Raw genomic sequence first — 51610 nt, 5'->3', positions numbered from 1 at the left:
GATTAGCACGAGCCACGAAGTGTTTTCTATTTCGATATCCACCACGCAGTCAAAAGAATAATAATATTCTTTCGACAGCGTGGTGGATATCGAACCGTTTAGCAGGGTCTCACTATGTAGATTATCTGCACTAATCCAATGGAGTTGCAGATTGTTCGCGGCATAGGATCGTTGCCGATTTGCCGTTCGTGCATAGGATTAGGCTTATGATAGACTAAGATATGCTATAGCGCTCGCACTCGCTTGCAAGTTGCAAACATCGATCTTTTCTGATTGCTTTTCGGGATATACGAGCCCCATCCAGTGCGATGTAACAAAACCAGAAAGCTTGCATTACGGCGATTAGGTTAAGGATTCTTTGAGTAATTGCTTAAATTATACTTGAAGTACGAGTGGTATATCACCGGTTTGTCTTTAACCCGATAACCAGCGTTAGCTCAGCATTTCAAATTTCGAGTCACCATGAACGCGACCTTACGCTATTTCCGGCAGTACAAGTCGGGTGCACGAGAAGTTAACTACGGCAACACGGTTATGGTGCAGCGGGAAAATGACCAATGGTGGCTCGGGTATGTTCAGGATATGGATGGCGAAAACTTCTTCGTTGATTTCGATTGTGCAGCAGTCAACGCGCAATGGATCCACGGCAGCCATGTCTGGCCGCACCATTACCTACGTGCTAAGCTATCGTCATACAAGTACCTGACTGTGCAGGTGGCACTGCGGGCTACCGACGATTTTAGATGGTTTTCCAGCCGGCCACCGTTATCAGTCAGGAATTCCAAATGTTTTGCTTTGCCCGTCTAAATCAAACTGGGGAGACCTGTTCGAGAAGTAGATGCATCGTGCACAAAAACCAGTTAACCGAGCGACTGCCGGCGCCGGACGGGGAACCCAGTCTCATGGGCCGAGTAAGCGGACTCATGTACCGGAAGCACGTCCTTCAATTTGGCCGAGCGCAGTTGCTGTGGGATGCGACTAACATGCCAAAGTACCTATCTCGAACATGTCGATTGGCTTTAGGTGCCGGCGACCTCTTATGCGGACCGGATTGTAAATTTCAGAAACGTTATGTCACCGCGGACACTTTTGCTTTTTGCTGTGAAAACATGCACGGGCAGGAGAATACTGTGAGCTATACATTGGAAGCGGGTTGCCGCGTGTTTCTGCGAGTGGAATACGACACGGTCACTTTCATTTGTGCGGAAGTGCATGGAGACGGTTCAGGGCGCAAAATGTACTGGAATGATGATGCCCTGCAGGAAGCACGTCAAATTTGCGTTGCCGAACAACCGAGTCAACAAGTAAACAGCGACATTGCTAGCAACTATTTGTTGGCTACGTATCAGCATGGTGAGCTAATAGTCTCGCCTTAAGAGATACTCTACCGATAAAAAACCATACACTCCAAGCCGAAAATGATCTTTGAAAAAACAATCTTAGTTTTCCGTCAGAAATCCTTGCTTGACGTCTTCACACCCGACGGGGGTAGCCGCCTTGTACTGCTGGCTGCTGCATTAATATGATTTATGAATACGTTGCATACACGTACACAGAGAATTTTTCCTAATGATTTTTAATATAGGCATGTACGAAGAAATTGACTAATTGCGAACATCTCAGGGTGGCATCTCTAGGCATACGTTTGTTAGGTTGAAAGGCATACGTTTGTTAGGTTGAAATCAGAAAAATTTGACCAAATATAAAGAAATTCGTGTAAAACAAAAAAAAGTGTGAATACGCCGCCACTGAATTTCACAATGAGAAAAGTTATTATTTCGAATACCAGCTGGTGGCAGTGTTAGATCGTGCATGTAAAAACAGAATAAGCAGGTAGCGTGTAAAGGTATACTTTCTTCCTTCCCTCTTTTAGCCCTGGCCAGTACAGGTTTGCTGCTGATACTAATATCTAAGAAGCTAATTTTTTATGTTTTGTTCAGCTGCAAAAATAAGAGAGGAAGGAAATTTCTTTAGTCAAAAAAAGAAAGAATTTCTGAAGGAAGGAAATTTTCTTGATTTCCATATTCAACAAATTCGATTTGTTTTGATAATTACAGAGCATTTAAAAGCTAGTCAAAACTCAAGTCGTGCGATAAGCAGTTAATCATGTAGGATTTTGGGGCGACGCATGAGGGGTGGTGTTATGATGTCATTTGTGTGATGTCATCGGGGATGCCCACTGCAGGAGTTCTTTTTCCCTCGTAATAGTGGTGCCGATGACCGCTGGGCACTGATGGCGCAATGACATTTGTTGGAAACTGTGGTGTTCTCGTGAATCTACCTTTACGTATTATTCCTGTTGTACTTAGCAACTCCGTTACTGCGTGTTTGTCACTTGTCGTCCTTCATATTTAGTCATCCTGCGAGCTTGCTGCTGTCAACCTGTATTATTAAAGTCATACTTATTTACGTACTTCTTTACATACATGCATACATCACAATTGGCGTGAAGTTTCGAACTTATGCTGGTTTCTCCGTATTCCTTACGGCTTTGATTTACTACTGTTTTTCGCCAATTTGCTACGCCCTTCTTATGCTATCGTGGGGGAGAGGATTGCTACATCCTGCCTAGGACTCCGCCCACGAGTTTGTTGATGCATCCCCATCCCTGGCTTCTCCTGCCACTACTGCTTAGGCGACAGATGCTCGCTTCCTTTCTACTCCACAATGCTGGATAAATTTGGATTCCTTCCTGTTTCGGTACCATAATGCTGTACCATCTACTTTAGCGTTCCGCCCTGGAACACAGTTCAGAAGACGACAGGATGATCCGTAGCCATGTACAGCAACATATGTACTACGATATCCGCTACCAGCTGACCTTCACGGTGCAGCGCCAGTGGATTTGTTGGAATTTTCCACTTCGCCCATTACTGGACGATATGGATACCTGGTCCTTCCCGCCAGCGGGAGGAATTTGAAGATGTTGCCATGGCTGACACAGTTCATTTGCTCCATGCAGCAAGCCCCATTCTCAACCAACAGCACCGTATGTACGATGTGTTCAACGTACAAATTCCAGTACACATCCTTCCTGTTATCCTACCACGTACTACGTAGCACGTACCGTACAACACTACCGCTTCCTTGGATACCGGTGCGAAGCAGCTAGAGAAGCGCTGTTCCTGACGTACAGTACAAGAATGCAACCTGCAGTGCCATCCAAACGGCGCCGTACTCGACTGTTGGACTGCAGAAGTGAAGTACTTAAGTACAGTTTTTATATTAGTGTTTGTTTACGTGGATTACTTAACTTACAATAATTATACGGTTGCCTGGTTATTCATACAATTTCGTTCGTTCATGCTAGTACTGTTCCTTCATACAGTGTACGTACAATTACAGTTTCTAATTACAATTTCCTGATTACATTACGTATCATGTTTCTTTGATACGTGGGGACGAATGTGGTGTTCTCGTGAATCTACGTTTACGTATTATTCCTGTTGTACTTAGCAACTCCGTTACTGCGTGTTTGTCACTTGTCGTCCTTCATATTTAGTCATCCTGCGAGCTTGCTGCTGTCAACCTGTATTATTAAAGTCATACTTATTTACGTACTTCTTTACATACATGCATACATCACAGAAACTAACTGCTTTACAGATGTCGAAGAGATGTACATCAGCGAGCTGGCACATCCGGTTGCGGCTGGAATTCTTCTTAATCTGGATAGTGTTACCCAGTTACGAATGAGCCGGTAAGTCACCTGCTTTGCTGACCCCAGTGAATTATACGAGAGGATAACATTTGACGGCTACGAAGATTTGGCATCTTCTAATAATTTCGTCGCATTTGCTATAGGGTATGCACGCTCTGGAATGACCTTATTCGCGACCGTGCCGCTAGCGAACGCATCATCACTGATCTCCACCCGTTCCGCGGATGGCAGGATTCTGTGCTAAACACGCCACTGAATTTCACAATGAGAAAAATTCTTATTTCGATTACCAGCTGGTGGCTGTGCTCGATCGTACTATTTGCGGAATACGCGAACAGTGGCGTTCGTGGGAAGTGAAAGGAATTATAATAACGGTTTATTATTCAACGTCGCCTTATCGCAATTAATAATGCTGCTGGTTATCGACATCCTGAAAGCCAAGACATTTCACCTGCATAGGATTATTATTAAGAACGATTGGGATAACGACAACCGTATAGGGCGTCGTTTTCTGCACTTGTACGAAGATCCTCAGAACGGAAACTATGAATGTGGTGTGCTGGCGGAACTGATGACAGTGTGCGAGAACTTGCTTTTTCTGAAATACGGTGCGTCCGATCCCCTCCGCAACTGCCGACTCCTGAATACACAGTTCTACCAGGACGGATCGCCTTGGCCGGAAAGATCGCAGCAAACGTTTTTCCAGTTAACCGATCTGGGGCTGCCTTTGGTTGTTCCGTTTCTTCGTTTCCGCTCCACAGAAACGGCCACTGAACAATGCCGACGCTTGTTAGCCGCGCTCAACGACAACTGCCCTGCTGTTAGTAAACAGGTTAAGATAAGTTCATAAAGCCCACGCGCACTGGGTGCAGACGCTGACGTATCCCGCACAGTGGGCCGAGATTCGCAAGTTTCTAAAACTGTTAGTAGTACGGACTTTCTCGCTGCGAATGCGCTTTCGAGTGTAATGTTCGCTTTTGCAGATTCTGCAGCTTGGGGGTGGACTAGAACGCACAGGCTTGGGATACAGTAGACCTTCGGAAACTGAACGTGTCGAGAATAAGCCGCTTAGCTCTTCATCTGCTGGACGGGTTCTACATGCATTGATATAAAGGTTGTCACTTTACTGGGCCCGCGCTTACTGTGCCCGCGCTCAAGCTCTGACTGAGACTCTGACTGCTCAAACTCAGACTCTGACCACTAAAACTGAATTTTATATTGAATTTCTTAGGTTTCTTAACCTAAGAAAACGCTGACAAACCTAAGGAAAAACTTAAGAAACCTAAGAAACCTAAGAATAACCTAAGAAACCAAAGAAACCAGCGGATGCCTGCCAGCGGAAAAGGGACAGGACAGACCGTGATGGGCGTAGCAGTCAACCGGCTTAGAACACTTTGTGCAGCTGAGCGGTTCACAAATTTTGGCGCCGAGTCAAAGGCTTACCAAGATTTTCAGCGTGTCATCGTCGAGGAGGTTGCCGATATGCGCAGAAGGTAACGCGTTGAGCCATATACCAGATTCCGGCCTCGAGCCGTATGTAATGCTGCATATTCACTTGCTGTTTAAATTAAAATCTTCATGCGATCCAGGTAACTTCGGCGCGTGTCCTTTTTTCCGCGCGGCCGATACCACGCTACCAGATATGCCGCAGTTATTGTGGTTGTTCGCAAGGCATCTGTGAGCAGGACGCCATCCGAATGAAACCGAGAAGCATCATTATACAACATCATACTGCGAGCCCTCTGCAATGCTGGAATCGAGTCGTATCCGGAGCCTGTGGGTTTTCTGCGAGAGAACGGAAAACGACCGGACGGAGCCCCACGTTGGAAATGGTACCGCGGACAGCCGTTAGTGTGGGACGTGACGTGCAGAGACACGATGTGCGATTCATACATTGATGCGACTTCAAAGTGTGCTGGCGCCGCCGCCGAACTGGCTTGCCGGGAGAAGATTGGAAAATACAAGTCGCTTACTGATCGCTGCATTTTTGTCCCCTTTGCATGTGAGACTTTTGGCACTTGGTGCGAGACCGGCATTGTTACGCTAAAGGAGATTGGAAAGAAGTTATTTTTAAGGACGGGCGAGAGCCGCTCTACTTGTTTTTTATTTCAGCGTTTAAGTTTGGAAATAATGCGTGGGAATGCCATGAGTGTGTTATGTACGGTCCCTTCTCGTGCTAATTGGGACAAGTTTTTCATTTGAATGTATTTCTGTGAGCGATGCTCGTCTCCGTACATATTGCACATAAAGTTTACATCATTAAAATGCACCAATGGGGAAGTCGAGCCCCGGCTGCGTCGAAAGATCCGCTTAGGGAATGCCACTGCACCAAGGTGCGCATAATGACAGACGATGTAATTGTCTTGCACTGCGAGTGTGCGCTTGCAGGCTAACACACAACTTGTGCACAATTTTGCAGCTGTAATAACAGTGACTAATAAACTGTTTTTTCAAGGTCTAAACATTCTGATGTTAAGCGTCACGAAGAAAACTTTTTAAAGATACTATCACATTCAGCGGCACTCACTTTCCAGTCGTCATGAACGCAACTTCATGCTACTTTCGCCAGTTCCAATTGCATTCAGGTGGGAGGGAGCTGAACTACGGTAACACCGTGCTGGTGCAGCGCGATAACGGGCAGTGGTGGCTGGGATTCGTTCAGGATATTGACGGCGACTATTTCTTCGTTGACTTCGATTCGACCACCGTCAGCGCCCAGTGGATCCATTCCAGCCATCTATGGTGGCACCATGTTCTACGGTTCAATATTCCGCCGAATGTAGGCTCCTCCTTGCAAGTGGCGCTTCGGGATGGAGATGGTGGACCGATGGTTCTCCGCAGCGGCACCTACATCAAACAGTTCTGCCGCACGTTCATCGTTGTGCGCTTAGATAATGATCAGCAGGTGACGTCGGCGCGATGCTGTATCGTGCTTAGGCAGGAGCTAAATGCGCAAATACCTTCAACAATCGGGGAACCCAGTATTTACGGCCGCGTTAACGGGTTTGTCTTTCGGAAACGTGTCATTGAATTTCCTGCGGCGTATTTATTGCGGGACGTGGTTAGTATGCCGAAGTTTCTGGCTGATACGTGCCGGTTGAAGCTGGGCAGTGCCGACCCCTGTAGTTCTAGGTGTGGGTTCACCCGACTCGATGGCACGAGTTTCTTCCATTTCGGCTGCAATGGCATGCACCAGCAGCTCGGTCAGGGTTATGAGTTCAATGTTGGTTGTCGTTTCTTTATGCGGGTGGGGATCAGCACAGTCACATTCGTCTGTGCGGAAGTACACGGCCACGCCGGCGGACGCAGCATGTTGTGGGACAACGATTCTCTGAAGGAAGCTTGTGAAAGTTGGTTTGCGGCGCAGCAATCAAAACCAGTTGATGCTGGCAACGTTAATGACTGCAAAATCCTGGCGCGTCAGTGGGGTGAGCTAACGAAGGATTCAAAAGGCTTATTTATTGCGTTTCAGGACATGTGTAACACGCTGCGAGCGCCAATTTACGAAACCATTGTAAATTTGTCGGAGGTGGTTCTTGATGTAGAATTCGTGCACTTTCGATGCAGCCATCAGCTTCTCAAGTTTTTCGAGACTGCCTCTGTCACCGTATTTTCTATTCTGAACTTTTTCATTGGCCAGATTTTCTGGCTAAAGGGATCTTCTGTTGTCTTATACTTTGGTGTTATCATAATACATATTATGAGTGATTCAACATGAATATATTAGCATTGAGCAGCCCTTTTTTAAATTCATCACTCCTTTTGCAGTCGGTGCGGAAGAAATAAGTATCAGTGGTCTTCCACATCCGGTCCTCGCGTGTGTGCTGCTCAATATGGATGTTGTTAATCAGTTACTAACGAGCCGGTAAGTCAACTGTGGTGGGTATTGACGTTTTGTAGGTAGTACTACCGCCGCCCGCCACTACTGGGTAGCTAGGCTGCCTAGGCAGCTGGGTTGTATTAAATTCTTAATTAATACAGACTAGTACAGGCATTACAGGTATTTTGTTGCTCGCCAAAGAATTAAGCAAACAGTACAGTAATGCTTCTGGCTATTCATTAACTGTACGTGTAGCACCAGGATACATACTGTAAATTTGCACTGCTTCCTCTTTGACATTTCTTTCGTTTTTAGGGTGTGCGTGCTGTGGGAGTTAGTTTTAAGGGAATACGTAGCCAGTCGAAACCTACTCTTTGATATCACCAAGACGCATAGTGCCGGTTTCCCTGCAGCCAGTTTCTTCTTTCACTATAGATTCGTCACGATGTTGGACCGCACAGTGTCCAAGCATACGCGAACGGTGCTTTTCCTTGAAAGAAAGACTCTCGGTAATGTGGATAATCTCTATCGCAGCTCACTCGCCGGAAACCTGGCAGTTCTGACAAAGATACTGAAACTCAAGGGTATTTCCATACAAACCGTAATCGCCAAGAACGGCCAGGATTACAAGCTTGCTCCGATACGGCCGTTCTTTGCATTCCGGAAGAGTCATGATCTGCAGTCACATCACTGTCATGCGCTATCGGAAGTAATGGCCGTATGCAGAAAGTTGGTGTTAATCGATTATGCCGCGTCCCAGTTTAGTTGGATCCGACGATTGCTGTATAAGTTTTTCGACAATGGTCCATCGTCATGGCCAGGAAATATGCCGTTTATTCAAAATGGAAGGCAGCCGCAATTGCCAGTGGTTATTCCGTTTCTGCGCATGCATTCGACGGAAACACCGACAGAACAGTGTCGCCGCTTTCTAGCCGCGGTCAACGACAATTGTCCGATCGTTAGTCAGCGTCTGCAGCGCAAGTTCGCCGGTATACATGCGAACTGGGTGCAGACGTTGGCCTATCCTCAGGGTTGGACCGGCATTCGCTCGTTCTTCAAACTGTAAGCATAGTGATGCACTTATTGAGCGCATGGCAAGGGTGCTGATCGCCGGTTATTTCTGCAGGTTCAGCAGTTTTCACCTCGATCACAGTGCAGAATGGTGGGATGGAGTGGACCTGCGAGTGCTCGACGTGTCTGTGTTGAGCCGGTTTGCCATGCACATACTGGACGGATGTTACAAGGACTGATACGAGCTTCAGATTATCTTGCTTGCATTGACAAGAGGATAAAGTGGACACTGTTGGATTGTTGGAACTTGGAACTGATACTTAAATTGTACAACTAATAGTTTTTTATTGCAGCAGTCGCACACAATTATTTGGAGAAACTGACTTTTGGCAACCGGGCTTTCATAAGCAATGTAATTTCCCCAAACTTCTAATACACTCTCAAGTATAGCACCTTGACTTACAGTATGTTGGTCTTTTATGTTCGTCTGAAACATTGCTGTACAGGAATATGTGAATAATTAGTACGCTCTGAGTATTTGTGTATCTAAACAAACCTTAGAAACTGACTACTACCAAAGAGCGAGATGGTCCGCTGGGGGATAGAGGGTTCGATAATAATTTGGGTTACACCGTAACAGCCCGTCAATTAACTACATCTGCGGCTCGAGATTAAATATCCAGTACGAGAATAGAATAAACGCACTCATAATATAATTCACAATCCACATCGAATATTCACAGTGCTAAGAAACGGGAAATTCAGTTCTCCTGGCCTGTAAATAGTGCGACTGTGAATCTGTGATATACCGTATATTACAGTATGGAATACACTTCGCTGCACATTAAATTGTGCATGCTGCAAACGCAAACATCATCAACGCACAGTCATGTGCGTTGGTGACATGAGCGACATCGTCTAAGAGCTGAACTGACTGAACTGAACTGACATATTATCCGGTGTGGAAACTGCCATGGAGAAGTACTTCTACGGCAAGCTATAAATAACAGATAGTTGGAATTAATTTTGTTTTTCGAAGTTTATTGCTGTCAAGTGTGCAATTTCTTAAACATTTCTTATTTATTCACATCCACTCATCGATATTCAGTTTCCAGTCGCCATGAACGCCACATCACGATACTTTCGCCACCTGCATTCAGGCGCGCGCGAGCTGAACTACGGGAACACCGTGCTGGTGCAGCGCGACAACGGCCAATGGTGGCTGGGATACGTTCAGGATATTGATGGCGACCAGTTCTTCGTCGATTTCGATACGACAACCATCAGCGCCCAGTGGATCCATTCCAGCCATCTTTGGTGGCACCATGTTCAACGGCACACTGGTATGCCAAATACAGTCTCCTCCTTGCAAGTGGCACAGCGGGGAGCCGATAGCGGACCGATGGTTTTCCGCCCTGGCACCTTCGTCGACCAGTTATGTCGCACGTTCTGCCGGTTCTGCGTAGTGGGTTTAGAAAGTTATCAGCACTCAACGGTGGCGGATTGCTGCATTGTGTTAAGGCAGGAACTATGTGCTCAAATACCGACAACAAACGGGGAACCGAGTATTTTCGGCCGCGTTAACGGGTTAGTCTTTCGGAAGCATGTCATTGAATTTCCTGCGGCGTATTTATTACGGGACGTGGTTAGCATGCCAAAGTTTCTGGCTGACACATGCCGGTTGAAACTGGGCAATGGCGACCCCTGTATGGCCAGCTGCGGGTTCACTCGTCATGAAGGCACGGGCTTCTTCCATTTCGGCTGCAATGGCACGCACCAACTGCTTGGTCAGGGATATGAATTTGATGTTGGTTGCCGTTTTTTTCTGCGGGTTGGTATCAGCAGAGTCACATTCGTCTGTGCGGAAGTACACGGCCACGCCGGCGGACGCAGCATGTTGTGGGACAAAGATTCTTTGAAGGAAGCTTGTGAAAGCTGCTTCGTGGCGCAGCAGTCGAAATTATTTGGTGGTAGTATCGTTAACGACTGCAAAATGTGGGTGCTTCTGTGGGGTGAGTTAACGAGTGGCTACTCAGAACGTTTATTTATTGCTTCTCAGAGCAGCTTTAACAGTCTAGGAGTAGGAGCGCCCATATACGGAATAACTGTCATCGATGGTTCGTGATGTATGATTCATGCACTCGTAAAGCAGCGATCAGCTTCTAGAGGTTTTCGGCACAACATCTTTCAATATACATTCTGAATTTGCTGTTCAGGGCTACAGAAGACATTATTAGCCAAAATCTCCGGCCAATAAAATTTCTGTTGTAAGCAGTAAGGTGATAATGATATCATAATAATTTGCATTGCGCCCTTTTGAAATTCACTTCTTTTGCAGACGGTTCCGAAGAAATAAGTATCGATGATCTTCCACATCCGATCCTCGCTTATGTGCTGCTCAGTCTGGATGTCGATAGCCAGTTACGAACGAGCCGGTAACTCAGCCGTGTTACTTGTAATTTTTAGCTCGCAAACGAATAATAGCGTACAGTTATTTTTTGGCTATCCATTAACTGTACGTGTAGCACCACGAAGTTCTGCCTTGCTTCCTCTTTGATCTGTTTTTTTTTGCTGCGTGTTTTAGTGTGTGCGCGCTATGGAAGCTGCTTCTACTGGAATATGGAGCCAGTCGACACATACTCTTTGACATCTCGAAGACCCCTAATGCACGTTTCCCCGCTGCCAGATTCTGCTTCCAGTATAGCTTTGTGACGATGGTGGACCGTACCGTGTCCCAGCATACACGAACGGTGATTGTCCTTGAAAGAAACACGCACGGCGAAGGTGATAGTCTGTATCGCAACTCACTGGTCGAAAACCTGTTAACCCTTACAAAGATACTGAAAGTCAAGGGTATTTGCCTGCAAAGGATAATCGCAAAGAACGGTCAGGATTATAAGCTTGCTCCAGTTATGCCGTTGCTGGGTTTGCGAAGGAGTGATGATCGCAAATCCCATTACTGTGATGCGCTTTCGGAAGTAATAACGATCTGTAAGGAGCTGGTGTTACTAGACTATGCCGCGTCGGAGTCTCTTCGCATCCGAAGATTGCTGTATCTGTTATTCGACAACACTGCTTCTTCATGGCCAGGAAATATGCCGTATAGACGAAATCTAGGCAAGCCGGAATCGCCGGTGTCTGTCCCGTTTCTGTGCATTCATTCGACGGAAACACCGGCTGAGCATTGTCGCCGCTTTCTTGCCGCGGTCAACGACAATTGTCCGGTCGTAAGTCAGCGTATGCAGTTAAAGTTCGCAACTGTGCATGCGAACTGGATGCAGACGTTGGCTTATCCTCAGGGTTGGACCGGCATTCGCTCGTTTCTCAAACTGTAAGCATAGTAACACATTTAATGAGCGCATGGCAGGTTGCTGATCGCCGGTTATTTGTGCAGGTTCAGCAGTTTTCACCTCGATCACAATGCAGAGTGGTGGGATGGTGTTGATCTGCGAGTGCTCGACGTATCTGCGTTGAGTCGGCTGGCCATGCACATACTGGACGGATGTTACAAGGACTGATACGGGCCTCTGATTGTCCTGCATGCAGTGACAGGCGCCCAAATTGTTGGAGTTGATATTTAAATTGTAAAATATGCTATGGTTTTTTATGCTGCAGTGCAGTTAATAATTGGCCACGAGTACTTATTTTTGGCTTTTGCACACAATTACTTACTTATTTGGAAACATTGACTTTTGGCAGTAAGTATGCGTCCCGCCCTTACAGTAAGTATGTTCATAGCAAATTTGCGCCTTGACTTATGTTGGTACACATACTTGACTTATGTTGACACATTGGTACGCAGGCGACAGGAATACATATAACGCTATGACTATGAGCATATGTGTGTTTGAAAACAAACGTTTGTCACCTAAAAACTAACTACCACGATCAAAGTGCGAAATCACGCGTTAGAGTATCACGTCGCTAAAGCCTGCCTGCTAAATGGGCCGCACACTGCACACAGCTTAGATCTAACAGTTGCGTTAGCTTGAGCCGCCCATATTAAGGTTAATAGCTAAAATTTTACGTAACCAAATGACCAGGGCACATTTTCCGGGTCCAAATTCAGAAAAATCTGATCTTTGGCAGAAACATAGTATACCATCGTAGTATATTTAAATAATAATTTCAGCTGCTGACACCCAAAGGGCGTGGCCAAGCAAAATTAATAAGTGAGTAATGCTCCATGTTAATACACTGCACTAGCGCAGTTCCCGCACAGGCTTTTTATAAAATAACAGCAGATCAGGAAAGTTTCACCTCTTGCAGAAACGTAGTATTTTGCCACATTATGATTAATGAAAAATTTTATGTGCAAACGTTAATGCGACAAAGTAGAAAAACCATTTGTAGCTGCGATTCTTTGCGGTAGTGCAACAGTACGTACCACATACTCCACTGATTTGAATTCTGGATTTTTCTTTTCCTCACTGTCTGCAGGGTGCTCCCGAAACTTGTCATAAATATTAAAGTTCATTATTTTTTACGCGTGCTGTAGTCGTACACTGTCATTCGGTAAAAGATGAAAATTTCCTGATTTATTAGTATTACACTGATACAAACAGCTGTTAGAGTACTACACTAGTGCAGTGCAATAGAATGTACTACTCGTATTTCTTACTTATTAATTTTGTTTGGCCACGCCCTTTGAGCGTCAGCAGCTGAAATTATTTTTTTAAATATACTACGATGGTATACTATGTTTCTGCCAAAGATCAGATTGTTCTGAATTTGGACCCGGAAAATGTGCCCTGGTGAGTAATCCGTAGAATATCGAACATGGCTAACATTTAATACAAATAATACTGAAACGCTTCTATTCGATTGTTTAATTTAATGTATCTATGTGTCCCGTCTAAAATTATCGTTAACAAGATACATTTGCTTATTTTTGTAATACGTGTACTCGTATGGCTTATACAGGTCGCTCAAAGCCTTAGAGAACTACAGCCTCATACAGTATGAGGCTGTATCTCTAAGGCTTTGAGCGACGTATGGGTCAGTCAATAACTGCGATTTGAGCAGAATAAATGACCTGACAGCGTATCCGGGAATGATTTGTAGCCACTGGCACTACCATACCAAAATCAAAACGAATCACAGCTCTTACATGTGTGTTTAACAGTTATTTCCTTTTTCAAGGTGCGCGACCACAATGCTGACATAGAAACTTTTGAGTGGCTTATCGAAGTGCTCGGCATTTATTTTCCCATCGCCATGAACGCAACATCACGCTACTTTCGCCAGTTGTGTCCAGGTGCGCGCGAGGTGAACTACGGGAACACTGTGCTGGTGCAGCTCCATAGAGACCAATGGTGGCTGGGATACGTGCAGGATATAGATGGAGACCTGTGCTACATTGACTTCGACTCGACCACCGTCAGCCCTAATTGGATCCATTCCCGCTATCTTTGGTGGCACCATATTTTGCGCTCAGACATTATGGCAGATCCTGGCTTTTCCGTGCAGGTGGCGCTACGGGATTCCAGCGACGGACCGATGGTTTTTCGCCCGGGAACCTTCATCGAGAAAGTAGATCCCGGATTCTGCGCAGTACGATTGGCTGACAATCGGCCCAACACAGCGTCTGACTGCCGTATCGTGCTTTGGCATGAGTTAGCCGGACGGTTGCCGGCAACGAGAATTTTCGGTCGAACTAACGGTGTCGTATATCGGAAACATGTCGTTAAGTTTCCCAAGGCCTATTTATTGCAGGATGTGGCTAGCCTTCCCAAGTTTGTGGCTGATACGTGCCGATTAACTCTGACCAATGGCGACCAGTGTGATGCCACGTGTGGGTTTGCTCGCTCTGTTGGTGCGGGCTTCTTTAATTTCCGCTGCGCCGGCAGCCACCAACTGATTATGATTAATCCGGTATACGAGTTCGGTGTTGGCTGTAGTGTATTTGTGCGGGTGGGAGTGGACACGGTCACATTCATCTGTGCGGAGGTGCACGATGATGCAGCAGGACGCAGCCTGTTCTGGGATGAAAATTCTCTGCTAGAAGCCTGCCATAGTTGCTTCGCGATGCAACAATTAAAAGCAGCCACTAAGGGCATCGTTACTGCCTGCAGAAAATTCGCGCTGCTGTGGGGTGAGTGAAAAGCGCTTACCATAATTCCATATGCAGTATTTTATATATTTTTGTTTAGCAGGCCTCTTTTTCTCTTTCTACCGTGAGCAGAATCCCCCCGCAAACTCGCATTGCCACTAGAGTCTCGCTTGAAACAGAAAAATCTCCTGGAGGGTTTACAGAGAAAGTCCTCTTAAAAACAAATAATTGTGTATTAATCGATTGATAATTTCGGTCGATTAATAATTTTTGAAACTGTGTCATACGTAATAGTTATTCCTATAATTTGGTGCAACACTGTGCACTAAACCGTGTAAACACACAATCGCTTGCTGCGCGTTATGCATTAACAAGTTACAGGATCCTAATCGATGAATCCGTATTGCGAATCTGCCTGAAAGGCTGTATGCACGGATAACACGAAGCCGTCGAAAGCCGGCATTGTCGTAATAAGACATAAATCTCATCAGACTCTGGAATATTACTTTGTAGCTACGCACTTGAATTAAATTTTCCCCTGTTGACTCACTGTCATTTTTGCAGACGGTTACGAAGAAACAAGTTTAATTGGTCTCCCCCATCCGATTCTCGCCTGTATCTTGCTCCATCTGGATGTTCTTACTCAGTTACGGACTAGCCGGTGAGTCATATGCGGTATTTCTTATCTATATAAAGTACTATTATTAATAACAGAATTGTGTAATCATTGGTAGCTGCAATAAGTTAGGGCTGCCAATAATATTTCGCTAATCAGTCGCTTATGTCTATATCGTCGCTGTTATAAAAAACACACACATGTAATAAACAGGAACGCATACTGACGAAGTTATGCCAAATTGTTTTATATGTTCAATTTTCATCTGAATAATTAAAATGTATGATATTGCTGTACATATTTCTTAACGGTATTACTTGGCACTGGCGTTTTGGACTAATTAAAACGAGTGCTGCTGACCTTTTTCCTCCTGCCCGTTTTAGGGTGTGCGCGCTGTGGAAGCTTGTTCTACGCAAATATACGGCCAGTCAACACATAACCTTTGATGTCTCTGAGATTTGCGCAAACAAGAATGATAGTGCACAGTTTCCCGATGCCAAATCCTACTTCCACTATAAATTCGTAACAATGGTGGACCGCACTGTGTCCCGGCACACACGGACTATGAATTTCCTCGAACGAAAACCGCATGGTGATGATGGTACCCTGTTTCGCAGCTCACTCGTCCACAAACTGCTAACTGTTACAAAAATACTGAAAGCAAAGGGTTTCTACATGCAAACGTTCATCGCCAAGAATAGCCAGGATTATAATCTTGCTCCAGAACTCCCGTTCCTGGGCCTCGGCAAATTCAGGGATAAAAAGTCGCATTACTGTTATGTACTGTCGGAAGCACTGACGGTCTGTAAGGAACTGGTGTTAATCGACTACACTTCGTCGAATCTGCTACCCATTCGGAAACTGTTATATCGAATTTGCAACGGTAGCGCTGTTGCATGGCCTGGAAACTTACGGGTTATGCTACAAGGAAGGGAGCCGCCACGGCCGACGGTTATTCCGCTCCTGCGCATCAATTCAACGGAAACTCCGGCGGAACAGTGCCAACACTTTCTAGCCGCGGTCAGCGACAACTGTCCGCCGGTTACTCAGCGTGCACGGAACAAGGTCGCCGGCGTACATGCGGACTGGGTGCGGAAGGTCGCTTATCCTCAGGGGTGGATCGGCATTCGCTCGTTTTGCAAACTGTAAATATCACAGTAACGCAATAGTTGAAAGCAATGCTTATCTTCCTTTGTTTCTGTAGGTTCAGCCGTGGTCACCTCCCTGGCAATGCACCAGGCTGGGATGAAGCGGATCTGCGCCAAATCGACGCATCCAAGTTGAGTCGGCTGGCCGTGCACATTCTGGACGGATGTTATAAAGACTGATGCGAGCCTCGCATTATCCTTGGTCCATCGATCGGCGAAAGGTTTTGGAGTTAAAATTCATATATCAATTGAAAACATTTTTTCTTTGGTGCAGTTCTTACCGTAAAGATATTTTTTTAATTGGCGTTTGCATTAAATATTTGCTTTTATGATTACTTGAGAAGTTGACTTATTGCTAACCAGCCTTTTAATAACAATACAAATCTCCATACAAACTGCCAGTAATGTATCTAAATGTAATAATTTTTCACTGTTATTCATCCTGCACAGTTCTGAAATCTTGTTTTATGTTGGTGATCTTGTGTCCGTGACGTTGCTGCGCCGGCATAAGAATTGTGACTACCTATAGCTATAATCATCTGCCGTACTTATAGCATGAGTTTATAATATTATAGTCTGTTTTCGTATTTTAAAATTCCTGTTCGGCACGGGCACATTGCACAGGCGAATAAATTTTCCCAAGACTTATTCTAATTAAAAACGACGAAAATCTTCGTATATATACTTGTTGTCATAGACATATGCACATATTATATAATTATTTAGTTTCTCACAGTAAAACGTGTGTTTAATCTAGTTTGGTTCAGAGCGCGTGGAACATTTCAATCTATTGTAACCATTTAACATAATCTTTGAACTTGGCTGGGGAATGTATAAAACATTCACATGGAAATCACTGCAGAAGTATGGTAAATGAGCTACATCCGACAGTCATCACCAACGTTAGCCTACCTGTTTGTAGCAACCGTCCAGAAGATGTACAGCCAAGCGGCTTAACAATGACGGGTTGAGTTCTCTAAGGTCCACTGCATCCCACGACTGTGGATCTTCGCCAACACCAAAACTGCTGAATCTGCAACCATTGAGTATTCCCATTACGCACATTCAACGAAAATCTTTCGAATCAGTCCATTGTTACTCACAGTTTTAGGAAGAGGCGTATGCTTGCCCATTTCCCGGAATACGCCAGCGTCTGCACCCAACCCGCATGTACCATCGTGACCTTTTCGACCGCTCGTTGATTCGTCGCTGGACAGTTATCGTTGACGGCGGCTAATAAACGTCGGCACTGTTCAGCGGCCGTTTCTCTGCAGCGGAAACGCAAAAACGGAATAACCACGTGTAATCGCTCCCTGACTTCATATTGCCGCAAGTCTTTTCCCGGCCAAGCCGATCCGGTTTGATAGAAGAGATCATCCAGCAGTCGGTATGTGTCGGTGGAATCGGATGTCGTGTAGGTAATCAGGACCAGCTGCTCGCACACTGTCATCAACGACGACAGAGTGCGGCTTGTTTCATTTTGCCGGCCTCGGCTGATGCCCAAGAACGAAGGGTGACGGGAAGGATTACGATCAGAGCCGTTCTTGGCGATAATCGTCTGCAGGTGTATTCCCTTTACCTCCAGAATATTTTGCACAAGCAGCAGCAGGGCGGCAGGGTGTAAAAGGTGGCAGTGGCACCTGCCACTGGCAATTGCCACTGGCACTGGCAGCGTAGTGGCAAGCGGTAAAACATGGCAACTGGCAACCGCTAATATACTATGTTTTATAGTAACTAAAGAAATTATAAAACTGCAATCATCAGAAAACTAAAAATACCGTTTTTATTTACAACTTCAACTCATTACTAAATCATCATGGACATCTTCTGCGTCTGATGTGATAGAATTACAAAATCGTCATCGTAGATCCGTACTACAAAATCGCAGTTACAAAAAAAAGAACTGCTTATGTTCGTAAAAAAAGTATTTGTAATCTATGATACCCAGATACACAATTTAAAAAGAACTGCTTATGTTCGTAAAAAAAGTATTTGTAATCTATGATACCCAGATTCGAAAATAAGACAATTCAAAACTCTGTGGCCTGGGATATAACAAAATCAGCCTCAACCGTACCATTGTTTTGGTAGCCGAGTTCCGGGCATAGATTTTACGAAGAGAAAACACTCTACGACTTACCATGTCTGCCCGGGAAATGAACACTCTGCCACATACAAAACTGAACTTAAATGCAATTTTTGCATTTCAATTTTTAATACTTTCAGTAGCCGATATCGATATGTTACAGTTTGCACCCGTCTAATTTTCGAACCATAGCTCACGTCACATCAGAAATTTATATCTAAGAAATAAATCCTAAGAAATCTAAGAAATCAACGAAACCGGAAACCTAAATAACCTAAGAAATACTAACAAGCTCAAGAAGTGACCATGCAGTTTACCGGTGAGACGGTGACTATACAGAGAAGGAAAACTTTAAATTAACATACGGAATAAGTGCATCTGCCACGTGAACTGCAGCCATGTGTGGCAGATGCAGCTAGGTGAGTGGGTGCATTTGCCACAATTTATACCCCACTTTTTGTAATAACTTAGAACACTATACGGTGCTGCAGCGCTCACTGTGTTGATGGACACAGTAAAGGTCTTACGCCGGGGTATGCAAAAATAAGCGGTATCACTGACGTTGAAATTTGTTTCGTTCTAAACTGAATTTTCTTGGTCGCACAACCATTTCTAGCTGTTTTTGCATTTCTGAAAATTGCCATGTTTTACCGCTTGCCAGTCGCGAAATGGCGCACGCCATTGCCGGTGGCAACAGCCAGTGGCAGGTGCCACTGCCACCTTTGACACCCTGCCCAGGAGGGCCGATAAGCAACTGGTGAGTAAGAACTGGCCGTAATTCGGACCCACTCCAACAAATGCCACGGTCCGCGTACGCTGAGAGACTGCGCGATCCAACATCATCAGCAGCTTATATTCAAGATGGTAATTTTCAAAGGGAAATGTCGTATCATCCAGTCGTCGTACGCACTGCAGGCGGAGATTCAGGATAACATGCTTGCGGGTGGCTTCTTCTAGTAAGAGAAGGTTCCAGATCATGCATACCTTAATTAAAAGCGAATTTGAACGAAACGTGTTCATCCTTTGCCACAGCTGAAAGAACCGTATATTATCATTCTGTGGAAATAAAAAAAATAGCTGACTTGCCGGCACATCATTAACTGAGCAGCATAATCCACACTCAGGAGAATGCCTGCCATCAGCGGATGCGTGAGCTCACTGATGCACATCTCCTCGACATCTACAATGCAGTAATTCCCGAGCAACATTAGCGCGAAACCACATCTTATTAAAACGTACAGATAGGTAAGTGATGCGCAATGTTGCAGCAGCGTATTTGCTGTTTACAATCGTTTGAAAATAATTTTATGAAACATGGTAAATACAATGTACATGGTTGGTTAAACATGATCAGGCGCACTTAACCCACCAAAGTCAGCTACCAGAAGGAGTGCGAATATTAACTTGAAAGTTGGCACTCCAGAACCAAATAATTCAATCAAGAAAAACTGATTTTTTGAGAATTTTTGTGACCATAGGTCAAGCAGGGCGATAGCCTGCCAAACTGACAGGGATGGGCATCCTGCCATTTGGCAGGTAGCACGCCGAAATTTATAAATAGTTATGGGAGGGTAGCACTGGGGCTGGCGAACGCTTTAACGAAAGGCCCCAAAAAGCTCATCAATTCCCAGACAGTGTTGTGGTCATCAAGTTGACCAGTGGTCAGTAATAACAAAAATTGTTAAAAACTGCACTTTTCGGCCGCTACGCGTTACAACAGATACAGTGTCCACGCTTTTCAATAAGAAACGATAGAAAACGATTTTCAGTTAGATAAAAACAACAACTGCATTCTTACCACTCATGCCAGTACAGTACTGGCAGTACATATGCGGTGTTTGCCGCTGATGTTCTCGTTATACTGTATGGTAACCAATCTTCGTTATTGCCGCTTACTGTTTTCAGCCGACGTTTGGTACCTTTTTAGTGAATAGAGGTTGTAGAGGGTACTCTGCAAACGGTCTCAGCCATCACTAAGCGGTTCATAAGCCAGTAACCACAGCGACACTACCCGCACCGCATCACCTACAATACATCCTAGAGTATACGGCGTATGCCGCACCGGCAATGAAAAATTAGTCCCGCATGGTCATTTCCGCTATTATCCGCTATAGCTTGGTAACTCAATGACGCCTGTTCGTAAGGGACAATTTGTACAAAGTGCTGTACAATTTTTAAAATGGCTGGGTGAAATACCTTCCATGAATTACGTTTACATCAGTTCAAATCTTATCATTTCTAATCCTGGACTACTCTAGGCATAGTGCTTACTACGTACCATATTCGTTTCTCGAATATACTATAAATCTGAATTTTTAAACCGAAACACTTTTTAGGTCTATAATTCGCGTTAGTTAATGAATTGTTTTTCAAATTCTCCGCCCAAAAAAAGCGTTTTTTGAAAATTTTCGAGCTAATTAGTGACCACCGGTCATTTCGATGACCACCAAAATACCAACCTTTGTAAACACTCTTTTTGCTCGAATTTTTGATTGCATGTGTGGCTTTCCACTAAGCCTTTGAGGTTTTATATCGAATTTATAGTTTTATTGATAAAGTAGATCCATGCCCATCCCTGTCAAACGTGGCAGGAAATTTTAGAATGACCGTGCTTGTCCGCTGTCCAGTTATTTTTCTTGTCTTCTAATGATTTTGCAATAAGGGCCGCTAGATTGGCTTGAATTATTTATTTTGGAATTATCTCATGCTGGGAGGCTGCAGGGGCAACGAAGACCTTCGCGAACCCAAAATTCCAGATTTTGGGCACCTTTGGTCACTTGGTGCATGCCCAGACCACACTATGTTGGACAGTCCGATTTTTAAAAACGACACCTAATATCTCTACTGTGAAATATAACTCAAGAATATGAGCTATGTGCGTAACGGGCTCTTGTAGAAAAAGAGTCCCCCACCCTGCCATTTGACAGGAATGGACGGGAACGGGTTAAACGGGGGAAACATACGTAATGCTTGGAATTGATGTCATAGATTTATGTTATGATAACTCGGTTTTACGCCAGTAACACCAGTTCTTTGACTGCTTACCACAAATTTGTAGAATTATTACACAAGAATCTAAGCTATAAGAATGATTAAATTAAGCGCGCTGCACCTATGCAATTAACGCAGTAGCGGCTTATCCCATATGTTATCACACCGCTTACGCACAAGAGATAACTGATTTTATTCGAAACGGTACATTCGTTGTCATCGAATACACCAGGCATGCCGATACATCGACAAACACAGGGAAGTGTTATACTTACGATGCTGGAATCTGGATACGAGGAAGTCGCTGGCAGCCGTGATCTGAGGCAGCTGTGCTGCTATAAGGCAGTTTCGGCATTCTACCCGTAGATTCTCTTCATTCCAGAACAACCTGTGCCCTTCGGCGTTGCCGTGTACCTCGGCGCAAACAAAAGTAACCGTCCCTTCTCCCACTCGTAGAAACATACGGCAACCGACGTCAAAAAAATAGCCGAGCCCTGCTGAGTGAAAATGTTTGTGCTTCAAACACAAAAATCTGAAGGAATCCACATCGACATTCCGCTGAAATTGACAGTTTGTATCACAAACAAGCGTCACTGCGAACCGTCAAACGGCATGTATGAAAAAGATACTTGGGTATGGCAGTAATATCGCGAAAAAATGCGCTTGGCCAAACTCGATAACGTGTTTGCGATAGATGATCCCGGTGACCTTACCGAAAAGACTGGCTTCTACGTCCGGCACCGGCAGTTATCTTACTCGCCATACGCTATTACAATGGTTATAAAAAAGCGAAACGCTTAAACAATATCACACACTGCATACAATTGTATAAAGCTGGGCCGTCTCATGCATCACTTGACCCACTGACCTCATACCATTCTGTACTCATTATCCGGGGTAGTCAAGCGTGTAGCGCCTCTTATAGCTCCGTACCAGACAACTGTCATTTACGTAATATTTTATCACAGGCGTACTAAACGTCATTACAGTTAATACGACGAACAATTGTCAGTTTGGACATTCCAGTCACTTTTTGCATTCCATCAAATTACTAAACAACAGCAACTATATATTTGTTCGGCACGTTTAAACTGCCAGCCACCATGAACGCAACAACACGCTACTTTCGGCAGTTGCACTCAAAAACACGGGAGATGAATTACGGGAACACGGTGGTGGCGCAGCGCGACAATGGGCAATGGTGGCTTCTTCATCGACTTCGATTCGACCATCGTCAGTGCACAGTGGATCCACACCAGCCATGTCTGGATGCACCATTTTCTCCGCTTAAGACTGAGACCATGCCAGGGCGTCACTCTGTACGCGGGACTGCGTGCTGCCGACAAGGAACCGATGGTCTTCCAGCCGGTCACCGTCATCGACGAACTGTCCGTAATGTTCTTCGCTGTTCGCCCGCATCAAGAAGCGTCAATCGGTTCGGACAGCGCTTGTGTAGTGCACAGACACCAGTTAACGGAGCGCGATTTGCATGGAAAAACTGATGCTTTAATAAACCGATGGTTTGTATTGCATGACGGACAAATGCCTAAGCGCGCGCATCAGGCGTCACAGGAGTTTGGTTTTGCATAAATGCATCAGCGTCTCGAACACAGTTTGCCGCTACGACCACGAGCACCTTATAATCAATTCACAAGGTTTTCTCGCGATTCAGCGTTATGTTTCTATGATTTATTGCTCCACTAATAAAGTTATGTATGGCCTGATTCATTTAAAAAGTACCGATACCTTGTTGTGTTTGACTTTGCACTGTGCAGCATCTGTATGGCTTTAATAACGTGGTCATTATAATATTATGATCCTGCAAATGTTTGTTTGCAGCCGATGAACGATAACTATCAATAAAACCGGAGGCTGTGAATGATTAGTCACATCGAATTCAATATCGCAAATGTTTCGACCTATTAGACAAACAATGTCTGTCCGTCAATCTACATAGCAAGATAATTAAAATTCTTAGAGAAATCAATATTTTTTTCAACTTGATATAATGCAGAGGTGTCTTTGCTAAAGGTAATAAGCAACAAGGAATTCGGTGCATAAGTAGCTTTGTCGAAAGAGATGTATAAAAAGCGGTGTATCAAGTCCGGACAGAGCAGCTCCGGACAAAGTCGTTCACTGTTTTGACGTGAAGATAAGGAGGTTAAAAGGATGATTGATCCTGATGGCCAAGAGAGAGAATTAACTGCAGCACGCACATTTTTCTGCAGCTTAAGACTTCTTAATATCAGCATTACTTTATCAGCATTTATAGCAACCGTCCAGAAAATGCACAGCCAAACGGCTTAGGCTCAATACGTCGACTTCCCTAAGATCCACGTCATCCCACGCTTGTGGACCCTGGTCTGCCACAAAACTGCTGAATCTACAACAATCGACCATGGATGCACATTGAGAACTAGGATTCTGAAATAAATTAATTTGAACTCACAGTTTTAAAAACAAGCGAATGCCGGTCCATTGCGCGGGATACGCCAGCGTTCGTACCCAGCGCGTATGCATGCCACTGAGCTTAGTCGCCACCCGTGGAGTAACCGCTGGGCAGTTGTCGTTTACCGCCGCCAAAAAACGCCTGGTCTGTTCAGCGGCCGTTTCCGTGCAGCGGAAACACAGAAACGGTATAAACACGTGCAAATGTCCCTCGAATTGGTACCATCGCAGCGAGTCGCATGTCTCCGGCCAACGTGATCCCCAAGCCGATCCGGATTGGCGAAAAAGATTGTCCAATAACTGGAGAGTGCCAGTTGGATCCGAAGCGCTGTATTGGATCAGCACTAACTGCTGACACACCTCCATCATCTCCGACAGCGTTCGACAGGAAATCTCTCCACTGTGGGGATCCCTGCGTAGGTTTAAAAGCGTACAGTGCGGGACAAAATCCCGATCGCAGCCGTTCTTGGCGATAATCATGCGCAGGTGGATTCCCTTGGCGTTCAGGATTTTTCGGATGAGTAGCAAGAGGGATGATAAAGATCGGGTGAATAAGAAGTCATCACTCTTCTGTGCTATTTTAACAAGCGCCACCGTTCGCGTACGCTTGGAAATAGCACGGTCCAGCATTGTAATCAGCTCATATTCGAGGTTGTAATCTTCGACCGTCATACCCACATCATCTCGTCCCCGTCCGCACAGTCGGCGGAGATCGAGCATAATATGCGGATGAGCCTCATCGTCTCGCAACAGAAGATTCCAGAGGATACAGACCCTAATCGAAAGCGGCTCCTTTGTAACAGGTGAGACTAGTCGTACAAATTCACTGACGCTAACGCAATGGTTGGCTTACCGGCTCGTGCATAATTGAGTAGCCCTGTCCAAATGCAGGAGAATACCAGCCAATACTGAATGCGTGAGTTGAGTGATGCGCATCTCCTCGGCACCTGTAAAGCAACCGATTCCAGCAATAAGTCGATGTCACGACTCATTGCTGTAACTGTTATCTGTGTTAGTGCTGTAGCTGTAACTGTAACTGTTAGAGTTATCTTCCATTGCGATAACCTTGGCGCTTCCCAAGCATGGGAAAATTACAAATCTAAAAGCAGAATCGTTCTGAAAATTATGCGTCGAATGGTGGCCATTGCAGCTCGCCTCAACTTTACTATCACAATCAAACATATATCCGGTATCAATAACAACATTGCCGATTCTTTATCCCGATTTCAGATGAATCGCTTCTACAGCCTAGTGCCGAACGCGGAAACGCAACCGCTCGCCGTACCAGAAAGCCTCTTACTCGATCTCCACGAGTACCATGTACACCATCGCTAAATTCTCTTGACGGTACTGTAAATAAATTGCGATTTCACCATATTGCTTCTTCATCGAGAAAAACCTATCGCAGCGGCTTGAATAAATTCTTTGACTTTTGCCGGTTGTATCGTTTGTCACTTGCGCATGTCACGGAGTCCGTAATTTTACGCTATGTAGCATTTCTTTATGAATGCGGCATTTCTTATTCCTCAGTTAAAGTTTATTTATCCGCGCTTTATAATTACCTTAAAGAAACCGGTTCGGTAACCGATTTTACTACGCCGAATATCGTACAGTGCCTTACCGGCTTTAAACGGTTACAAGGCATCATCGTTGACAGCAGATTGCCAATTACCATTGATCATATGCGCATTATAAAATTTAATATTGATCAGTCGGTTATCCTATCTCCTTTTGAAAAAAAGCTGTACTAGAGTATGTTTACGCTGTGCTTCTTCCGTTTTTTGCGCATTGGCGAAATTATACCTACGGTTGGTAACCATTGTTTATCTCTTACGGATGCATCATGTGGGAGCACAAAGCTAGCTATCAGCCTTCGTTAATCCAAAAATGATCAATTTCGTCAGGGTTGCCGAATTTATTTACCGGCAACGAATCGGTCTGTATGCGCTGTTAGGGCGATGCGAAATTATTTAGCACAGCGGAAAAGTCTAAAAAATTCGCACACGGCTCTGTTTGTAACTTGCGATGGAGTGCCTACTACGAGATCTGCATTCACTCGTGTGCTGACTTTATCATTGCATAATATACCCAACAGTCATTTGTACACTCCACATAGTTTTAGAATCGGAGCCGCATCCTGCGCTGCAGCAAATGCCACACCGTTCTCAGACATCAAGCGCGCTGGACGCTGGAGATCTGATGCGTACACCGCTTATATCCGGATGGATGTGCCATTAGCCGGCATACCGCTGTATCCAAAGTCTTAATTTGGGGCCGTTGTTTGGGGATGCTCTGCTTGCACGGGAAAGGCGTCGGTACGCTCCCGCACACCCGGCTGCACGGGCATTCGGGGCTGCCACGCTAGAAGGTACAGCGCACCGCAAGTGCCTGTAATCATCGTTTTCCCACACAACAAACCTCTCAAAACGCCCAAAAACTGTTCCGTTATTTCGTCTATTACAACTAGCGAGTTCCTAAATTAATGGACAATTAAATATGGTATATTTAATTAAGGTTAATTTGCACGAGCGGAAGTGTGTCCGTGAACAGTACTGGCGCTCGTCGCCCTAGCAACTGTCACCAGTATGATGATATTGGCAGTCGCAGTTTCTATCACAATTATGATTGTATAGAAGTTCGTTGAAAGTCATTCTTGTATTCGCACGTCTTGAAGTTCAAATCTGCTGCGTACGTATAATGTTACAACCGCACACGAAAGGAGCCAGAGCAGAAAATTGCAAAACCTACTACTAGTATTAAATAGGCAAATACTTTTTCTAGGATCTTTTTGGTGAGCCTCAAGAATTTTTCCTTTCATGACTAAACAATTCCTTGTTAAGTACTATCAGCCTACTATTAAAGTGGGGGAAATTACACTTACTCTGTTGATCGGTCAGGTATTTATGGCAGGCTACCTGCAGAGCCTCTTCATTCCAGAACATGCTGCGTCCGGCTGCGTCACCATGCACTTCGGCGCACACGAAAGTGACCGTGCCATTTCCCATTCGCACAAACACACGGCAGCCGACGTCGAACGAATAACTCGTTGTTCCGTTCCGTTGCGAGTGATCCCAGTAACAACGAAAACTAAAAGAATCCCGGTCGTCTGTTTGCCTAAATTTACAACCCGAATTACATAAGCGGTCGCCGCTACCCAGTGTCAATTGGCAAGTATCCGTCAAGTATTTTGGCATGCTGGCAACGCCGCGAAATAAATTGGCATCAGGAAAAGTAATGACATGTTTGCGGTACATGATACCGGTAGCTCTGCCGAAAAAACTGGTTATCCCGCCCTGTACCGGCAGTATGTGAATCAACTGGTGTCTATGGACGATGCGGCGACTTTGTGGACTGTTGTGCCCAACTTGAGTCAGACGCACAACGCAGAACGTCCCGGACAGATCGTCAATGACGACTGCCGGCTGGAACACCATGGGTCCGTCGGCTATAGTACGCAGCGCCACCTGCACATCGGAGCCGTTGTATGACTTCATCCCGTAGCCACGAATGAACTGTTGCGGCCAGACACGGCTGGAATGGATCCACTGGGCGCTGACGGTGTTCGAATCGAAGTCAACGAAGAACTGGTCGCCATCAATATCCTGAACGTATCCCAGCCACCATTGGCCGTTGTCGCGATGCACCAGCACCGTGTTACCGTAGTTCAGCTCGCGCGTACCCCCGTTCAACTCGCGGAAGTACCGTGGTGTTCCGTTCATAATGATGGGAAATGTGAAGTGCTGAGAGCCGTTTGCAATCCGTTAAAAATAACGTGGAAGACAAATTTAATAACGATAAGAATGTCTGAATGTGGCACAGTCACATAAGTTTTTCACTTTCCTAGTCAGCGGCCGGATTGTGGCTGTCAGTGTCTGATACCGGTTTCGAGTAGCCTTGGCATCCAACCCGGATGAAAGACAGGACGCGGTTATGGAGCAACCGGATCAAAGCCACTGAGCCAGTATGTAACAGATTTTAAAACAGGCGGACATATTAAAGCGGGGGTGTTCGATTGTGCTAATGTACTATTCATTCATAGTGGAATGAATGAATGAATTTATTTTCCCCAGAACACATAGTCTGATAGAGACACCATTGTTATGACGTCGCATGTCAGAAAAAAAATATAAAATATTATGAAGAAAAAATTTTAGTTAGGTAAAAAACATCGGAGCGTTTTTAGTAAAGGTTTAATGGTAACAAACGCAAGGTACCATTGTGTACGTCGCGAGCATCCTTCCTTAGTGATGCGTGACTGTGAGCATTTATCTGTACATGTACGCTTCATGGATGAGGTCACCGGAAATCAGTATCTTAATGCCGGTAATAATCGACAGTGTAGTCTTGCAGTTGTAGCGGTCCAAGTCATAGCGCTACGGCTAGCATCTGTATGTTGCAGTCAGGCAAGAGATTAACCAAACCCGTTGCTATTACCGCGTTTTTTCCCCCGGCTGTTCCTAGACCGGTTAATGCTACGCCGCCGTTTGATAAATTTAACTTAAAATTTCTTAACGGTGATTTATGTAAGTTTAAATGGAATCTTGTGATCAATAAGTAAACATATTAGCACAAGGGAAAAGCTGAATAGTCCGAAGCGGGCGCCGACTTCGACGGGCCGCTGCCCAACGCCCGGCTGGGACTGTTGCGGTCCACAGAGACTGCAGTGAAATTTTTGTCGGAGAGAGGCAAAAAAAGAAAATAGCACCGAAGTCGAAACCCGACAGTTCCCGTTAATCATTGTGTATAAAAGGTTTTCTTTGTCTGTCCCACTTAACTAACCGGTGATTCTATTTTAGCGGTTCAGAAACGTCGGGGGCCAGATATGAGATGCATAAACAAACCTATGCATAAAAGTAAATTGATTTTACATAACTGCAAAAACGCGGGAACGCATAAATAAAAAAATAATAAGCTTAGTAAACGCATGCATAAATACACGTAAAATTCTGATTTTGCAGAAATGCAAAGACGTTGGCATAAATAAACGCAAACGGATTGTTTTTCATAATTTTAACGTAAACTCATTAACGTTTCGGGTACGGCGCACAAGCGATTCTGCCGCAACGGCCACGAATGCGCCAAGCGGCATAATCCCTTCTGCACGAACCACGAAACATCTTTCTCCGATGCATTGCGCCACTAATAAAATTATTTAATATCCAGTTCGTTCATAAAATTCCGATACTTTTTAATAGGCCATACTGTACTAACAGAGCGTTACACAGTCAGCAGTTAGCAGCACCTATACTCAATATATGCTCCTGCAACAAGTTGCATCTAATGGACGTTACAATAAATCAGACTACAAAGTTATGAACTAAGTTGGTAATAAACAGTTTTTCTCACAGCATGCTTTACTACTTAAGAAACCGCAGAATCATGTTATTGGTCCGGGCAACAGACAACGCTTTCAGGTCAGTCGTGTCGAAGACGATGTGGAAGACTGTAATGCAATCATTTTTCGCAATAAAAGCGACAATAAATTTTGCCGCGTCTACTGACATACTCGTATATTGGCAAGTTCAGCTTTCGATTCAAAACTAGCGATCAGTTATTTTGGCTGGTCACCGAACAAAGCAGTACGTGAATCAGAAACAACGGTTTTTTTAACACTTTACTACCAGTAATATTGCATGTACATAGACGGCAAAATCTATCTTTTGCAGCCAACAAGACTTACTTAAATCTGAACAGCCTGTTAAAGAGAAAAATATTAGCGTACATTCTCTCCATTTTAACTTGGCCTTAGTCCATAGAAGTGTGGAAAATGCTGATTCAACGCCCAAAAGAGATAGTAAATCATTTTATCAGTGTATAGTTCTCATTGTGATAACAATCAATGATTTTTCGCTTTCTGCTGAGAGCATTGCATAAGCGATACGTGCGCTATATCATTCAATTATTCATCGCAGTAATTATAAATACGCACGATGGCTCTGAGTGCATATTTCCTCCGGCAACATCGTATCAATCAGTTCAACTTGGGCAACACGGTACTGGTGAGCGCCATTAACAACGTGGACTTTTATCTGGGATTCCTGCAGGATATTAATGGCGCCTGGTTATTTATTGATTTCGACAGCAGCCAGATGCCGGCACAGTGGGTGCCTATTAGCCGCGTATGGCGTCATGAGCGAAAGGATATCTTGCTGGTCAGTGATCCACGCGATGTCCATGTGGCTGTGCGCCTGGAAGACGACGGACCGTACGTTTTTCGCCCGGCAAAATTGCTGCGCAGCCGCAGCCACGAAAGTCAATTTCTGTGCTGCGTCGTCGTTGGTGCCTGTTCATCCACAGTTGACGAAATGTCCGATCTAAAGATAGTGCATGCCTGGCAGCTGATCCACAGCCTGCCGTTTGATCGCCACCTTCATAGAATCTGCAGGATGCCCTTTAAAAAGGTAGTCTATCGTTCGAGCAGTGTAAATGACCTGCTGAACGCGATTCAAGAGAGGAACATTGTTACCATGGTGCATGCCGTATTCCGTGATGGCTTTCCGCCGCCGAACGAATATCACGATCGTTTGTTCGCACGGATTAGTGATGGAGAATTAATGTTTCTTATTATGCAAATCCCGTGTCGACATGTAAAATCCATCCAATGTTCATTTGGCAACTGCTGGAGAAAACAAACTACTAAGAAAATAAAACAAGGCATCGAAAATTATATCTTTGGATACTGCTTCAGACCGCTCTTTCGTCAAGTAACTTGCTCGGATTTTATTGCAAGTAAGATTTGACTTGTTTCAGGCTTATTGTAGATTCCCGTGGCATTCTAGCGAGCTGGTCTGAGAGAAACACAATCGTGCAGTGACTAGTAAATTACTCAAGAAAACGCTTAAGATTCCTACGAGTACGAAGGGTAAGATATTACGATGGAACGATGGAACTTCATCTGAGTTCATCGCGGATATGTAATCCTAAACTCATTGAATTTGTACCTCATTATACAGCACCGAACCGGAATCAATTTTTTTAAAGTATAATTAATATATAACCAAACAAAAGATGGTAACCATGACTCTTGCAGATCACGACTTGGTGCTCGGTGCAGTGTTACAGGAAATTCTTTCCATGATTTTCTGCTATCTGGACATCATGACGCAGGGAAACGTTAAACCGTATATATAGGTTACTAGGTAAACGATTAAACGGTAGCAAGCCTCGTATCTATTCTCAAGCTTTTCGCCGGTTCTCCGGACCAGTATGCCAGCTGGCCAAAATTTCATTGGAAAGCCGATAGTGCTGCGTTTGTCGCGTCCAGTGCGGCACTGTTGCTGTTCCTCAGGTGGTGGTGCGTACCGGCATTAAAACCTGAGAAGGCGTCACCGTACCGTAATGGTGGCGCCCCGTGTACGACATTAGAACCGTCCTGCATTTCTGCGTCCAGAATGAGGAAGGCTAAAATTGGAAGCCGTCAAGCACAACTGCGATGCTAATCCATACACGGTATAACCTTGGCGCTAACCTTGACGCTAACCTTGACGACATGCCGGTGGCCCGCTCCCATGCCGGCTAAATATTTTGGCGACGATAGCACGTCGGCTGAATGCTGTATTGGCCACTACATACATTAATATCTGTATCTACATAATAAGCCGTTTAGACACAGTTTATCTCACACACGTCTACGATTACCTACCCAGGCTACCCTCACACTGCAGTGGCGTTAACGTCTGCTTTTCACTGCAGAGTTTGCGCACTGTGGAGCCTTATACTGCAGGACCCGGCGGAATCCCCTTACATGACTATCGATTTCACCGCCCTCAGTCCGACGCTGCCACAACGCTCCGAGACAGAAGGCTACCGGCTCGGAATGTTGCTGCACCGTGTTATAAACAAAAAGACGAAAACGTTGGCACTGGTTAGTATGCAGCACCGCGCCGACTACCTGAAATACGCTGTGTCAGCAGTGACCTAGCTGTTGCGCTTGAAGCCGATAATACCCGTCGTCATCGTTAAAAACGCCAAAGTTTATATCGAGAGGGTACCAGAAGCGGGAACGCTCAGCTTTAGCAGTCCAGAGATGATAAGAGATGGCCAAAATCCGCTTCCAGCTGATGCCATTGATAGGTGTATGTCAGCGGTTGTTAGTCAGCAACTTTACCGTGTGTATCTCTTATTCTAATCTACCGAGGTTTAAACCAGAAATGCCCAACTACTGCTCCACGAAGCCCGGCGCGCTTCCTGTTTTCATCACGATCCCCCTGATGCGTTTTCGCAAGGGCGAAGGGGATGATGTCAGTACGCTGCAGTACAAGGCCCAATTAAATCGCCACTGTCCGCCGGTTAGCGCGGATATCATCGACAAGCTGCGACGTCGACATGCTCACTGGTTGACAAATGCTTCTTACACCGGGAAAAAATGGGCATCTTTACGCCGATTTCTCGAATTGTATTCCTATTTACCACAGTTTTTTACACAAACGTAACTTCACTCGTAACGACATTTCTGTGTTGCAGCTACGGAGCGTGCCCGGGAAGCGATTCTGGCTTTTATTGGCGTGATTTGAATTTGAGAAAGTTTGAAAATATCTCTCGCTGTAATTTGAGTCTGCTGGTACTCGCATACAGTTATATTCGCTCTTTTGGCTTGTGAATTACCTACTTAATCTACTGCTGTGTTTTTTTACGCAAGTTGTGGTGGGCATCCCTTTGCACCCGTTTTTTTATTAATTAAAGGCACATCTTTCCGACATAGTTTTTTTGCGTATAGTTTTCTTGGCACCCTTTTAGCAGCCATTCAACATTTTATTTTTGGCATGGGCAATATAATCTATTGGAAATGGCTATCGTCACCCCCTGCACCACCTGTCGACTATTAATCACCCCCATTTTTTAAATGAAATAGACACCCTCTTTGACTATTGTCACTCATCACCACACGCCCTTTTAGCTATTGTAGTACCTTTAAATTTATTTTTTACACTGTTGCCACCAGCGGCTCTTTCAATTCTGTTCCTGTCAACACCGGCAAAAAAATTCGCCAAGCAAGGCTTATTGATCACTAAAATGCGGCCTTATTTTTTTTATATTGAACTTAGCATCTTCGGGATTCATTTCCTGAGCTCCGCAGCAAATGCGATCGCCGAAATTCCACAATTATGACCATCCCTTTGTTACCGCACGCGCGGAAACGAAATTCCGGTGTCCTGCGCTTCCGGATGATCTCAAATGCTTTCTTAATCAGGGGTGTGCCGACAGAACTCGTACCGAGAGTTTCGCAGGCAGCGCACAGTCATAAGGGGGTGACGAGAGCCAAAAGGGGGTGCGAGGGAATGAAAAGAGTCACACCCTAATAGCTTTACCTAACTAAATACTTGTCAGTCCTCGAACAAAAGATAAATCTGGATGTAGAAGAACGGAAAAAAAGAAGGAAGTCTGATGGCAAAAAACGGAGCAACACAAAAATTATGGAAAGGGAGGCAGTAAAAGTGACTTATTTCCATAGGAAAAACATGAATTCTACAGCACAAATCAAGGACGGCAGCTAAATACATCGTGACCAAGCACACATATTTACCCACTCCATTCAGGTACGGGCCGGTGTTACCTGTAGCTGATCGGCGAGCGAGGCGAGGATGCAAACAGTGTCCTTCACTCAGACATAAACATCAGTATGCACTGTGCGACACAATTCGTTTATTTCTCCAAAAACTGACATCATGTGGCAGGTGATCTGCAGAGTTTCGTATCAACAGGAACAAACTACAGACCCGCTCTGATTCCTGTTAGCAGCTGTCGTTGTACAGGCACAACCGCGAATATCTTACAAAGGTTATTTCGTAAAGTGAAGTTCGAGGCAGGTATTGAAATGTCAATAAAAAATTTCAGTTATTGAATGTCTCGAAAATATTACTAGATATCGTAGCAACCGAATCCATTAGTTTCTTTTGAAACAGGGATAATTAAAGAGAAACCACGGAATTAAGAATGTGCTGGTCATTGAGTGCTACCATAACCCCATAAGTATATACTGACAATCACGGTGAGCTGCAGAATTTCCGATCTTCACAGCTGGTGACAATGATTAAAAAGGAGAGCAACTGTGATTGATTACAGAGTTAAATCAAATTTAATATCGCGAATGTTTCCAGCTTTCAGACAGACGCTTGGCTGAAAATCGAAGGTCAGTTTAACAGCATAATTTGAATCCGTACAGTAGTGAAGTCAGTATTATAGCAAAAATCTGAAACTTGATGTAACGCAGCGATACCATCTTTGCTAAAAAAACAAGCAAAAAAGAATTTGATGCAGCAGTAGCTTTGTCGTACGAGATGATTATATTAAAAGCGTTTTATCAGGTATTGGACAGAGTCGCTCTACTCGCTCACTTTTTCGAAGTTTACGTCTAACGATTATGAGAGTTATTAAGATGTGCGCCTGAATATAAAAAGATGAATGTAAAAACATTAATTGCAGCCCGAGCCATTTCCTTCAGTTTAAGATTAATTAATAACAACATTAGCTCATCAGCGTTTGTAGCAACCGTCCAGGAAATGCACAGCCAAGGTGCTTAGGCTCCATAGATCGAAATCTCTGAGATCCACTTCATCCCACGCGTGTGGACCCTGGTCCGCCCCGAAACTGCTGAATCTGCAACAGTTACCAACGCATGCGCATTCTGTGTCATCAAAGGAACCCATCCTTACTTACAGATTTAGAAACATACGGATGCCGGTCCATTGTGTGGGATACGCCAGCGTTCGTACCCACCGCGCATGCATGCCACTGAGCTTCGTCGCCACCCGTGGACTAGCCGCTGGGCAGTTGTCGTTCACCGCTGCTAAAAAGCGCCGCAACTGCTCAGCAGGCGTTTCAGTGCAGCGGAGACGCAGAAATGGAACAGTCACATGCAGATGTCCCTTGTACTGCACCCACCGCAGCGATTCGCTTCCTTCCGGCCAAGCCGATCCGGCCTGGCAAAAGAGGTTGTCCAACAGCTGCAGGGTGCCAGTGGGATCCGAGGCGCTGTACTGGATCAACACCAACTGTTGGCACACTTCACTCATTTCTGACAGCGTTCGACAGGCAAAGTTGTCACTCTGAGGATCCCTGTGTAGGCCCAGAAAGGTACAGCCGGTGACGAAATCACGATCGCAGCCGTTTTTGGCGATAATCGTGCGCAAGCGGATTCCCTTGGCTTTCAGGATTTTTCGGACAAGCAACAAGAGGGGTGTTAGTGAGCTGGTGAATAAGAAATCATCACTCTTCTGTGTTGTTTCAACAAGCGACACAGTTCGCGTATGCTTTGAAATAGCGCGGTCCAGCATCGCTATTAGTTTATATTCGAGGTTACAGTCCTCAACCGGCATATCCACATCATTCCGTCCCCGTCCGCTCAATCGGTGGAGATCGAGAAAAATGTGTCTGTTAGCGGCATCGTCTCTCAAGACTACACTCCAAAGCACACAGACCCTAATCGAAAGCAAATCTCTGGCAACAGGAACAACATAATATTGAATTATTGATAATGCTACTAATAGTGTCCGAAAAACTGCTGGTTTACCGGCAAATCCAAAACTGGATTACTTTATCCAAACTGAGGAGAATATCGGCCAGTAATGTAAGCGGAAGCTCACTGATGCACATTTCTTCGACATCTGTAAAGAAACATTTATGTAATTCTGGGTTCTGGGGATTACCTACTTATCAACTATGATATCCTGACAACGTTTCTCATCTTACTTTTATATTAGCTCCTTTCTTGCTTGGCTACAATACGCGCGGTCTGTGTTCTGTGGTTATTATTGCGCGTATATGTACACATCAACGTTTTTGACCTTTCGGACACTTCTACTTTTACAATATGGATTAGCGCATCGGACTAAATGAACACGGTATTCCACTTGGCAAAAACTTTTCAAAAATTAACCATGTGATAATTGTTGTTTTTGCAAAACGTAACACAAGCATGTACACGATTATTAATAAAAAAATGATCCGACACCTCACTGTAAAGAATACCGTGTCTCCAAGGCGTCCCGCACGCCAATTCATATAGCGATATTGTTGAGAATGCGATAAACGTCGAAGAACTGCAAGCACACTACAGTAAAATTCCAAATACCTGAAGTACTGTCAGAGCAAGACCACGATTATTGTTTTGGTGTTTATAGCCGAATACCACCGCGCTTGAAGGTTCCGGTGCAAGTTAACAAGTGAAAAACGTTTAACAGATAATGATTTTAATTTTTTGGATCATTGTGTGGCTACTCCTGTGTTTCTCTTTTTGGTTAAACTACTGTAACACTTACCATGCTGGGATATGACCACTACGCAGTCGTAAGCAACGTTGATACGGGCTGGCCCCGCCTGTTGTTCGCTAAGATAGTTATGGCAGGCTTCGTACAGAGCATATTCGTTCCAGAACATGCTGCGCCCGGCTGCATCACCATGCACTTCGGCACAAATGAAAGTGATCGTATCGCTTTCCATTCGCACAAACACGCGACAGCCAACGTCGAACGTGTACATTGTGTGCCGGTGCGGGTGATTCTGATAACAGCAAAACCTAAAGGAATCCTCATCGTTTCCTCCCTCAAACTGACAATCCGCATCACTTAGATCGCCGCTTCCCAATACAAAAACACAGGTATTAATTAAAAATTTCGGAAGGCCAGCAACGCCATGAAACTGATGGGCTTGGTGAAAATTAATGACATGCTTCCGGAACATGATCCCGGTAGTTCTTCCAAAAAAGTTGAGGTCTCCGTCCGGCGTGGGCAGTCCATGCACCAACTCGTGTCTGTGCACGACATGGCGACTTTCTGGAACGTCCTGCCCAACTTGATTCAGACTCACAACGCAGAACGTTGCGGACAGATCTTCGATAACGGTCGCCGGCTGAACCACCATCGGTCCGTGGTTGGCATCACGCAGCGCCACCTGCACATCGGAGCCCTCGTATGACATAACCTCGGGGAGGTACTGGTGCGGCCAGGCTTGGCTGGAATGAATCCACTGAGCATTGACGATGGTCGAGTCGAAGTCAACGAAGAATTGGTCGCCGTCAATATCCTGAATGTATCCTAGCCACCATTGACCTGTGAGGCGATGGCTCCCTTGCGTCCACCTGCGTGACGCTACTGGCGCTACGGGAGTGCTTCGTTGCACTACTCCGTGGGGAATTGCCGTCTGTGACGCAGCGCTTCTCTGATTGGTCGGCTACTGCCGTTCATTGTGTTCACTGCTGCGCAGTGTATTAGAGTTGTCGAGAGCAGGTGGAATTTGGCTCTCTGAGTGTATTGAACGTCAGTGTGTTTTGGTTCTCGATCGGAGACATTATTAAATTGTATAACGTAGTCTGGATATCGTGCGTTGCGCATTTCTTCCCTTGTACGACACGTTCTACATTCCACAGAGTCCTGTCAGTCTGGGCTTCTGTCCTGGACTCTTTCACAGTCCACGGTGATATGGTAGCAGAGCCGTGAACAGACGGTTTCTGAGTTGTCATCTGTTTGGCGAACGGCCACGATTATCTGTTTGGCGAACGGCCACATTGATCTGGATCAACCTGATCTCATTTCACCAGTAAGGCACTGGTTTTTCCTCATCTGAAGCAAGGCGCACTCATCGGATTATCAGCTCTAAAAGCAGCACCGACTAGAGAGTCTCCTGTAGGAGAACTCGTCATGCACATCGAATCAGACGGCAGAAGGCTGCGGCGCAAGACCTCTCCTGTCGGAGAACTTGTACTGTTTCCTCTGCTAGGCAGCGGGCACCTCTTGTTGGGGTCAAGGCTGTCGGGCACAAGAGCCGAGAAGCCACGAGTTGGCAGCACCGAAGGAGGTGCCAAGAGTCAGTTTACGCGATCCATCAAATTGGTTGTAGAGCGACCTGCTGGTAGGCCTGACAAGCCCAGCAGAAGGCAGATTAGGTCGGACAGGAAGGCGCCACAACCGTGCGGAATACGGCTGCGCGGGATCGGACTGTAGAGAAGATCATCTGGATCATCTGGATCATCTGGATCATCTTTTCGCGGGATCGGAACGGTAGACAGGTAAAAAACCGTATTAATTATCGGATTGGCTGAAGTGTAGAAAGCGCAATTTTCATTGGTCCGTATTGAGCTGAGCTAGACGTAGGCGTAGCTTTTGCACACGGCGCGCAAGTCTGGCCGTCGACCTGTGACGTCAGGCAGGTCAGAAAATTTCAACGGGCACACGTGATTGGTCAGTTAAACGGACGCTGATTGGTCAAAATTTTCAACGGTAAAAACGATCTAAAACGATCTCCTAACGATCTCCCAGCAGTGAGATCGATCTCTTTTCATTGGAAACGATCTAAATTTAGCTAAAGGAAGTTAGTTTTAATTGAATTGAAGTGACCAAAAAGTGACCACCTCAGAGATCGATCATCTCGAGATCCTCGGTGATCTTGACATCGGATCAGATCGATCTAAAACGATCTCCCAACGATCTTTCATCAGTTAAAACGATCTCCTCTCATCGTAAACAATCTAATTTCAGTTAAAGGAAGCTGTTTTTAATTGAACTGAGTTGACGGAAAAGTGACCATCTCGGAGATCGATCATCTCGAGATCATCAGTGACCTTTGAGATCAGATCAGATCAGATAGTGACCTTTATAGATGACCTGAGATCATCTAATTTAACCGAATACGAACTTCGAACGATCTTCCTAGCAGTTTAATCGATATTAGCAGCTGAAGGAGATCATTTCTGAGGCAAACCTCTCGATCTTTTTGTCAAAAAAGTGACCTTTAAAATCGAACTTGATCGAAGTAGTTCAGCTAAAAAGCGATCTCAGGGACCTAAAACGATCTCATTATAACGTGTGTGTGAGCAAAATCAACAGGTGCGTCACAGTTATCCGATCACAATGGATAAAGAACCAACCGAACCAACATCCAACAGCAGTCAGGGGAGCCGTAGCTCTCACGGGTCACAGCAAGGTGCACATAACCCGTATAAGAAGGACTTATACCCGTTCTCACGCCCAGTTGCACATGATCGAAATACTCGAGCACCGAAAGTCCCCGTGAAGAAAGATTCACGTGGGTCGGAAGCAACATACCAGAAGGCACTCGAAGCAGTGTCAGCTCAGGAGAGCTCCAGCGACGATCTCAAACGATCTCCCGCGTCTGCGGCGGGAAGCAGCGAGGTGAACCAGGAAGTCACCAAAGAAGGAACGAACTTGGAAAAAGCTGCGGAGATGGATCCGACATCGCAAAAGGATATATCAGACCAGGATAAGAAGGAGAACCTGGTTAAAAACGATCTCACCGAGCAGCCAAAGATCACATCAGATGATCTCAATGAACTCAGGCTAGACGATCTCACACTTGGAGATGAAACCGGAAACGAGGATCTCTTCGAGAGCCCAATGGCATCTGATGAGATGATCTCCAATCGCGAGAACGAAGAATTGTACTTCACCGACGACGAGATGACATTGAACATGTCGTTTAAAACAGCCATGAAGGAAGCTGATCGAGCTCAGGGAGTGACATCCTTTGAGGACATCCCCGAAAGTTTGATCGAACGGAATCAGACAGGGAAGATCGTCAATGTACGATCTCCATCTCCGAACAGCCCTACCTCAAATCTGAAACGACGAGTCCGAGAGCTGGAAACTTTATTGGAAGAAAAAGAGGCCCAGGTCATCAAGAAAAAACAGAAATACCGAACTCAACTGGGATCCCTGCAGTCGCGTATCTACGACTTGGAACAGCAACAAGGTGCTCTTGAGAGCTCAGCAGATGAATGGAAAGTTCGATATGAACGACAAAAACAGATCGCTGAAGAATCGATAAAAGTCGCTGATGACAGAGAAATGGAAGGCTACATAGCCGTAAACGGACTCAACGAGAGTATGTCCGAAGAGACAGCTGAAAGGTCACGGCACATAGCCGAATTGAAAGATCAGTGTGATGAAATGCGCAAAAAGGCAGATGAAGCCGAGGAAAAACGAAGTGAATATGCGACCAAACTGGCTGAAGCGACCAAACGGTTATCGACGGTGAATAAGGACATGTTCAAACTCAGGAACGATTTGAAGTTAAAAGATGAGAACATTGAAACGCTTCAAAAGGAATCGGAGGATCATCAGAAACGAGCCGATGATGCTCTCAAAGTGGCTCAAGACCTGAGAGAGCTCTTAGCTACCGAAGGGGAACGACTTAAAGATGAGATCAAGCAGGTCACCGAAGAGAATGAACAGCTCAAAGAAGCTGGTCAGAAAGCGGCCGAATGGGGCCAAAGATGGGAAGAGGAAGCGAGACGATTGGATACGAAAGTGACCAAAGTCGAGTTGGAGAGCAAAGAACATCAGAGAAAGATCCGTGAGCTGACAGATGAAAACATCAAGCTCAACACGGAACTAGTCGATATGACACAAACGGCGATGACTCACAAAAATGAAGTTACTCAATCGAGAACTCATCTGAAATCGGCAGCTGATGCATATGCGCAACTGGAGCAGCAAATGAACCAGCTGATTGAGCAGATTCAACAGAGGAAAACAGATGAAAAAGAGTTGAACGACGAAACGATTCAGCGGCAGAACTTCGCCCACATGCTCAAGCAGGAGCGAGATCAATTGAAAAAGGAGAACGAGCAGCTCAGTCTTCGAGTTAAACGCCTCGAAGATGAGAATAAAGGTCTGCAGGTAACAAACAAGCACAGGGAAGAGTTACTCCTGCAAAGAGGAAGTGGAAAAAGGGATACGGCTGATACGCCCCCGCCCAGCTACAGTAAGGCACAAGAAGCGGGCGGGAGCTTCCACTTTGAGATGCCGCTACGAACGGGCGGCGGCACAGGAGGCTTCAAAGCGGAAAAGGATGGGGAGACTTCGGATAATAGGAATCCGTCGGGTAGTCGCCAACCTCATATGAGCTCAGACGACCCCTCACAGTTTCAACAGCCCATTGAAACGGCAGTTAAAGATGGAGTTAACCAAGATGCACGATCACCTCGAGACGAACATGACGGCAGATACTTTGGGGATTATCGAAATGATCGAAATGACAGAAACGAACGATATCAACGAAATGATCGAAATGAAGATCGAGGGCAACGGGAATTCAACAGATCCATCAAGAACATGGGCCGCAAAACCGATCTTGCGACCTTTGACGGTAACCGCGATGCGGTAAGCGGATGGATCAGATTGGTGAAAGAAACGCAACGAACATATGATATGACTGATGATCAGATACTGATCGACATCGCCAGTGCCGTCAGAGGACCAGCAAAGATCTGGTTCGACGGCGAAAGAGACATCGAAGAGGCCGAAGAGGAAGTCTACACAGTCACCGAATGGCTAAACAAGTTCAGAGATGAATTTGGAGATCGAAACGAGGAAGTCCTTGGCTTACGTGAAGCCATGAACAGGAAATTCAGACCTGGAAAAGAGACGCTTGAGCAGTTTTACCAAGCGATCATGAAGTTCAAAGCTAAGAAAGCTATCACCGAATTGCAAGCGGTTGCATTCCTTATCGACGGATGCAGAGTTGATAACGATCTCTATAAGGCACTGAAAACGAAGAGGTTCAGAACGCCAAAAGAGATCAAGGACTTCTTCCGATCTTGGGCAGCTGGCGAAGATAAATACAAGGTGGTCGAAGGTCAACGTAATCAACCGGATTACGTGACCATCCGCTCGGGACAGGTCGAGATGGCACAGAGGCAATATGCAGCCACACCGTCTCCAGTTCGTTATCAGACGAGATCGCCATCTCCAACGCGCAAGGAGATGACATTCATCGATAGCCAAACTGGGCAGCCGATCTCGTACGCCATGGTCGCCGCGATACAAGCGCAGGCGCAGGCAAGGCCAATGGCCCCGGCAAATGTAATGCCGAGTCCCCTGAAGGGAGGGGTGCCCCAACAGCAAGGAAGGTCCAATTACGGAAATGGAAATGGAAACTGGAACGGTGTCCAACGCAATGGCAACTTTAACCGAAATCAGGGGCAGGGCAACTATCAGCCCAATAACCGACAAGGGAACTATCAGCAGAATCGCGGCAACTATCAGCAGCCGCAGGGTTCCCGAACGGAATGGAAATTCGGTCAAATTGATGGATGGATCGCCCAGGGAGTGCAGCTGTGCCAAAATTGTGGATTCGGTAACCTCGATGCACAGAACTGCATGTTTGCTGGCATGCCACCAAACCGGAACCCGAACTTATTCGCCACCCGAGAATGGGAACGGCTGCGAGCTCAAGGCGGCTGGCGGCAAGCAGTAGCGAACGGCTACGACCTGGTTGCGCGATGGGCCGCGTTCAAACAGGGGAACGGCGGCGGCGCCGGCCAAGGAAATGGTGGCGGCGGCGGTTATAACGGCGGAGGAAGAGGTGGCTTCCGCGAACGAGGTCGCGGCAACGGACGCGGCGGATTCGGCAACGCGAATGGCGGCGGCAACGGACGCGCCAATAACAATGGTGGCGGCGGCGGCCAGAATAACGCCGGCGGCGGCGCGAACTTCCCCGGCGGCGGCCAGGGAAATGAGCAAGTCCAGCAGCAACAGCAGGTACTGGACCAGGGAAACGATCAAGATCAGTAGGCGCCGGTGAGCCTGCTGATCTCCCCGAACCGAAACCACCGGATAAAGGAGGAACGCAGAATCGGACTGCGAAGGAGATGGCTAATAAGATGCCATCGTTAGTGGGCAAAGTACCACAGCCACAGAATCGGACTGTAGGCGAGACGGCTAATAAGATGCCGTCATATCAACTGAAAGAGATGGTTCATAAGATGCCATCACAAGTGGACAAAAGGCCACTTCCGCAGAATGGTACTGCGAAGTCACCACAGAATGGTACTGTGAGTGAGATGGCTCAAAAGATGCCAACACAGGTGAAGAAAGGACCACCTGCGCAGAATGGAACTGCGAAACCACAGCAGAATGGTACTGCTGGTGATCAGCCGAATAACAACGGGAAATGTAGCGCCGAAAAGTTGAAAGAACGGCGTGCTCAACGAAATGAGATCATCCGAAAAGCGAATTTGAAGAAGAAGATGAAAGAAAAAGAAGCGGAGGAGCAGCATGCCAAGTTCCGAGAGCATCTTCGTAAACAGGGAAATGACCTGTCACCATCTTCCGCACAAATGAGAGATCGTGGAGCAAGTGCTAACGCTAAAAGCGACGACCAAAAGATCGTTGCAACAGGTCAGGCAAAGGAACTGACGCTGCGAAAAGTGCAGCTTAAAGAGGGCGAACAAGCACAACAGATCTCCGATGACTCACTGGATGATGCAGAGATGCTGCAGCGGAAGCAAAACTGGCAAAAGGTGGCATATCGACCTGATGGGAACCACGGCATGTGGATACCTGTTTCGCCGAAAGCATCTCAGAAAGCGAGAATGTCAAAAGAAGATTACTGGGACATGCAGCAGTTGCGGACTCAGTTCCAGAGAAAACGTCTCGATGAGTTGGTTACCGGGAAACCAGCTCAAGGGTCAATGAACCCTGTCCCAGTGTTCAACGAGATCGAATATAAAGCGACACTCGCTGATCAGAATCGAAATGCTCCCCCAGCTGATAAACCGTCAAATTACGGAGAAAAAGTTCCGTTACAGAAACTGCCAGATGGTGGATTTGCAATAAAACGAGCTGAAAGGTCACGGGACTTAACCGAAGCGCTACAGAAAGATCCCAATGATAAATCGCCAGCTCGAACAGATGGGATGTCTTCACAAACCGATCCGACTAAAACGAACAATGAAATATCGGCAAAGGTGATCGATTGGATGACCCAAAAGGGATATGAGATGGTCACATATGAAAGATCACCAGATCAGCTGAAAGACAGCGAAGAAGATGAATTAAAACGAGCTGATCAGATCACAGATGAGATCATTGAGCATCTGCGCGATAAATCAGATGATGCCACATTGCATCAGACCATCTCTGAGGTGATCAAAGATCACTCAGAAGTTGCGAAGGGGCAACCAAACGAAACCGAAAAGATCATCAACGATGAAAAGCTGCAAAGAAAAAGGGGTGTGAGATGATAAAAAGCTCAAAAGATGGAAAGAAGAGACAATTTTACGATATCCGAACCGATGTCCCACATAGAATCGATCATCTGAGTTCGATATTGAAGCAGAATAACACCTTAGCGAAGGAGCAGGTGCCATCTTCAGCAGTCGATATGGATCCAGGATCTGTATCGCTGATACCAGTTAAATGTACTATCCGCACGCTTAAAGTGCAAAATGGATCGAAGCACAATTTACCGAAAAGGATCGAAGCGTACACACACGAGGTGAAAATTGGTGACATAAAGGTCCTAGCGATGTTGGACACCGGCGCGGAAACATCGCTGATCAGCCGACCGTTTTGTGAAAAGAACGGGCTCCACGTGTTACCGCTCCCACCAGATCGATTGGTGAGGATTAATGGAATTAGCGGCACATCAGGCTTCAACGTGACACATTATTGCGTAGCACCGGTGACATTGCGGAAACGAACCAGTCAACATTCCTTCTACGTACGACCTAAAACGGATGATGCACAAGTTCTACTGGGACATGATTTTCTGGCGACAAAGTTCGTCCTGATCGATAATCATGGAGAGGAGGAAGTTGAAGATGAGCCGAAATCAGCTGTCAAAGTTCAAGCCGGAAAGGTCACCGGACTTGTAAAAGCAGCTAAACCGGATCAAAAGGCTATCCCAGTACCAGAGGCACTGGGAAAGCAGATGATGAACCAACGAAGGGGAGGTTCACTTGCTCAGCTGTCAACAATCGAAAAGATGGCAGCCATCCAAATGGAGATCGCGACCCGATTAAGGAGATCATCAGTTAAACCGAAAGAACGGGCAAACGTCGTTCTCCCAGTACCAGAGGCACAGGGAACGACGAAAGCTGACCGAAAAGTAGCGGATAAAGATGTTATCCCAATACCAGAGGCACTGGGAATGAACGATGAAACTCCGTTAACTATGGAGCAGATCGCAGCCATACAAAAGGAAGCAGCTGCTGAATCGAAACGATCTCTCGTACCGGGAATGGAGTGGGCAAAGTCTATCCCAGTACCAGAGGCACTGGGAATAAAAGTTGCCCAAGTTTGGAACGACAAGAAGTTCGAAAAGGAACTAGACCCTCCAAAAAAGATGACACTAGATGAACAGATACTCTTAAGCGAGATACGAGATGGAGCGATTGAACAGCTGAGAGATCATCGAACCGAAAAACAACCGGAGATCATCGAAATCTCATCTGATGAGATCAAACGGACATTGAATCATGAGTTTTCGAATAAGGAAATCGACGACACTAGTAACCCGTTCGCTTGCCTCGATAAAATGACACTGGAAGAACGTATTAGCAGTTGTCATCACGGTTACAATGAGAACCCGTGTCGAGTGCAACCTCAAGGGAGATGTGAGGAATGTCGTCGGGATGCTTATCAAGATGATCTCAGAGATTGGCCAAGCTGTAATGCGGCAATCGAAGAGACGAAAAACCATGTCCAGAAGGAAGTGAAAAGTATTAGTAGAACAAACTCAATGTGGAATCAGCACATCGAGCGCTACCATTGGCAGCGATATAAGGAATGGCTATCTTGCGTTCGAAACTTCATCTTAACAAGGGGAAGATCCTTACTTCATTGGGATAACACGGTCGATAGCTCGATTGCGAACTTAGGGAGATCAGACCCGAAAGTTAAGCAGCTCCAATTGAAACTTAATCGAGAAATAGTCGAGGTGTTCGATGAAGGAATCATGTGGGAAAAGGCCAGAGAGGATCTCTTCTGGGACTTCCGCGTTAATCACCTCTATAAGGGAGAGGGCACAACGATAATCTTCCCAACTGGACTTGGTACACCAGTATACGAGCTGTTCGAAAGGTTCTATAAAGTATCGGAGAGGGGAGATGAAGAATCCTTTGAGCGGTATTGGAAAGAACTTGAAGCAGAATTCCCTCCATTGCCAGAAAAAGACATACTTGAGTTAAAAGTATATCGGAAAAGAAGAGAAGATGAAGTAGCGGGTCACCCGGTCAAGAAGAAAGTGACTTTCGCACCAACTCCAGATGGAGATGAGTACCCCCAACGAGGAAATGATAAATGGTGCATATACGAGATGAACCCAAAAAACGAACTCCTCACCGAAAACCTAAACGCGAACTGTGTCTTCATTGGGAATAAAAGGCCCATCGGATATGAGGAGGATACAGATGAGGAGATGATCGCAGCAGATGACGAGAGATCACCAACAGCTTTTGAGATCTCGCAGATGATCTCAGAAAAGGGAGCAATGTGGAAAAAGTTCCAAGAGGAGCTCGAAAAGATCTCTGCGGGGCAACAAGACCCAGTAACAGAAGCAAAAAGAGATGAAAATGTATGCGACACGGGTGAGGAAGGTCCACCGGTCGAGAACAGCAGATTGATGAGTTTGGAAGAGATCGATCAGCTCGAGGGAACAGTTCCAGATGATCGGAGATCGATTTCAGCCGAACAAAGGTCATTACCGAAAGTGCGAGTAGCGCGTAGTCATCCGAGAATCGCAGCGAAATATGGAAAAAAGGCAAAGGAAACGGGCAAACCTCTGCTCAAAAATTTGAAAACGAAAAAACTTAGCGATTCTCAAGGTGACGAAGGTGACCTTTCATCTGAGGAAGATGAAGTTGATGAGCGACCACTTGACAAGAGCGTTGCAGCTGAAGATGAGAGCAGCGACTCAAATTCAGATTGGACAAGCTCAAGTGACAACTCAACAACTTCAGAAGACTCAGGTGTAAATGATCTCTCAGAACAAGAGGATCTCCTCGATCTCGACGAAGATGACGAAGTTGATGAAGAAAAGGAACAGGACATCAAAGTAAGAAGAACAAAAGTGCAGAGGATGAAATTAGACAGAGAGACCATTAGAGTCTACAGTGATCAACGGATCCTCTTAAAACCTTCTGTCTGCACCCGTGTAAAAGTCAGAATGGGACGATTCGTACCAGCTAAAGAGAAGCTGATGTTCACGCCTGTTTTTCAAGTGGAAACTGATGTTCAACCGTTAGCAGGAGTGACCGATCATAGAGGAAGGCACTTTGATCTGGTCATCGCTAACCACAGCATTAAACGGCAAGTTGTTAAGAAGGGTCAGTTTCTCGGCTACGTTGAGCCATACGATCACATGGAGAACGTCCAGATCAATACTAGCACAGTAAGGAACGTCCTATTCGATCCCGAAGTCGATGATACTACGAAAGCTGAGCTGACAAAGATCATCGGAAATTTGAAACTCGGACCTGACCTCACACAAGCTCAGAAAAACGATGTGTATAATGCATTCTGGGAGTTCTGGAAGGTGCTTCCCACATCAAAAAAACCGTATGGCGATGTAAAAGGGATCACCCATGTAATTGACACGGGGGATGCGAAACCAGTAAACTGCAATCCCGCCAGAACGAGCTGGACAGGTCGCGAATTCATAACAAAGCACATCGAGGAGATGTTGGCGCAGGACGTCATCGAGCCATCAGATGCCGATTGGAGTTTCCCAGTCGTGCTGGCTGCGAAAAAGAACGGTGACGGAACGATGGGCACAAGATTCTGCGTCAATTATATTATGTTGAACAAATTAACGAAGAAAAACAATTATCCGCTACCGAATCCAGATGAGCTGCTAGATGCATGTGCAGGCAATAAGTATTACGGGAAAATGGATCTGCAAAGTGGATTCTGGCAGATACCGATGGATCCAGAATCGATTAATAAAACGACTTTCGTAACGCAAGATGGCATGTATCGGTTTAAAAGGATGCCATTCGGAGTATGCAATGGACCTGCAACGTTTCAACTGTGCATGGACAAAGTCCTATCCAAGGCAAAGCGAAAGGGCTGCGTCTTTGGATACATCGACGATGTCATTTTCGCCGGAAAAACTTGGGAGATCTTCCTGCAGAATATGAGGAATGTCCTTCAAAGCTTGGTTGAAGCAGGTTTTACCATTAAACCGACGAAATGCGAATTTGGAATGCGGCAGATGGGATTCCTGGATCACATACTCAGTGAAGATGGAGTTCGCATGGATCCCGAAAAGATCACCGCAGTATCAGAATTTAAGCGACCCCAGACCGAACGACAGCTGAGATCATTCCTCGGATTAGCAAACTACTATCGGAAGTTCATAGCTGGATATGCACAGCAGACCTGTCACTTGTATGAGCTGCTGCGAAACGACAAGCATGTACGAAAAGACTGGACCGAAGTTCATACGAAGGAGTTTGAAAATTTGAAAAAGTTGCTATGTGAAGGTCCGGTCTTAGCGAAATTTGAACCAGCTAAGCCAACAGTGATCGAATGCGACGCGAGCAAAGAAGGAATTGGAGCCGTACTATCGCAAGAAGGTCATCCAATTGCCTACGCGAGCCGTGTCCTACACGGCGCTGAACGGAACTACGGTGTAACTGAATGGGAGTGCCTGGCGGTCGTGTTCGCCGTCAGAAAGTTCAAATCGTACATCGATTACTCCGAGTTCACCGTACGAACGGATCATCAGGCATTAACGAATTTACTGAGATCAGAAACGAATAAAGTTGGCATGAATCCGCGACTCACGAGATGGGCGATGGCGTTACAAGGTCATCAGTTCAAAATCGAGTACAAACCGGGAAAGTACTGCGACAACGCGGATGCACTATCGAGGGCACCAATCGAAGGTCCGACATGCCACGATGAAGAATTCGATGAGATTCCGAACTTCGAAGATATAAAGAAAGAGTATGACATAAAAGAACCGGCAGTTGAAGTGTGGCAACTGTTTGTACAGATGGCCGAAGAGCGAGAGAAGCGAGTAAAAGATGATCCGGCTACGGCGAATGAGCCGGCGGAATCAACGATCAACATTAACCGTGTACGAGCTCTAACTGAATGCCCGATCAAACTGCTGAGATTCCCTAAAAAGAAGGATAACCGTCATAAACCGTTACCGCGATGCAAAATCATCACCGACTGGAACGATCTCAGCACCGCAACTGTTCGCATCGTCAACTTGCAAGGAGATGAGGAAGAAGAGGATGACTCGAACTTGCAGCTTCGAAATAAGCAGCTGAAAGATCCTCACCTCGCAATGATCATCGATGAACTTGAACACTTAGCAGATGCCCAAACGAGATCGAAATATGAAGTTCATTACCAGTTGTGGAATGGAATCTTGTACCGAATAAAAGATAATAAAGGGAGATTAGAAAGGTCATACGTCGTACCACTGTCCATGAGACGGGCGATCATCCATGCGCTGCATGATGAGAAAGCAGCAGGTCATCTTGGCTATGAAAAGACGCTAGCAGCAATAAGACTGCGCTATTACTGGGACAGAATGAGCACGGACGCCAAGAATTATATACTCGCATGTCAAGGATGTCAGTTCACCAAGACACCGAGGAAATGCCCACCTGGAAAGCTGCAAGAGATCAAAGTGGGACATCCTTTCTTCCGAGTATATGCGGACCTGAAAGGACCTCTATTACCGACGAAGAAACGGGCATACAAGTATATTGCGGTGTTTATCGACCAGCTGACGAAATATGTGATAGCAGTACCGATGAAGACGGCAACAGCGAAAGAGTTTGCCAAAGTCTTCGTAAAACATGTGATATTGGTACATGGAGCACCGCATATCTTACACACGGATCGTGGAAGACATTTCACAGCGGAAGTGTTATCGAAAGTCACCAACGTGTTTAAAATCAAACACACGTTTGGAACGGCATATCATCCTGAAGGCCAAGGCCAAGTCGAAAGACAGATGCAGATCATCGGAGATGGTCTTGCACAGTACATGAAAGCGGGAAATGAACGGAAATTTAACAAGTACCTCCCATATGTCATTTCGGGGATGAATAGAGTGGTACATGCCACAACCGGCTACTCGGCATATTATATGCTACATGGAAGAGAGATGACTATGCCGGAGGACGTGGTGACAAAAACGAATTTACCAGATGACTATGGTACTCCAGACGAGTGGGTGGAGACCATGAAAAAGAATCTGATATTCGCTGAAGAAGTTGCCAGATGCAATATAAGGGACGCATATGAAAAGAACGCTGAGATCTATAATAAGAAGAAATCGGAGCCGAACTTCAAAATCGGCGACTTCGTACTTATCCGACTTCCCAAAGATACGAAACAAGGGAAAAAGGAAGTTCAATCGGACTTCAAGAAAAAGTACGATAAGGTTTGGAAAATTCTCAGCTTCCCACGACCGAACGAAGTTGAAGTCATCGAAATGAACCCGATAAAAGAAGCCGACCTGAAAATCGTCTCTATCGACCGATTAAAACCGTGGCACCCACCTTTAACGGAAGAACGAGAGGACAATGAAGGAATATCAGAGCGTGAACCACGATCTGCTACCGGAGTAGATGAGATGGAGACCGAGGCAGACCGCGGCCCAAAAGATGCTTTTGAACTACGATCTGCTACCGATGGTGTCGACATAGCAGAGCGCGCTTCTTTCAAACCACGCTCAACGCTACCTCAATCATCAGAAGACATAAAAGAGACGAAGAAAAAGAGACGAGGAAGATCGAAGAAACAGGATAAGGATTTTGAAACGGCAGTAACCATCAAGTTGAGCAAACAAGCTGGCAACTTAGCGGAAGTTGCCGAACTGGCAAGCAACGATAATGATGTCACCGTAGCAGACCGTACTTTGAAACAGTCTTTCAAACCACGCACTGCTACCAACATTAATAACCAGCAGAAAGATGCTGAACTAGCAGATCGTGCTTTTAAAGAAGACTTGATTCAACAGTCTTCTTTCAAACCACGCACTGCTACCGAAAATTTGGCTGACCCTCCAAAAGATCAGTCGAAGGGGACTGAACTAACAGAGCATGATTTGAAAGTCTCTTTCAAACCACACTCTGCTGCTGCTGATAGGCAACAGCAGCTCGAAGCAGTGAGAGCAACAGCCGCACAGCTGGCAAGCGATATCGCCGCTGCTATCGAGCAAAGGAAGGTCAAAAAGACAAAGTCGAAACCCACTCCTACGGAATTCCTAACGCGACAAGGAGCTGATAAAGACGCCGCCGAAGAGGGACTTCTTGATCGGATAACTAAAGGGCGCAAAAACACAAAATAAGATTAAAAAAGGGCGTTATGATGCATGCACAGGAGTTGGGGAGGTGTAAAAGCTAACCGTTGTAAACTGGCTAACGGATATTGTTTCATTGTTATAGCAGGTAATAAAAGTTAATGGAAAGGTTGGAACGACAAAATTCAGAGAATTCCGACTCGGAAAGCATCGGAAATCCGTTAAAAGCATCGACGCCGATAAGAATGGAAGGCGATCGTAGCCAAGGCACTTATTACGGAAACAAGTCCACATCGTCTGCAGGAATGGCGCAGAACGAACCGGGACAGGGAGATCAAACGGTCTACGCGGGCGGTGTCCAGGCATACTATCCGTACCAGGACCCTACGAATTATCAGAGCACACAGAATTGGTTGACGTACGGCCATCCGGCCGGACCAACTCAATATCCGGTACAAAACGACCCATTTCAACTGTTTCCCGGAACACAGACTCCACCAATGTATGGAACTGTGCAAATGCCGATGGGACCACCGCCAGTACCCAATTTTCCGACGGGATTTGGCCGGATGCCGTCCACACCTGTCCGGCACGGGGGACTTGGCGGAATGTCCGCGTCGCCTATCCGACATCACGGATTCGGAGGCCCAATGTCAGCACCAGTGCGACATGGCGGAGCAATCGGCGGATCGCCGCCAGGATCGGTGCGTGGCGGAAGGGCGCCAGCACCATCTTTCCCATCACTGTTTCCTGAACAGAGTGAGACACCAC

General features: G+C 45.7%; 2 long non-coding RNA genes across 2 annotated transcripts; both read left to right on the top strand.

Moving 5' to 3' along the window:
* The first annotated feature begins 2339 nt into the window (after positions 1-2339).
* LOC129591463 (uncharacterized) lies at positions 2340-5126 on the top strand. The gene is made up of 4 exons (XR_008690843.1): positions 2340-3700; positions 3805-4583; positions 4645-4775; positions 4893-5126. It is a non-coding gene; the product is annotated as an uncharacterized LOC129591463 (long non-coding RNA).
* Positions 5127-10401: 5275 nt separating this feature from the next.
* Positions 10402-11120, top strand: LOC129591529 (uncharacterized). Its single transcript, XR_008690855.1, has 3 exons — positions 10402-10504; positions 10831-10927; positions 11077-11120. It is a non-coding gene; the product is annotated as an uncharacterized LOC129591529 (long non-coding RNA).
* Positions 11121-51610: the final 40490 nt, after the last annotated feature.

This window comes from Paramacrobiotus metropolitanus, unplaced genomic scaffold (assembly GCF_019649055.1).
Source record: "Paramacrobiotus metropolitanus isolate TYO unplaced genomic scaffold, Prichtersi_v1.0 Parri_scaffold0000046, whole genome shotgun sequence".
Classification (NCBI taxonomy): Eukaryota; Metazoa; Tardigrada; class Eutardigrada; order Parachela; family Macrobiotidae; genus Paramacrobiotus; species Paramacrobiotus metropolitanus.
Note: the sequence above shows the minus strand (reverse complement) of the source record. Positions and strands in the feature narration are given on the sequence as shown.